This window comes from Heterocephalus glaber, unplaced genomic scaffold (assembly GCF_053883595.1).
Source record: "Heterocephalus glaber isolate CG9 unplaced genomic scaffold, H.glaber_assembly_v1.0 deba00001759, whole genome shotgun sequence".
NCBI classification, from domain to species: domain Eukaryota; kingdom Metazoa; phylum Chordata; class Mammalia; order Rodentia; family Bathyergidae; genus Heterocephalus; species Heterocephalus glaber.
In genome coordinates, this window is record NW_028258456.1 from 1 (window position 1) to 56,804 (window position 56,804).

At 42.0% G+C, this 56,804-nt stretch overlaps 4 long non-coding RNA genes across 4 annotated transcripts; all 4 read right to left on the reverse strand.

Moving 5' to 3' along the window:
* Positions 1-10,716: 10,716 nt before the first annotated feature.
* Positions 10,717-17,153, reverse strand: LOC147821216 (uncharacterized). Its single transcript, XR_015447421.1, has 3 exons — positions 16,777-17,153; positions 12,705-12,830; positions 10,717-12,296 (listed from the first exon to the last, which is right to left on the reverse strand). It is a non-coding gene; the product is annotated as an uncharacterized LOC147821216 (long non-coding RNA).
* A 96-nt stretch (positions 17,154-17,249) lies between these two features.
* LOC147821217 (uncharacterized) lies at positions 17,250-25,285 on the reverse strand. Its single transcript, XR_015447420.1, has 3 exons — positions 24,909-25,285; positions 20,843-20,968; positions 17,250-20,434 (listed from the first exon to the last, which is right to left on the reverse strand). It is a non-coding gene; the product is annotated as an uncharacterized LOC147821217 (long non-coding RNA).
* Positions 25,286-28,280: 2,995 nt separating this feature from the next.
* Positions 28,281-33,425, reverse strand: LOC147821218 (uncharacterized). Its single transcript, XR_015447423.1, has 3 exons — positions 33,039-33,425; positions 28,973-29,098; positions 28,281-28,564 (listed from the first exon to the last, which is right to left on the reverse strand). It is a non-coding gene; the product is annotated as an uncharacterized LOC147821218 (long non-coding RNA).
* Positions 33,426-44,547: 11,122 nt separating this feature from the next.
* Positions 44,548-49,690, reverse strand: LOC147821219 (uncharacterized). Its single transcript, XR_015447422.1, has 3 exons — positions 49,304-49,690; positions 45,240-45,365; positions 44,548-44,831 (listed from the first exon to the last, which is right to left on the reverse strand). It is a non-coding gene; the product is annotated as an uncharacterized LOC147821219 (long non-coding RNA).
* Between the last annotated feature and the right edge of the window lie 7,114 nt (positions 49,691-56,804).

Consider the following 56,804-nt stretch of genomic DNA (forward strand, 5'->3'; position numbering starts at 1 on the left):
CATGGTCATCATGAACCCATGGCTGTGTTACTGGTTCTAGCATGCTGGATTGTGGGTGCCCTAAAAATGGATATTCAATTATGTTGAAATGGATATTCAAAACCGTATCTGTCTCTGACAAATGAATTAATTTTGTTGTCTGTATGCTACGTTGGAAGTTGCTATGTTCCTTTATGTATGATGTTCACTGAAGTTGGGAGCCTCCCGCCTGGAGAACACACTGGTTTTGGTAGCTCCACCTGTGTTATCATCATTCTGTTGCTGTACAGCAAAGTCCCTTCTAGAAATTCTGTCTCACAGCAAATGTGGGATGGAAACTGACCCCTTGGTCCCTGTGTTCATGGAAGAAACCTTTATCCTATGACTAAAATAGGCTACTTCCTTTGACTTGTATGAATTTTTGTAGCTTTGTCATTCTGTTATTTGGTGCTAATTATATTTTAATGTCTCCTAATTAAAAATTAAAATTTGTTGCTGTCTAAATACAACATGCAAATGATGCATGCAGATCCCCTCCCATAGAAGATGTGTGTTCTGTGTTCACTAATGAATTAGAATTTCAATATTCCATCTCTATTTTTGGCTTAATAATAATTCAAACTACTTTTTTTAGAACATCTTTTTTACTCTGGGAAAGAAAGATAGAAATATTAATGTGTTCCAAATACACCAGGGAACAGGGATGACTGGAGTGAGCAATGATCTAAGTCTCCTACCAGAGCATCTTCTGCTTTTTTCTGTACAAAGCCAGAAGCTCACCTGCATGGGGCCAGTCTTCCCTGCCTCAGCCCTAAGCAGAGGTTGAGAGGGCAGTGAATGTCTCTCCCACTCAAAGGTAAATGCATTGACTTTCTGCCTTCAGTTACAGCAGGGTGCATACTTTAGTAATATTCTTCACATTCTCTTCTGAGAAAGAATGTTTCATGCTACATATTTTTCTTGCCATTTTTCTTGTTAATTTGGTTTATTATTTCAGTCTAATGAGAAAAATAAAGGTTTTGATTGCAGTATTTTATTAGGTTAGGAATGTATTTTGTTTGAAAGATTATACTCGTAAATGCATAAATTAAAAAGATAAATTTCATCTGTGAGTCTGTCTGAGCTTGAAGGATGGGATATATTAAAGCATCAGAGTTCTGATTCGATTCAGTCCAGCTGGGAGAATGCAACAGGACTTCACTCAGAGTCCAGGAAATGAGATCACTCAGCACCAAGCAGCACAGATTGGCACCCAAATCCACTGTTTCACCATGGCAGGTACAGGTGCTGGTATCAGAAGAACACTCACTAGACTCATTGTATCAGTGTTGAAAATAATGTAGACATATTTGTCACTGTGCTCCTGAGTCTAATTCACTGGCCGCTTTGAGCTAAAACATAGCATGTTAACTCAAAAAAATTAACATGGAGTATTAAATATTAGAATGGAAATGATAGCACATAAAGGAGACCATCTAGTGGTTTGCATCTAATCTTTCACTTTGGGAGGTAACTGTATGTTATGACTACGGAAATGAATAAAGTTTGAAAATAATTAATCTGGATTCTCAGCCTTATTTCCAAGCTTTTCCCACATCTTTCAGGAGACAAAATCATGAAAAGTTGAAATTGCTTACTTGAATTCAAGCCAGATCCTTTGTTCTCTCTCAAAGACATGTAGACTACTTACAAATAAAACAATGCAAATGAAATTACTTGAGGATAAAATAAGATAAAATTTCCTATGGCCAGTGTTCTTAATGTAGGTTAATAAATGAACTTGGTGGACTCTTCAAACCCAGTGAATTTACAGTCAGCCATCTGCACCCTTAAATAATAAATTCAATGTAACAATTCTTTCTGTGGTGTTTACATTGTATAGATACTATTAGAGATCTTCAGATGTTTTAATTACATAGGATAATGCTTGTGTGATATATGCAAATCCTGTACTGCTTTATATAAGAGACATGAACATCCACATATATGACCTTCCAGAAGGGCTCATCCAACCCCTCCCCCCAGGGCCTGTAATGGCTCTGGCTCTGTATTTTGCATATATATATTTGTCTTATGGGAATGGTCCTTCACATTAATTGATTCTGGAAATGGTTTACTTACCATTTGCTGACCTGGGAAAAGAATAATTAGATGGTTGTGAGGACATATGAAGACCTGATTGCTTTATGTTTGAACTGGTTTGCAATAAAATTATTGGAAGCAGGATGTCTTCAAGGAAGTACATTAGGACACACATACACAAACCCATCTGACAACAAAAACATGTATATTTAAATTCACAAAGAATATCCTTTAAATTTGATATAAACAATATAGAGTAATAGATATGGAGTGGTGTTTTGTTGAATTATTATTAAAGATACAAATTTAATTTTTTGAAGGACATGCAGCTACCATTCCAATAAGTGGTCCTGGTATTGATCCCATGTAAAAAAACCCCAAAATATTAAGTACAACATAGCACTAGTTTATATAAGAAGAGACAATTACAAAAGTAAATGTAATCTTTGTGAGATAAAACATAACTAATGATTCCAGTTCCGAACTGAGACTATGCAGTTACAAAATATGTGTACATAATTTCAAACTTTAAGCCCAAAGGATTTCATTTTTAAAACTGCTCATTGATTAGAGGAACATTCAGTGATTCAGGAAGTGTGGGCACTTTGGGTTTTGGCCAGGGCATCAATTATGCATTCCCTACATCTGCGGGGACAGGAAGTCTGAGGAAACCCACTGGCATGGAGTGTGTAACCATGTGGCCGCAGGAGGCTGCTCTGAGCAGGGGTGCTGATGTTAATCTTGAGAGATCAAAAGTCAGTCAAGAGCGGATCATACATCAGAGACTCCAGGGGCACTGTGCAGCTTGTACTAAGTCCTGAAGCCAAGTCCATATCTGCTGTTCAAGCAGCAGAGCTCGTAAGCAAGGGGACAGTGGCCAGACAGCACCCATGAGGAGGCATCAGGCCAGATGGAGCCATAGGGACCCGAAAGGGGCAGAGCCAGAGTTGGCGATGCTTCAGGTCCGCTGCCACTCTGCAGCGGGACAGGGGTCCTGGGGACCTGATCTCCAAGACCCCTCCTGCAACCACACTGCCTTCCAGATGGCGGGAAGTCTATGCCAGTACCGAGACACAGGGGCAAGGTGGACTGACTATGCTTCCTGCTAATTTACATTGTATCATTTCGAGGAGCAACAGGAGTGACAGAGGACAATCCGGACAAGTGTGACTGTGCCATGTGCCAGTTACAGTCATTACAGGTGTGACTTGAAGTAAGAGCAGTTCCTATGCATGACTTTGCTTACCACTGGTTTCAGCTACTGTGGTCAGCCATGATCCAGAGACATCCAATGTAAACCCTGCACATAAAGCAGTCCCAAGCTGTTATTGCATGTTTGTGTGTGTGTGTGTGTGTGTGTGTGTGTGTTTGTGATGGGATGGGACATTCTCTGTCCTGTTCCAGCACTGGACATGAGCCATCCCACCTGCATTCACCAACTGTGACTCAGCCAAGGAACAGCATGAGCAGAGGAACTGTCACAGTGTCATCACTCTGAGTGACAGAATCCTTATTACACTTATTAATGGTCCCAAAGCCAAGAGAGCCAGGCTAGCAGTTTGAATTTTCCAAAGAGAAGCTGTAAATGTTTCCCTCAAGTGGAAATGTAAAGTTTGTTTTTTCTACCAGTGTGTGTGGGTAAAAAAAAAGTGGTCTATGCACAGTTTGCTCCAACCCAAGGTAGGGGTGGCAAGACATCCCCCTTGAAGAGGAGGGGACAATGTGCTGTAAGTCTGAAGCACAGGGAAATCAGAGGGGAAGAGGTGCGCTCTTAGACATTGGCTGGAAAACACTGTGATTAAAAAGGTGGAGAGGAAAACTCTACAATGTGCACACACGGACATTATTTTTCAACAAATCAGAAATTACAATCAGAATTCTCCACAATACCAATCCCAGAAGTCAGTGGATTAAAGAGACAATATTTTCACGGGGAGAGATTGTGACAAAATCACTTTGTACTTAGATTATATTTTCACTGTTAAATAAATAAAATTATTTTGAACTAAACAAGATTAGAAACAAAAGAAGAAAAAAAATACTTGAAGCCATAGGCACAGCCTGTTATGGCTTGAGTCTAGATGTTCCCCCAAAGCCTCATGCAGTTGTAGGTGGAACATTTTCTCAGGTGCTGAATCTAGAGTGTGTGGTGCTGGGATTAAGGGTCTGTGATGATTGAACCACAGATGTGATTGGTTGGACACCAACCTAGTCCTGGTAGTCTAGATGAGATTAAAGGTCAGAAGGATGCTGTTAAGGCCCCTTGTTGTTTTACTACCTTCTGCCTGAGGTAAACTGTTTCTCCTCTGCCAAGCCATCCTGACTTGGACTGAAAATGTCTATGAACTGTAAGCCAAGTAAACCCTTTCTCCTTTAACTTTGGGTCTTTAGAACTTTGTCTCAGCAATAAGAGAAAAGTAACTTACACACAGACAAAGCCTTCCTGGATAGGACTCCAGAAGCAAAACAATAATATCAAGAATTGATAAATAAGCTTACATCAAATTAAAATCATCTGCATACCAAAGTCCAGAACAGAGTGAAGAGACTAGCCACTTAATGGAAGAAAAATCTCTTCTACCTATGCTTCTGATAAAGAGTCAATATCTAGAATATATAGAAAATTCAAAAATGTTAAATTTCTCACAAACAAATAGTTCAGTAAAAAGAAGAAACTTCTCAATGGAAATAGAAATGGGAAGGGATCCATCATGACTGACTAGGGTCAGAGTTGTTTGGGAGAACCTTGGCAAAGACCCACTTGAAAATACAGGCAATCAAAACAAATGATGTAAATATAGCTAGATACAGAGGATCAAACTGAAAGAGAAATCCATCAGACAAAATCCAACCTTGGGAGGATTAGAAAGGGAAGGAGGATGCCTTTAACCTGCCATACCCCTTGCACCCCAGAACCAGTGAAAGTGGGATCTTGGGAGGGGTTCTAATGTCCTGAGGGAAGGAGCAGAAGTCAGGCTCTTGGGATAGAGTCCAAACCTACCATCTCTCCCCACTGGGAGTGGGAGATCAGTGATGAGATATTTGCCAATTATGGCATCTAAGAAACTCAAAGCCAGAAAATAAATTTGAGGACAGAGATTAAACAACCACAAATAATCCCCTCATAATACCTACTTAGAAAAAACCATAGTACAGACTGGTATTCCTGAACCGACACCTGGGAGAACCATGCCTCAGGGAGGCACCAAGTATAGCCATGGACATAGAAGTAAGAAAAGGCATTCTGGCAGCACCAAAGCAGACAATCCCCACCAATCTCCTAAACAGCAGGGTGTTCTGTGCTTGCATGATATCATCCTTATTGCCTATAGTTTTGCACCAGAAGGAAACTTGCCAAATCCCAGAAAAGGCAGCACAGAGCCCCCTGGAACACAGAGCTCATGTGTGGGGAGCTGTCTTAGAATCAGTAAGACAGGGTGAGGGAGGCAGTTCCTGCGGCAACAGATCAGGTAATCTCTCATCATTCTCCCAAACACCAGGGAGTTCTGGGTTGATTTGATAGCCTGTCCACTGCCCGACATTTATTCTGGGCAAGAGAGCTTCCCCATCCCAACTCTAATGTTGCCAAGTGCTCTAGGCCCTAGACAACAAAGAGCTTGCTCATGGTGAGCGACCCACTGCATCTGGTGAGATTTGAGAAAAGAAGTTAAAGTAGTGGTCTGTCGAAGCAGGGGTGTTTTTACTGATTTCCCAAACACTGGTGTATCTTCTGCCAGCACAAATCCTGTCCATAACCCACCTTTGAAATAAGCATAGACTCTTGCAAGCCCAGCTGAAGGGTGCTGAGGGTGCTGAGACCCACACTCTGTCAAGATCACAGGTTGAAAATTGATGGCTTTGCAAAGGTTAGAGGAGGCCTGGGCAAAGAGATGGCAAGACCTGCTTTAGCTAGATGACAAGACACATGAAGAGCAGCTGGAGCCCTGTAGAAAGTGAGCACAGAGGGATGGGTGATTATTGAGAAGGGAAGGGAGCTGCAATCAAGAGAATCTGCTTGGAGGATTAAAATAGGTAAAATAGAGACCAGAAGCAAAATACCCTGTCCCTAAGACCTGGAGCTGACATATCTGGAAAACAACTTGCTGAAAAGAAAGCATTAGATCTCTGGGAAATGTGATGGACCTAATAAGACAACTAGAAATTACAGAGAAGCAATCAAAATGGAGCAAAATGTAGAGATAAAAAACCCAAAATAGTATGGAATGCTAATCATAGTTTCAGAGTAGGGGAACAAGTCTCTGATGAACCAGGGTAAGCCCATAGAGTGTCACAGACTTCGAGACAATGGCCAGCATAGCTAGCTGCAAGTAAAGGTCACAGCTAGTGTGAATTGCATATTCAATTTTTTTTATGTAAAGATACAATTCCCAATGAGAAATGTAATTGTGTTGTATACCTACAATGTACCAATAAAAGAATTTAACAAGAGCAACAAAAAGATATAGCCCGAGGAAAAGCAGCAGGAATAAGTCAAGCACTGGTCCCTGAGACAGACTTAGGACTCAGAAAGAAACAACCATATCCTGCCAGCCCAAGACTGCTCATTCTGAGGGACAGGAGCAGAGATAATACATACAGCTCCTTGGATCTTCTCATTACTGTGTTCACATGTTTCTCTTGCTACTTCAAATTCTAGGCACATCATTTCCCATGGGACATCGTTCTTCTCAAGAAGGTATCTTTTCTCCTGAAGAATTTCTGTTCCTAGGAGAAAACCTTGAAAGTGAGGGGAATCCAGTGTTTATTACTCCTGCATGAACTGTTATGCCTTCCAGCAGTCTACCCTTCTAATACCTATCTGAACCCTTGTTGAATACTCCCAGTCTGATAGCAGGGAAACCATCTTGCTTAGATCCCTTGGGTCTCCAAACCTTTGACTTGTGTTGGGAGCACTACCTATCCTGTCCCCCAGTTTATTGGTCTTCTCTTCAACAAAGAGAATGTGATTCTTTGATTATAAAATGATGGGTACCGCACTCCTTGGCTTCATGACATTTTTTGCAGTGCAGTTAGAAAAAATGATATTGATAGCACAAATTAAGACTTGTGATTCCGTTCTTCATTTATAAAATATTTAGTAACTAGAGTGATGTATTCAGATCTTTTTACACATGTGGCCTTGAGAGTAATACCTTATGAGTATAGTCTCTCTCTTTTTTAAAAAAAGTTCATTCAAGAGGAATATGCAGATGCACATCTTCAGTCCCAACTATTTAGGAGGCTGAGGCTGGAAGATAACTAACTGGATTCCAAGAGTTCAAGGGCAGTCTGGGCAATATAGGTAGATCCTGTGCGTGGAAACAAATAGCAACAGACAAAACAAAATGTAAATGTTCATTTTATGTGGGCAGTACAGTTACAATGTTATTCTATTTTTGCAGAAATTGGCCTCGGAAGACTAAAAGATCTACCCCAAATTACAAATCATATAATTAGTTTTGTTTTAATTAGAGCGATTTTAAAATGTATAGCTCTGCTGCATGAAGGTAGTTTCTTCCATGAGCAATTTAACTGTAATGGACACTTGGAAATAAACTTTGAGAATCACAACTGGGGCTGTGTTACTTCCACCTAGCAGATTGAGGACACTGAGTATACTGAGGCCTCATTGCTGGTAGCCTTAATAAATCATAACTGAACATCTCATGACAAAAAGTTCTAGGAATGTAATACCATATTCCCTATGTGCCTCAGTGGTTACTATTGAATTATTAAGCTTTGTTGATATGGTTACATTATTACCATGTATAATTTGTATCAGCTGTTTTCTGTACTTCATTAATTACTGTGAAAGATGGTTTTCCTGAAGCTTGATTTTTCCTTCTATTTTGAGTATATGTAAAAGTACATTTATTGCAGTATCTTAGTGCAAATACAAAAGTGCACAAAGTAGATAAAGTTCTTCCTCATTGTTATTTTGTATTTTAGTGATAAATTTACAGTCAAGTAAATATTTTCGCATCATCTTGTCCTCAGGGTTAAATCAGATGAAAAATTTGTTGACTCTGAAAGAATAGAATTTATTTGATATGTGCAGGATTTTATACAATATTGTCCTGGGAGGTCTTTGTATGTTACATAAAGACCAGAACTTGAAATAGAGAGTGAACATTTGGGTTTGTATAGAAAGAATTAAAAAAAACTCAACAATAAAAAACAAAGAATATCTTAAAAATATAAGAGGATAAGGGAAATAAAAAGAATCAAGATGTGTTTTATACATGTATGTGCTTCCTGAGATCAACATAAACTTCATGTATGCAAACATGCACGAATAAAATAGTTTTTAATATGAGAGAGATGATTGACTCATCTACTTTGTACTATATAAAAATGACTGGACAAGTGACTATTAAATGAATTCAGAAAGCAACATGTATTTTCAATACTTCCAGTTTTATTTTTATTTGAAACATAATAGTTGGACATATTTGTAGAGTACTGTGTAATTTTTTTCAGAATATTTTGTGCAATTATTTAATCGCTATAATTAACATACCCATTGCTTCAATCTTCCAATCATTTTTCATATTTGAAATATTTGAAATTCTTTCTCATAGCTATTTTGAAATATACTGTTAATTGTCGCTAATTATAGTCACCATACTGTGCCACAGCACACTAGAGCTTATTTCTTTCACTGTTCTGTGGTTTGGTGTCATTTTTCATTCTCTCACTAACTCCCTTCCCTCCTACCCTTGTCAGCCGGTAATGCACTTTGTATACTCTCCACTTTTATGAGCTCAGCTCTTTATTTCCAACATGTGAGTGAGGACATTGATATTTGTCCGGACCTGCATTATTTCACTTAATATAATGTCCCTCAGGCTCATTTATGTTGTTACAAATGATAAAATGTCATCCACTAAGGATGAATATTACTACATTCTGCATATGTATCCATTTTCTTTACCCATTTATCCATCATAAGAAACTTACATTGATTCCATATTTTGATTATTGTTAATAATTCTGTAATAAATGCTGAAGTGCAGATATTTCTGTAACATACTGATTTTCTTTCCTTTGAATAGAGTATATTCCAAGGACTGAGTAGTAGAGTTGGATCAAATGAGAGCTCTATTTTTCAATTTTATTGAGGAACTTCTATACCTTTTCCAATATAGCTGTATTAATGTATATTGTCATTATCATAGTATGAGATTTCCTGTTTCTCAACACCCACAATAGCATGTTTTGGATTTTTTTGCCTTTTAAGTAATAGTCATTCTACATGGGGTAAGATGCCATATCTCAGTGTGATTGAGATTGGCATTTGTCATATGATTAGTGATGTTGAACAACTGTAATGTGCTTGTTTGTCACTTGTATATCTTCTTTTGAGAAATATCTACAGAGATAATTTCTCAATTTTAAAACAGATTGCTTATTTACTGGTGATTTGTCTGACTAATCCCCTTTCAGACTAATACTGTGGAAATATTTTTCTACCACTACATCAGATATATTTTCACTCTTGATCATTTTCTTTGCTGCTCTGACCACAATTTTTTATATAATCTCATTTGTCTACTTTATTTTGTCTGTGCTTTTAAGTTCCTATCAAAACATTACTGCATTTACACATTTCCTGAATTATTTTTCCAGTGTTCTTTTCCAGTAGTTTTCGAGTTTCATGGCCACCATGTAACATTTATATACTGTTTCCATCTTTTGGCAAATATTTAATTCTAGAGATAAGGTTATAGTATACATGTATATATATATACATATATACATGTATACATATATACATATATATGTATACATACATACATATATACACACATATATATACACATATATATGTGTGTATATATATATACAGGTTTTATAAAGAATCATTCATTGAAGAAAAGATTCTCCCATATATGTTCTGGGCACCCTCGTTAAAATTCAGCTGGCTGTAAATACATTGATTCATTTCACTCTATTCTTTTTCATTGATCAGTACGTCTGTTTTTATGACAAGATATTGCTGTTTTGTTTACTATAACATTACAGTAGGCTATGAAGTCTAGTGTTGTTACTCTTCCAGCTGTTTGCTATTACTCAGAATTTATTGTTCTCATTTAGGATCTTTCATTGCTCTATATGGATTATAGGATAGTTTTGTCTAGTTCCACAAATAATACAACATTTATTCACAACCTAAAAGAAGACAGGTTTATTTGGCTTGCAGTTTTCAGTGGATTCACCCAAAGATGACTGGTAGAAAGACAGAAATGTAATGATGGCAGGTAATGGGGGCCAGGGATTCAGCTCAGTGGTTTTGCTGCCTGCTGGGCAAGTGCAAAGACCCAAGTTGGATCCCCAGTACAAAAAAAAAGAAAAAAAGAAAGGTACTGAAAGAGAATAGCTGCTTATCATATGGGATTGAGGAAGCAAAGAGAGATAGAGAATGAGGAGGCAAGGGGAAAATACAACATTTCAGAACATTCCTCGAAAACTGTCTCAAACAGGGTGCCCTCATAAGAGCAAATTCAACTACAGAACTCAGCAATAGATAGATCCACTAATGAGCATTACATCCCATCAACATTCAAACAGCAATGAGGTTTTGGAGGAATATTTTAGATCTGAAGCATATACATACATGAAACTATACTCAACATAGTTGAATTAACTGTTGGTCTTAGAGGGATAGAGGAGTGGAAAACCTGTGGGAGTAGTGCTGTGAAAGGTACCTGAGGAGTGGGTTAAACAGTGAGCAGGGTGACACTGAGGTTATGAAGGCCTGTCTGGTTCAATTAACTACTAAAGCGGGAGTCCAACTGAAAAAGAGATCAAAGATTCGAAATGTTAGCTATGAAAAGGATCACCCCTATGGTAAGGTCATCAGGAATTAAGACAAGAAGGGTCCAGTGGAAGGAAAAGACGGCGGGACAAAGGGAAAATAATAGCAGATGAAAGTTACCAGAGAAGTAATTGAATGATAAAACAAAGAAAAGTAACAGGCGAGATAATCTGATGACAGAAGATTAGGAGGAGAGTTATTGTATGAAAGCCGGGCAGGAAAATGACCCAGAAGTGGCACTGAGGGCAACACTCCAACAGCTGTCGCACTTCCAGGTCTAGGAGGAGGAGGGAATGTGGGAAGGAAAACAGCACTTGACCTAGAAGGCTCCAAAAGCAGTGTACTTGGAGACAGAGCAGGATTTTAGGTAGGGCAAGAAGCCAGGAATATTGTTCGGATGGGGGCAGAGAAAGACACAGAGGGTTTTCCTGAAGACACTGACTGTCAAAGAGTTGCCATGCAATGGTGACATCACCCTGAGGCCTTTGTGATGCAAGACAGAGGCCCTATCAAACTAGAAATGCCTGTATAAAAACGTTAGCGATTTCACAAGCTCCTTCTGGGACCTGAGTTGCCATTTATCGATAAAAGTCATTCTTGCCCTTTCAAACTACGGTATATTTCATGTGATTTTTGGAAAAGTGACGTGCCCTCAATGACAACAGCACACCAAATTCACACTAATATTTTTGAACTAACCTTTTGTAATTTGCACTGCAGAATAAAATCTTTGCTAACTTTTCACTCTCAGTTTGAGGTCATGTGCATTCGCATTGGTCTGCTAAATGAACAGTTTCTCTCATTCGGCTGTTTCCATGGACCATGAATTTTCTTTTCTTACTCCCTCCTGCCATTTTCTTTGAGGTCATAGGAACCTGAATGGGGCCGGGGTTTAGCTCAGTGGTTCTGGCGCCTGTCTCCGAAGCGCAAGGTCTCAAGGTCGATCCCTGGCCCCCAAAACCAAAAAAAAAGAAAAAGAAAAAAAGAAGAAAAGAGAAAAAGGAGAAAAGAGAAACGAAGTGGTCATTTGGGTTGCCCGCGTTTTGGGGGCTTCTCCCGGGCCGGGGCTCGAACTCGGGCCCTTGCGCTTGCGAGGCCGAGGCCAAGGCCGGTGCCGGCCCCACTGAGCTAAAGCCCCGCGCCGCCTTCGCCTTCCCCTTTGCGAGCCCAAATGTGTGGCATGCCGCCTAGCACCTGGGGATCAACGCACTGCACCGGAGTAGTAGCTGGGAGCCGGCTCCAAGTCCGTAGGCTTACATTTGGGCATGTGGTCGACGATCAGAGGGGCTCTTGCCAAGCGATACCGGTAGGGAGACCATGCCTGGCCTCCAAAACCACAGTTGTTGACAGGCTTTTCAGCATCAAGGATCCTCTACAAAAGGAATGCGTTCTGCAGTTTGGGATTCGACGAGTCTTCCTGTCAGAAGATTAGAACGGTCCAACTCCCGTGACACATGACAGTAAGTATACCAACATTTTTATAGGCTACCACAAACGGACTCCATTGTATTCTGCCTCACATTTCAAAGTAGCTTTATATACAGTACTTGCTTTCCTAATTTTTAAAAGAAGATATCGTTATAAAACTACGGAGATTCAAAAAGAGAGTAGTCAAGGCCGTATGGCACTGTATGGTAAAAGAACACAAACTGTCGGACATTCGCAGAGAAACACCTAATATATGACGGACATATTAGACGTTTACAATACAATCTGGATCTGAATGATCTCTAAAGTTATCATGCACCCGCATTCTGTCTATTAAAATATATAAACATACAACTAAATAGAGCCGGTGGTCGTTAGAAACACGAAAAGCTCTTACCCAGAAGACTTTACGGCCATGGAAGAGACATTTCCTCTTCGGACATGCGGCCAGAACTTCAGCGTTAGATGTCCACCCCGGTGAGGCGGAGGGATGACGTCATAAAGAGATTGTGAAGTACCAAAACTGAAAGGGCAGCACAGAGCAGTTCCATTTTAGTGTGGATGTGTTTACATATGGTTCGAAATCTTGTTCTGAGAGATTCTGTCAATTCATTATGGAAGTGAACACCCTTATGGCAGATAGACAGCAATTTTTCTTTGGGTGTACACCAGGCCACCTCTCACAGTGCAACTTTCGGGCCCCAGAAGAAGTAATGCGTCAGCACTCATTCGCTAACGTCATTAAGATTTTAGCACATTTTAAATTTAAAAGCACGACACTCTCTTCAACTCAAATCTCATTGAATAATTTTTCTAGTGTATGTTTTCTTTTACGGTATTTATATATAACATATATACATATATATATATATATGTGTCCACATACACGACATGATACTTTATAAGTTTAGTAAAGAAATACTCACACGTTTCTAAGCCCAGTTCTTGGCCATCAAAATTTTATCATTTCCTTATTTCTTGACTCCCAAAATATCCGACTCAGCAAAATCCTGACCGAGTTCTATGGATTTCTTACCAGTAGCGGTGTGAGAAAAAAATCCGGTTTCCTTTGCTTCGCTTTTTAAAACATGATGTGATTTCAAGTATGTCAACTAATCCAGATGGAACTATCCCAGAGTCACCTTATTGCCCGTGTACATACCTACTCCAATTTCTCCTCACCCACTTGCTTCTGAAACAAATCTTTGAAAGCGTTTAGTATGTATTTCGGAAAGACAACGGTCTTTCTTTGATCTTGCATATCACTCCATATTGGAAAGAAAATGTTCGTGGACACCAAATATTTGGATATATTTGTAGAATACAAGCCACGAATGTGCTGTATGCATACAATATAGAACAAGAAATCAGAGTAATTAGCATTTCCACTCTTCATGTATTTCCCATTTCTATGTGCTATGACACTTCAGCTTCTTATCTTTTCATTGCTTTTTTAACAGGTACTAAACTATTTCGTCTAGAGTTCTAGCCACAACGCAAGTAACGTGACCATTCCTCGCAGTGTCAATGGATTGTATACCCATTCTCCAACCACTCTTGATTTTTCTGACTTCCGATTTTATATGGAACTTGATGCTCCTCTTTACCTCTACGGGGTCAAACTTTAATTTTTGCTCCCACCAAGGAGTAAGAACATGTAGTATTTTCACTTTTCGGACATCATTGAACGGGGCCTTGTTTGGAAATAGTGGCTTCAAATCTTGAAAGATGTAATCACCTGAAAATGAGGTCGTGGGCCGGGGATTCAGCTCAGTGGTTCGGCCGCCTGCCTTGCAAGCGGCAAGGCCCGAGTTCGATGTGCGGTACCAAAAACTATAAATAAATAAGTAAATCAAGGAATCAATACTAAAATTAAATGAGGTCATAGCGGAATTATGTTGTCTCTTAATCCAATTAGCGGTGCTTTCTTCGGAAAGGGAAATTTGAATACAGACACAGACTAAGAGAGAATGAGGCCGAGGTTGGAAGGATGAATCCTTAAGCCAAATGATAAGAACTGCAAGAAGCCGCCAGAAGATGAGATTGAGAGGCATATAGCATATACTCCTCTGAGACTCCAGAGGAAAGCAATCCTGTTGACAACTGGATTTCGGAGTTCTAGTCTCTGTAACGCTTTAATCCTAAACCTACAGGTTTTCAAGCCTCCCAGTTTGTCATGGTAGTTGATGGAACTAATGTGCCCAACTACAAGAATTGAGCTACGATACCCAAAAGAAGAGGACACGTGTTCCAAAGGGACAAAGGGAGGCGTGCCATAGGGGTAAATACACACCTAGCCTAGTGTATTCACTTGTGAGAATACTCATTTGTTCATATCTGTTCTTCTGGGGTGACAACGGGAGAAAGTAGAAAATAGTTTGGATTTGAGGACAGGGGAAAAAGCATGAATCCTCGTGTTTGATGATCCAAGAATATTCACCAGACTAAGAAAAGGTGGTTGAATTAACTGTTGGTCTTAGAGGGATAGAGGAGTGGAAAACCTGTGGGAGTAGTGCTGTGAAAGGTACCTGAGGAGTGGGTTAAACAGTGAGCAGGGTGACACTGAGGTTATGAAGGCCTGTCTGGTTCAATTAACTACTAAAGCGGGAGTCCAACTGAAAAAGAGATCAAAGATTCGAAATGTTAGCTATGAAAAGGATCACCCCTATGGTAAGGTCATCAGGAATTAAGACAAGAAGGGTCCAGTGGAAGGAAAAGACGGCGGGACAAAGGGAAAATAATAGCAGATGAAAGTTACCAGAGAAGTAATTGAATGATAAAACAAAGAAAAGTAACAGGCGAGATAATCTGATGACAGAAGATTAGGAGGAGAGTTATTGTATGAAAGCCGGGCAGGAAAATGACCCAGAAGTGGCACTGAGGGCAACACTCCAACAGCTGTCGCACTTCCAGGTCTAGGAGGAGGAGGGAATGTGGGAAGGAAAACAGCACTTGACCTAGAAGGCTCCAAAAGCAGTGTACTTGGAGACAGAGCAGGATTTTAGGTAGGGCAAGAAGCCAGGAATATTGTTCGGATGGGGGCAGAGAAAGACACAGAGGGTTTTCCTGAAGACACTGACTGTCAAAGAGTTGCCATGCAATGGTGACATCACCCTGAGGCCTTTGTGATGCAAGACAGAGGCCCTATCAAACTAGAAATGCCTGTATAAAAACGTTAGCGATTTCACAAGCTCCTTCTGGGACCTGAGTTGCCATTTATCGATAAAAGTCATTCTTGCCCTTTCAAACTACGGTATATTTCATGTGATTTTTGGAAAAGTGACGTGCCCTCAATGACAACAGCACACCAAATTCACACTAATATTTTTGAACTAACCTTTTGTAATTTGCACTGCAGAATAAAATCTTTGCTAACTTTTCACTCTCAGTTTGAGGTCATGTGCATTCGCATTGGTCTGCTAAATGAACAGTTTCTCTCATTCGGCTGTTTCCATGGACCATGAATTTTCTTTTCTTACTCCCTCCTGCCATTTTCTTTGAGGTCATAGGAACCTGAATGGGGCCGGGGTTTAGCTCAGTGGTTCTGGCGCCTGTCTCCGAAGCGCAAGGTCTCAAGGTCGATCCCTGGCCCCCAAAACCAAAAAAAAAGAAAAAGAAAAAAAGAAGAAAAGAGAAAAAGGAGAAAAGAGAAACGAAGTGGTCATTTGGGTTGCCCGCGTTTTGGGGGCTTCTCCCGGGCCGGGGCTCGAACTCGGGCCCTTGCGCTTGCGAGGCCGAGGCCAAGGCCGGTGCCGGTGCCGGCCCCACTGAGCTAAAGCCCCGCGCCGCCTTCGCCTTCCCCTTTGCGAGCCCAAATGTGTGGCATGCCGCCTAGCACCTGGGGATCAACGCACTGCACCGGAGTAGTAGCTGGGAGCCGGCTCCAAGTCCGTAGGCTTACATTTGGGCATGTGGTCGACGATCAGAGGGGCTCTTGCCAAGCGATACCGGTAGGGAGACCATGCCTGGCCTCCAAAACCACAGTTGTTGACAGGCTTTTCAGCATCAAGGATCCTCTACAAAAGGAATGCGTTCTGCAGTTTGGGATTCGACGAGTCTTCCTGTCAGAAGATTAGAACGGTCCAACTCCCGTGACACATGACAGTAAGTATACCAACATTTTTATAGGCTACCACAAACGGACTCCATTGTATTCTGCCTCACATTTCAAAGTAGCTTTATATACAGTACTTGCTTTCCTAATTTTTAAAAGAAGATATCGTTATAAAACTACGGAGATTCAAAAAGAGAGTAGTCAAGGCCGTATGGCACTGTATGGTAAAAGAACACAAACTGTCGGACATTCGCAGAGAAACACCTAATATATGACGGACATATTAGACGTTTACAATACAATCTGGATCTGAATGATCTCTAAAGTTATCATGCACCCGCATTCTGTCTATTAAAATATATAAACATACAACTAAATAGAGCCGGTGGTCGTTAGAAACACGAAAAGCTCTTACCCAGAAGACTTTACGGCCATGGAAGAGACATTTCCTCTTCGGACATGCGGCCAGAACTTCAGCGTTAGATGTCCACCCCGGTGAGGCGGAGGGATGACGTCATAAAGAGATTGTGAAGTACCAAAACTGAAAGGGCAGCACAGAGCAGTTCCATTTTAGTGTGGATGTGTTTACATATGGTTCGAAATCTTGTTCTGAGAGATTCTGTCAATTCATTATGGAAGTGAACACCCTTATGGCAGATAGACAGCAATTTTTCTTTGGGTGTACACCAGGCCACCTCTCACAGTGCAACTTTCGGGCCCCAGAAGAAGTAATGCGTCAGCACTCATTCGCTAACGTCATTAAGATTTTAGCACATTTTAAATTTAAAAGCACGACACTCTCTTCAACTCAAATCTCATTGAATAATTTTTCTAGTGTATGTTTTCTTTTACGGTATTTATATATAACATATATACATATATATATATATATGTGTCCACATACACGACATGATACTTTATAAGTTTAGTAAAGAAATACTCACACGTTTCTAAGCCCAGTTCTTGGCCATCAAAATTTTATCATTTCCTTATTTCTTGACTCCCAAAATATCCGACTCAGCAAAATCCTGACCGAGTTCTATGGATTTCTTACCAGTAGCGGTGTGAGAAAAAAATCCGGTTTCCTTTGCTTCGCTTTTTAAAACATGATGTGATTTCAAGTATGTCAACTAATCCAGATGGAACTATCCCAGAGTCACCTTATTGCCCGTGTACATACCTACTCCAATTTCTCCTCACCCACTTGCTTCTGAAACAAATCTTTGAAAGCGTTTAGTATGTATTTCGGAAAGACAACGGTCTTTCTTTGATCTTGCATATCACTCCATATTGGAAAGAAAATGTTCGTGGACACCAAATATTTGGATATATTTGTAGAATACAAGCCACGAATGTGCTGTATGCATACAATATAGAACAAGAAATCAGAGTAATTAGCATTTCCACTCTTCATGTATTTCCCATTTCTATGTGCTATGACACTTCAGCTTCTTATCTTTTCATTGCTTTTTTAACAGGTACTAAACTATTTCGTCTAGAGTTCTAGCCACAACGCAAGTAACGTGACCATTCCTCGCAGTGTCAATGGATTGTATACCCATTCTCCAACCACTCTTGATTTTTCTGACTTCCGATTTTATATGGAACTTGATGCTCCTCTTTACCTCTACGGGGTCAAACTTTAATTTTTGCTCCCACCAAGGAGTAAGAACATGTAGTATTTTCACTTTTCGGACATCATTGAACGGGGCCTTGTTTGGAAATAGTGGCTTCAAATCTTGAAAGATGTAATCACCTGAAAATGAGGTCGTGGGCCGGGGATTCAGCTCAGTGGTTCGGCCGCCTGCCTTGCAAGCGGCAAGGCCCGAGTTCGATGTGCGGTACCAAAAACTATAAATAAATAAGTAAATCAAGGAATCAATACTAAAATTAAATGAGGTCATAGCGGAATTATGTTGTCTCTTAATCCAATTAGCGGTGCTTTCTTCGGAAAGGGAAATTTGAATACAGACACAGACTAAGAGAGAATGAGGCCGAGGTTGGAAGGATGAATCCTTAAGCCAAATGATAAGAACTGCAAGAAGCCGCCAGAAGATGAGATTGAGAGGCATATAGCATATACTCCTCTGAGACTCCAGAGGAAAGCAATCCTGTTGACAACTGGATTTCGGAGTTCTAGTCTCTGTAACGCTTTAATCCTAAACCTACAGGTTTTCAAGCCTCCCAGTTTGTCATGGTAGTTGATGGAACTAATGTGCCCAACTACAAGAATTGAGCTACGATACCCAAAAGAAGAGGACACGTGTTCCAAAGGGACAAAGGGAGGCGTGCCATAGGGGTAAATACACACCTAGCCTAGTGTATTCACTTGTGAGAATACTCATTTGTTCATATCTGTTCTTCTGGGGTGACAACGGGAGAAAGTAGAAAATAGTTTGGATTTGAGGACAGGGGAAAAAGCATGAATCCTCGTGTTTGATGATCCAAGAATATTCACCAGACTAAGAAAAGGTGGTTGAATTAACTGTTGGTCTTAGAGGGATAGAGGAGTGGAAAACCTGTGGGAGTAGTGCTGTGAAAGGTACCTGAGGAGTGGGTTAAACAGTGAGCAGGGTGACACTGAGGTTATGAAGGCCTGTCTGGTTCAATTAACTACTAAAGCGGGAGTCCAACTGAAAAAGAGATCAAAGATTCGAAATGTTAGCTATGAAAAGGATCACCCCTATGGTAAGGTCATCAGGAATTAAGACAAGAAGGGTCCAGTGGAAGGAAAAGACGGCGGGACAAAGGGAAAATAATAGCAGATGAAAGTTACCAGAGAAGTAATTGAATGATAAAACAAAGAAAAGTAACAGGCGAGATAATCTGATGACAGAAGATTAGGAGGAGAGTTATTGTATGAAAGCCGGGCAGGAAAATGACCCAGAAGTGGCACTGAGGGCAACACTCCAACAGCTGTCGCACTTCCAGGTCTAGGAGGAGGAGGGAATGTGGGAAGGAAAACAGCACTTGACCTAGAAGGCTCCAAAAGCAGTGTACTTGGAGACAGAGCAGGATTTTAGGTAGGGCAAGAAGCCAGGAATATTGTTCGGATGGGGGCAGAGAAAGACACAGAGGGTTTTCCTGAAGACACTGACTGTCAAAGAGTTGCCATGCAATGGTGACATCACCCTGAGGCCTTTGTGATGCAAGACAGAGGCCCTATCAAACTAGAAATGCCTGTATAAAAACGTTAGCGATTTCACAAGCTCCTTCTGGGACCTGAGTTGCCATTTATCGATAAAAGTCATTCTTGCCCTTTCAAACTACGGTATATTTCATGTGATTTTTGGAAAAGTGACGTGCCCTCAATGACAACAGCACACCAAATTCACACTAATATTTTTGAACTAACCTTTTGTAATTTGCACTGCAGAATAAAATCTTTGCTAACTTTTCACTCTCAGTTTGAGGTCATGTGCATTCGCATTGGTCTGCTAAATGAACAGTTTCTCTCATTCGGCTGTTTCCATGGACCATGAATTTTCTTTTCTTACTCCCTCCTGCCATTTTCTTTGAGGTCATAGGAACCTGAATGGGGCCGGGGTTTAGCTCAGTGGTTCTGGCGCCTGTCTCCGAAGCGCAAGGTCTCAAGGTCGATCCCTGGCCCCCAAAACCAAAAAAAAAGAAAAAGAAAAAAAGAAGAAAAGAGAAAAAGGAGAAAAGAGAAACGAAGTGGTCATTTGGGTTGCCCGCGTTTTGGGGGCTTCTCCCGGGCCGGGGCTCGAACTCGGGCCCTTGCGCTTGCGAGGCCGAGGCCAAGGCCGGTGCCGGCCCCACTGAGCTAAAGCCCCGCGCCGCCTTCGCCTTCCCCTTTGCGAGCCCAAATGTGTGGCATGCCGCCTAGCACCTGGGGATCAACGCACTGCACCGGAGTAGTAGCTGGGAGCCGGCTCCAAGTCCGTAGGCTTACATTTGGGCATGTGGTCGACGATCAGAGGGGCTCTTGCCAAGCGATACCGGTAGGGAGACCATGCCTGGCCTCCAAAACCACAGTTGTTGACAGGCTTTTCAGCATCAAGGATCCTCTACAAAAGGAATGCGTTCTGCAGTTTGGGATTCGACGAGTCTTCCTGTCAGAAGATTAGAACGGTCCAACTCCCGTGACACATGACAGTAAGTATACCAACATTTTTATAGGCTACCACAAACGGACTCCATTGTATTCTGCCTCACATTTCAAAGTAGCTTTATATACAGTACTTGCTTTCCTAATTTTTAAAAGAAGATATCGTTATAAAACTACGGAGATTCAAAAAGAGAGTAGTCAAGGCCGTATGGCACTGTATGGTAAAAGAACACAAACTGTCGGACATTCGCAGAGAAACACCTAATATATGACGGACATATTAGACGTTTACAATACAATCTGGATCTGAATGATCTCTAAAGTTATCATGCACCCGCATTCTGTCTATTAAAATATATAAACATACAACTAAATAGAGCCGGTGGTCGTTAGAAACACGAAAAGCTCTTACCCAGAAGACTTTACGGCCATGGAAGAGACATTTCCTCTTCGGACATGCGGCCAGAACTTCAGCGTTAGATGTCCACCCCGGTGAGGCGGAGGGATGACGTCATAAAGAGATTGTGAAGTACCAAAACTGAAAGGGCAGCACAGAGCAGTTCCATTTTAGTGTGGATGTGTTTACATATGGTTCGAAATCTTGTTCTGAGAGATTCTGTCAATTCATTATGGAAGTGAACACCCTTATGGCAGATAGACAGCAATTTTTCTTTGGGTGTACACCAGGCCACCTCTCACAGTGCAACTTTCGGGCCCCAGAAGAAGTAATGCGTCAGCACTCATTCGCTAACGTCATTAAGATTTTAGCACATTTTAAATTTAAAAGCACGACACTCTCTTCAACTCAAATCTCATTGAATAATTTTTCTAGTGTATGTTTTCTTTTACGGTATTTATATATAACATATATACATATATATATATATATGTGTCCACATACACGACATGATACTTTATAAGTTTAGTAAAGAAATACTCACACGTTTCTAAGCCCAGTTCTTGGCCATCAAAATTTTATCATTTCCTTATTTCTTGACTCCCAAAATATCCGACTCAGCAAAATCCTGACCGAGTTCTATGGATTTCTTACCAGTAGCGGTGTGAGAAAAAAATCCGGTTTCCTTTGCTTCGCTTTTTAAAACATGATGTGATTTCAAGTATGTCAACTAATCCAGATGGAACTATCCCAGAGTCACCTTATTGCCCGTGTACATACCTACTCCAATTTCTCCTCACCCACTTGCTTCTGAAACAAATCTTTGAAAGCGTTTAGTATGTATTTCGGAAAGACAACGGTCTTTCTTTGATCTTGCATATCACTCCATATTGGAAAGAAAATGTTCGTGGACACCAAATATTTGGATATATTTGTAGAATACAAGCCACGAATGTGCTGTATGCATACAATATAGAACAAGAAATCAGAGTAATTAGCATTTCCACTCTTCATGTATTTCCCATTTCTATGTGCTATGACACTTCAGCTTCTTATCTTTTCATTGCTTTTTTAACAGGTACTAAACTATTTCGTCTAGAGTTCTAGCCACAACGCAAGTAACGTGACCATTCCTCGCAGTGTCAATGGATTGTATACCCATTCTCCAACCACTCTTGATTTTTCTGACTTCCGATTTTATATGGAACTTGATGCTCCTCTTTACCTCTACGGGGTCAAACTTTAATTTTTGCTCCCACCAAGGAGTAAGAACATGTAGTATTTTCACTTTTCGGACATCATTGAACGGGGCCTTGTTTGGAAATAGTGGCTTCAAATCTTGAAAGATGTAATCACCTGAAAATGAGGTCGTGGGCCGGGGATTCAGCTCAGTGGTTCGGCCGCCTGCCTTGCAAGCGGCAAGGCCCGAGTTCGATGTGCGGTACCAAAAACTATAAATAAATAAGTAAATCAAGGAATCAATACTAAAATTAAATGAGGTCATAGCGGAATTATGTTGTCTCTTAATCCAATTAGCGGTGCTTTCTTCGGAAAGGGAAATTTGAATACAGACACAGACTAAGAGAGAATGAGGCCGAGGTTGGAAGGATGAATCCTTAAGCCAAATGATAAGAACTGCAAGAAGCCGCCAGAAGATGAGATTGAGAGGCATATAGCATATACTCCTCTGAGACTCCAGAGGAAAGCAATCCTGTTGACAACTGGATTTCGGAGTTCTAGTCTCTGTAACGCTTTAATCCTAAACCTACAGGTTTTCAAGCCTCCCAGTTTGTCATGGTAGTTGATGGAACTAATGTGCCCAACTACAAGAATTGAGCTACGATACCCAAAAGAAGAGGACACGTGTTCCAAAGGGACAAAGGGAGGCGTGCCATAGGGGTAAATACACACCTAGCCTAGTGTATTCACTTGTGAGAATACTCATTTGTTCATATCTGTTCTTCTGGGGTGACAACGGGAGAAAGTAGAAAATAGTTTGGATTTGAGGACAGGGGAAAAAGCATGAATCCTCGTGTTTGATGATCCAAGAATATTCACCAGACTAAGAAAAGGTGGTTGAATTAACTGTTGGTCTTAGAGGGATAGAGGAGTGGAAAACCTGTGGGAGTAGTGCTGTGAAAGGTACCTGAGGAGTGGGTTAAACAGTGAGCAGGGTGACACTGAGGTTATGAAGGCCTGTCTGGTTCAATTAACTACTAAAGCGGGAGTCCAACTGAAAAAGAGATCAAAGATTCGAAATGTTAGCTATGAAAAGGATCACCCCTATGGTAAGGTCATCAGGAATTAAGACAAGAAGGGTCCAGTGGAAGGAAAAGACGGCGGGACAAAGGGAAAATAATAGCAGATGAAAGTTACCAGAGAAGTAATTGAATGATAAAACAAAGAAAAGTAACAGGCGAGATAATCTGATGACAGAAGATTAGGAGGAGAGTTATTGTATGAAAGCCGGGCAGGAAAATGACCCAGAAGTGGCACTGAGGGCAACACTCCAACAGCTGTCGCACTTCCAGGTCTAGGAGGAGGAGGGAATGTGGGAAGGAAAACAGCACTTGACCTAGAAGGCTCCAAAAGCAGTGTACTTGGAGACAGAGCAGGATTTTAGGTAGGGCAAGAAGCCAGGAATATTGTTCGGATGGGGGCAGAGAAAGACACAGAGGGTTTTCCTGAAGACACTGACTGTCAAAGAGTTGCCATGCAATGGTGACATCACCCTGAGGCCTTTGTGATGCAAGACAGAGGCCCTATCAAACTAGAAATGCCTGTATAAAAACGTTAGCGATTTCACAAGCTCCTTCTGGGACCTGAGTTGCCATTTATCGATAAAAGTCATTCTTGCCCTTTCAAACTACGGTATATTTCATGTGATTTTTGGAAAAGTGACGTGCCCTCAATGACAACAGCACACCAAATTCACACTAATATTTTTGAACTAACCTTTTGTAATTTGCACTGCAGAATAAAATCTTTGCTAACTTTTCACTCTCAGTTTGAGGTCATGTGCATTCGCATTGGTCTGCTAAATGAACAGTTTCTCTCATTCGGCTGTTTCCATGGACCATGAATTTTCTTTTCTTACTCCCTCCTGCCATTTTCTTTGAGGTCATAGGAACCTGAATGGGGCCGGGGTTTAGCTCAGTGGTTCTGGCGCCTGTCTCCGAAGCGCAAGGTCTCAAGGTCGATCCCTGGCCCCCAAAACCAAAAAAAAAGAAAAAGAAAAAAAGAAGAAAAGAGAAAAAGGAGAAAAGAGAAACGAAGTGGTCATTTGGGTTGCCCGCGTTTTGGGGGCTTCTCCCGGGCCGGGGCTCGAACTCGGGCCCTTGCGCTTGCGAGGCCGAGGCCAAGGCCGGTGCCGGCCCCACTGAGCTAAAGCCCCGCGCCGCCTTCGCCTTCCCCTTTGCGAGCCCAAATGTGTGGCATGCCGCCTAGCACCTGGGGATCAACGCACTGCACCGGAGTAGTAGCTGGGAGCCGGCTCCAAGTCCGTAGGCTTACATTTGGGCATGTGGTCGACGATCAGAGGGGCTCTTGCCAAGCGATACCGGTAGGGAGACCATGCCTGGCCTCCAAAACCACAGTTGTTGACAGGCTTTTCAGCATCAAGGATCCTCTACAAAAGGAATGCGTTCTGCAGTTTGGGATTCGACGAGTCTTCCTGTCAGAAGATTAGAACGGTCCAACTCCCGTGACACATGACAGTAAGTATACCAACATTTTTATAGGCTACCACAAACGGACTCCATTGTATTCTGCCTCACATTTCAAAGTAGCTTTATATACAGTACTTGCTTTCCTAATTTTTAAAAGAAGATATCGTTATAAAACTACGGAGATTCAAAAAGAGAGTAGTCAAGGCCGTATGGCACTGTATGGTAAAAGAACACAAACTGTCGGACATTCGCAGAGAAACACCTAATATATGACGGACATATTAGACGTTTACAATACAATCTGGATCTGAATGATCTCTAAAGTTATCATGCACCCGCATTCTGTCTATTAAAATATATAAACATACAACTAAATAGAGCCGGTGGTCGTTAGAAACACGAAAAGCTCTTACCCAGAAGACTTTACGGCCATGGAAGAGACATTTCCTCTTCGGACATGCGGCCAGAACTTCAGCGTTAGATGTCCACCCCGGTGAGGCGGAGGGATGACGTCATAAAGAGATTGTGAAGTACCAAAACTGAAAGGGCAGCACAGAGCAGTTCCATTTTAGTGTGGATGTGTTTACATATGGTTCGAAATCTTGTTCTGAGAGATTCTGTCAATTCATTATGGAAGTGAACACCCTTATGGCAGATAGACAGCAATTTTTCTTTGGGTGTACACCAGGCCACCTCTCACAGTGCAACTTTCGGGCCCCAGAAGAAGTAATGCGTCAGCACTCATTCGCTAACGTCATTAAGATTTTAGCACATTTTAAATTTAAAAGCACGACACTCTCTTCAACTCAAATCTCATTGAATAATTTTTCTAGTGTATGTTTTCTTTTACGGTATTTATATATAACATATATACATATATATATATATATGTGTCCACATACACGACATGATACTTTATAAGTTTAGTAAAGAAATACTCACACGTTTCTAAGCCCAGTTCTTGGCCATCAAAATTTTATCATTTCCTTATTTCTTGACTCCCAAAATATCCGACTCAGCAAAATCCTGACCGAGTTCTATGGATTTCTTACCAGTAGCGGTGTGAGAAAAAAATCCGGTTTCCTTTGCTTCGCTTTTTAAAACATGATGTGATTTCAAGTATGTCAACTAATCCAGATGGAACTATCCCAGAGTCACCTTATTGCCCGTGTACATACCTACTCCAATTTCTCCTCACCCACTTGCTTCTGAAACAAATCTTTGAAAGCGTTTAGTATGTATTTCGGAAAGACAACGGTCTTTCTTTGATCTTGCATATCACTCCATATTGGAAAGAAAATGTTCGTGGACACCAAATATTTGGATATATTTGTAGAATACAAGCCACGAATGTGCTGTATGCATACAATATAGAACAAGAAATCAGAGTAATTAGCATTTCCACTCTTCATGTATTTCCCATTTCTATGTGCTATGACACTTCAGCTTCTTATCTTTTCATTGCTTTTTTAACAGGTACTAAACTATTTCGTCTAGAGTTCTAGCCACAACGCAAGTAACGTGACCATTCCTCGCAGTGTCAATGGATTGTATACCCATTCTCCAACCACTCTTGATTTTTCTGACTTCCGATTTTATATGGAACTTGATGCTCCTCTTTACCTCTACGGGGTCAAACTTTAATTTTTGCTCCCACCAAGGAGTAAGAACATGTAGTATTTTCACTTTTCGGACATCATTGAACGGGGCCTTGTTTGGAAATAGTGGCTTCAAATCTTGAAAGATGTAATCACCTGAAAATGAGGTCGTGGGCCGGGGATTCAGCTCAGTGGTTCGGCCGCCTGCCTTGCAAGCGGCAAGGCCCGAGTTCGATGTGCGGTACCAAAAACTATAAATAAATAAGTAAATCAAGGAATCAATACTAAAATTAAATGAGGTCATAGCGGAATTATGTTGTCTCTTAATCCAATTAGCGGTGCTTTCTTCGGAAAGGGAAATTTGAATACAGACACAGACTAAGAGAGAATGAGGCCGAGGTTGGAAGGATGAATCCTTAAGCCAAATGATAAGAACTGCAAGAAGCCGCCAGAAGATGAGATTGAGAGGCATATAGCATATACTCCTCTGAGACTCCAGAGGAAAGCAATCCTGTTGACAACTGGATTTCGGAGTTCTAGTCTCTGTAACGCTTTAATCCTAAACCTACAGGTTTTCAAGCCTCCCAGTTTGTCATGGTAGTTGATGGAACTAATGTGCCCAACTACAAGAATTGAGCTACGATACCCAAAAGAAGAGGACACGTGTTCCAAAGGGACAAAGGGAGGCGTGCCATAGGGGTAAATACACACCTAGCCTAGTGTATTCACTTGTGAGAATACTCATTTGTTCATATCTGTTCTTCTGGGGTGACAACGGGAGAAAGTAGAAAATAGTTTGGATTTGAGGACAGGGGAAAAAGCATGAATCCTCGTGTTTGATGATCCAAGAATATTCACCAGACTAAGAAAAGGTGGTTGAATTAACTGTTGGTCTTAGAGGGATAGAGGAGTGGAAAACCTGTGGGAGTAGTGCTGTGAAAGGTACCTGAGGAGTGGGTTAAACAGTGAGCAGGGTGACACTGAGGTTATGAAGGCCTGTCTGGTTCAATTAACTACTAAAGCGGGAGTCCAACTGAAAAAGAGATCAAAGATTCGAAATGTTAGCTATGAAAAGGATCACCCCTATGGTAAGGTCATCAGGAATTAAGACAAGAAGGGTCCAGTGGAAGGAAAAGACGGCGGGACAAAGGGAAAATAATAGCAGATGAAAGTTACCAGAGAAGTAATTGAATGATAAAACAAAGAAAAGTAACAGGCGAGATAATCTGATGACAGAAGATTAGGAGGAGAGTTATTGTATGAAAGCCGGGCAGGAAAATGACCCAGAAGTGGCACTGAGGGCAACACTCCAACAGCTGTCGCACTTCCAGGTCTAGGAGGAGGAGGGAATGTGGGAAGGAAAACAGCACTTGACCTAGAAGGCTCCAAAAGCAGTGTACTTGGAGACAGAGCAGGATTTTAGGTAGGGCAAGAAGCCAGGAATATTGTTCGGATGGGGGCAGAGAAAGACACAGAGGGTTTTCCTGAAGACACTGACTGTCAAAGAGTTGCCATGCAATGGTGACATCACCCTGAGGCCTTTGTGATGCAAGACAGAGGCCCTATCAAACTAGAAATGCCTGTATAAAAACGTTAGCGATTTCACAAGCTCCTTCTGGGACCTGAGTTGCCATTTATCGATAAAAGTCATTCTTGCCCTTTCAAACTACGGTATATTTCATGTGATTTTTGGAAAAGTGACGTGCCCTCAATGACAACAGCACACCAAATTCACACTAATATTTTTGAACTAACCTTTTGTAATTTGCACTGCAGAATAAAATCTTTGCTAACTTTTCACTCTCAGTTTGAGGTCATGTGCATTCGCATTGGTCTGCTAAATGAACAGTTTCTCTCATTCGGCTGTTTCCATGGACCATGAATTTTCTTTTCTTACTCCCTCCTGCCATTTTCTTTGAGGTCATAGGAACCTGAATGGGGCCGGGGTTTAGCTCAGTGGTTCTGGCGCCTGTCTCCGAAGCGCAAGGTCTCAAGGTCGATCCCTGGCCCCCAAAACCAAAAAAAAAAAAAGAAAAAAAGAAGAAAAGAGAAAAAGGAGAAAAGAGAAACGAAGTGGTCATTTGGGTTGCCCGCGTTTTGGGGGCTTCTCCCGGGCCGGGGCTCGAACTCGGGCCCTTGCGCTTGCGAGGCCGAGGCCAAGGCCGGTGCCGGCCCCACTGAGCTAAAGCCCCGCGCCGCCTTCGCCTTCCCCTTTGCGAGCCCAAATGTGTGGCATGCCGCCTAGCACCTGGGGATCAACGCACTGCACCGGAGTAGTAGCTGGGAGCCGGCTCCAAGTCCGTAGGCTTACATTTGGGCATGTGGTCGACGATCAGAGGGGCTCTTGCCAAGCGATACCGGTAGGGAGACCATGCCTGGCCTCCAAAACCACAGTTGTTGACAGGCTTTTCAGCATCAAGGATCCTCTACAAAAGGAATGCGTTCTGCAGTTTGGGATTCGACGAGTCTTCCTGTCAGAAGATTAGAACGGTCCAACTCCCGTGACACATGACAGTAAGTATACCAACATTTTTATAGGCTACCACAAACGGACTCCATTGTATTCTGCCTCACATTTCAAAGTAGCTTTATATACAGTACTTGCTTTCCTAATTTTTAAAAGAAGATATCGTTATAAAACTACGGAGATTCAAAAAGAGAGTAGTCAAGGCCGTATGGCACTGTATGGTAAAAGAACACAAACTGTCGGACATTCGCAGAGAAACACCTAATATATGACGGACATATTAGACGTTTACAATACAATCTGGATCTGAATGATCTCTAAAGTTATCATGCACCCGCATTCTGTCTATTAAAATATATAAACATACAACTAAATAGAGCCGGTGGTCGTTAGAAACACGAAAAGCTCTTACCCAGAAGACTTTACGGCCATGGAAGAGACATTTCCTCTTCGGACATGCGGCCAGAACTTCAGCGTTAGATGTCCACCCCGGTGAGGCGGAGGGATGACGTCATAAAGAGATTGTGAAGTACCAAAACTGAAAGGGCAGCACAGAGCAGTTCCATTTTAGTGTGGATGTGTTTACATATGGTTCGAAATCTTGTTCTGAGAGATTCTGTCAATTCATTATGGAAGTGAACACCCTTATGGCAGATAGACAGCAATTTTTCTTTGGGTGTACACCAGGCCACCTCTCACAGTGCAACTTTCGGGCCCCAGAAGAAGTAATGCGTCAGCACTCATTCGCTAACGTCATTAAGATTTTAGCACATTTTAAATTTAAAAGCACGACACTCTCTTCAACTCAAATCTCATTGAATAATTTTTCTAGTGTATGTTTTCTTTTACGGTATTTATATATAACATATATACATATATATATATATATGTGTCCACATACACGACATGATACTTTATAAGTTTAGTAAAGAAATACTCACACGTTTCTAAGCCCAGTTCTTGGCCATCAAAATTTTATCATTTCCTTATTTCTTGACTCCCAAAATATCCGACTCAGCAAAATCCTGACCGAGTTCTATGGATTTCTTACCAGTAGCGGTGTGAGAAAAAAATCCGGTTTCCTTTGCTTCGCTTTTTAAAACATGATGTGATTTCAAGTATGTCAACTAATCCAGATGGAACTATCCCAGAGTCACCTTATTGCCCGTGTACATACCTACTCCAATTTCTCCTCACCCACTTGCTTCTGAAACAAATCTTTGAAAGCGTTTAGTATGTATTTCGGAAAGACAACGGTCTTTCTTTGATCTTGCATATCACTCCATATTGGAAAGAAAATGTTCGTGGACACCAAATATTTGGATATATTTGTAGAATACAAGCCACGAATGTGCTGTATGCATACAATATAGAACAAGAAATCAGAGTAATTAGCATTTCCACTCTTCATGTATTTCCCATTTCTATGTGCTATGACACTTCAGCTTCTTATCTTTTCATTGCTTTTTTAACAGGTACTAAACTATTTCGTCTAGAGTTCTAGCCACAACGCAAGTAACGTGACCATTCCTCGCAGTGTCAATGGATTGTATACCCATTCTCCAACCACTCTTGATTTTTCTGACTTCCGATTTTATATGGAACTTGATGCTCCTCTTTACCTCTACGGGGTCAAACTTTAATTTTTGCTCCCACCAAGGAGTAAGAACATGTAGTATTTTCACTTTTCGGACATCATTGAACGGGGCCTTGTTTGGAAATAGTGGCTTCAAATCTTGAAAGATGTAATCACCTGAAAATGAGGTCGTGGGCCGGGGATTCAGCTCAGTGGTTCGGCCGCCTGCCTTGCAAGCGGCAAGGCCCGAGTTCGATGTGCGGTACCAAAAACTATAAATAAATAAGTAAATCAAGGAATCAATACTAAAATTAAATGAGGTCATAGCGGAATTATGTTGTCTCTTAATCCAATTAGCGGTGCTTTCTTCGGAAAGGGAAATTTGAATACAGACACAGACTAAGAGAGAATGAGGCCGAGGTTGGAAGGATGAATCCTTAAGCCAAATGATAAGAACTGCAAGAAGCCGCCAGAAGATGAGATTGAGAGGCATATAGCATATACTCCTCTGAGACTCCAGAGGAAAGCAATCCTGTTGACAACTGGATTTCGGAGTTCTAGTCTCTGTAACGCTTTAATCCTAAACCTACAGGTTTTCAAGCCTCCCAGTTTGTCATGGTAGTTGATGGAACTAATGTGCCCAACTACAAGAATTGAGCTACGATACCCAAAAGAAGAGGACACGTGTTCCAAAGGGACAAAGGGAGGCGTGCCATAGGGGTAAATACACACCTAGCCTAGTGTATTCACTTGTGAGAATACTCATTTGTTCATATCTGTTCTTCTGGGGTGACAACGGGAGAAAGTAGAAAATAGTTTGGATTTGAGGACAGGGGAAAAAGCATGAATCCTCGTGTTTGATGATCCAAGAATATTCACCAGACTAAGAAAAGGTGGTTGAATTAACTGTTGGTCTTAGAGGGATAGAGGAGTGGAAAACCTGTGGGAGTAGTGCTGTGAAAGGTACCTGAGGAGTGGGTTAAACAGTGAGCAGGGTGACACTGAGGTTATGAAGGCCTGTCTGGTTCAATTAACTACTAAAGCGGGAGTCCAACTGAAAAAGAGATCAAAGATTCGAAATGTTAGCTATGAAAAGGATCACCCCTATGGTAAGGTCATCAGGAATTAAGACAAGAAGGGTCCAGTGGAAGGAAAAGACGGCGGGACAAAGGGAAAATAATAGCAGATGAAAGTTACCAGAGAAGTAATTGAATGATAAAACAAAGAAAAGTAACAGGCGAGATAATCTGATGACAGAAGATTAGGAGGAGAGTTATTGTATGAAAGCCGGGCAGGAAAATGACCCAGAAGTGGCACTGAGGGCAACACTCCAACAGCTGTCGCACTTCCAGGTCTAGGAGGAGGAGGGAATGTGGGAAGGAAAACAGCACTTGACCTAGAAGGCTCCAAAAGCAGTGTACTTGGAGACAGAGCAGGATTTTAGGTAGGGCAAGAAGCCAGGAATATTGTTCGGATGGGGGCAGAGAAAGACACAGAGGGTTTTCCTGAAGACACTGACTGTCAAAGAGTTGCCATGCAATGGTGACATCACCCTGAGGCCTTTGTGATGCAAGACAGAGGCCCTATCAAACTAGAAATGCCTGTATAAAAACGTTAGCGATTTCACAAGCTCCTTCTGGGACCTGAGTTGCCATTTATCGATAAAAGTCATTCTTGCCCTTTCAAACTACGGTATATTTCATGTGATTTTTGGAAAAGTGACGTGCCCTCAATGACAACAGCACACCAAATTCACACTAATATTTTTGAACTAACCTTTTGTAATTTGCACTGCAGAATAAAATCTTTGCTAACTTTTCACTCTCAGTTTGAGGTCATGTGCATTCGCATTGGTCTGCTAAATGAACAGTTTCTCTCATTCGGCTGTTTCCATGGACCATGAATTTTCTTTTCTTACTCCCTCCTGCCATTTTCTTTGAGGTCATAGGAACCTGAATGGGGCCGGGGTTTAGCTCAGTGGTTCTGGCGCCTGTCTCCGAAGCGCAAGGTCTCAAGGTCGATCCCTGGCCCCCAAAACCAAAAAAAAAGAAAAAGAAAAAAAGAAGAAAAGAGAAAAAGGAGAAAAGAGAAACGAAGTGGTCATTTGGGTTGCCCGCGTTTTGGGGGCTTCTCCCGGGCCGGGGCTCGAACTCGGGCCCTTGCGCTTGCGAGGCCGAGGCCAAGGCCGGTGCCGGCCCCACTGAGCTAAAGCCCCGCGCCGCCTTCGCCTTCCCCTTTGCGAGCCCAAATGTGTGGCATGCCGCCTAGCACCTGGGGATCAACGCACTGCACCGGAGTAGTAGCTGGGAGCCGGCTCCAAGTCCGTAGGCTTACATTTGGGCATGTGGTCGACGATCAGAGGGGCTCTTGCCAAGCGATACCGGTAGGGAGACCATGCCTGGCCTCCAAAACCACAGTTGTTGACAGGCTTTTCAGCATCAAGGATCCTCTACAAAAGGAATGCGTTCTGCAGTTTGGGATTCGACGAGTCTTCCTGTCAGAAGATTAGAACGGTCCAACTCCCGTGACACATGACAGTAAGCATACCAACATTTTTATAGGCTACCACAAACGGACTCCATTGTATTCTGCCTCACATTTCAAAGTAGCTTTATATACAGTACTTGCTTTCCTAATTTTTAAAAGAAGATATCGTTATAAAACTACGGAGATTCAAAAAGAGAGTAGTCAAGGCCGTATGGCACTGTATGGTAAAAGAACACAAACTGTCGGACATTCGCAGAGAAACACCTAATATATGACGGACATATTAGACGTTTACAATACAATCTGGATCTGAATGATCTCTAAAGTTATCATGCACCCGCATTCTGTCTATTAAAATATATAAACATACAACTAAATAGAGCCGGTGGTCGTTAGAAACACGAAAAGCTCTTACCCAGAAGACTTTACGGCCATGGAAGAGACATTTCCTCTTCGGACATGCGGCCAGAACTTCAGCGTTAGATGTCCACCCCGGTGAGGCGGAGGGATGACGTCATAAAGAGATTGTGAAGTACCAAAACTGAAAGGGCAGCACAGAGCAGTTCCATTTTAGTGTGGATGTGTTTACATATGGTTCGAAATCTTGTTCTGAGAGATTCTGTCAATTCATTATGGAAGTGAACACCCTTATGGCAGATAGACAGCAATTTTTCTTTGGGTGTACACCAGGCCACCTCTCACAGTGCAACTTTCGGGCCCCAGAAGAAGTAATGCGTCAGCACTCATTCGCTAACGTCATTAAGATTTTAGCACATTTTAAATTTAAAAGCACGACACTCTCTTCAACTCAAATCTCATTGAATAATTTTTCTAGTATATGTTTTCTTTTACGGTATTTATATATAACATATATACATATATATATATATATATATGTGTCCACATACACGACATGATACTTTATAAGTTTAGTAAAGAAATACTCACACGTTTCTAAGCCCAGTTCTTGGCCATCAAAATTTTATCATTTCCTTATTTCTTGACTCCCAAAATATCCGACTCAGCAAAATCCTGACCGAGTTCTATGGATTTCTTACCAGTAGCGGTGTGAGAAAAAAATCCGGTTTCCTTTGCTTCGCTTTTTAAAACATGATGTGATTTCAAGTATGTCAACTAATCCAGATGGAACTATCCCAGAGTCACCTTATTGCCCGTGTACATACCTACTCCAATTTCTCCTCACCCACTTGCTTCTGAAACAAATCTTTGAAAGCGTTTAGTATGTATTTCGGAAAGACAACGGTCTTTCTTTGATCTTGCATATCACTCCATATTGGAAAGAAAATGTTCGTGGACACCAAATATTTGGATATATTTGTAGAATACAAGCCACGAATGTGCTGTATGCATACAATATAGAACAAGAAATCAGAGTAATTAGCATTTCCACTCTTCATGTATTTCCCATTTCTATGTGCTATGACACTTCAGCTTCTTATCTTTTCATTGCTTTTTTAACAGGTACTAAACTATTTCGTCTAGAGTTCTAGCCACAACGCAAGTAACGTGACCATTCCTCGCAGTGTCAATGGATTGTATACCCATTCTCCAACCACTCTTGATTTTTCTGACTTCCGATTTTATATGGAACTTGATGCTCCTCTTTACCTCTACGGGGTCAAACTTTAATTTTTGCTCCCACCAAGGAGTAAGAACATGTAGTATTTTCACTTTTCGGACATCATTGAACGGGGCCTTGTTTGGAAATAGTGGCTTCAAATCTTGAAAGATGTAATCACCTGAAAATGAGGTCGTGGGCCGGGGATTCAGCTCAGTGGTTCGGCCGCCTGCCTTGCAAGCGGCAAGGCCCGAGTTCGATGTGCGGTACCAAAAACTATAAATAAATAAGTAAATCAAGGAATCAATACTAAAATTAAATGAGGTCATAGCGGAATTATGTTGTCTCTTAATCCAATTAGCGGTGCTTTCTTCGGAAAGGGAAATTTGAATACAGACACAGACTAAGAGAGAATGAGGCCGAGGTTGGAAGGATGAATCCTTAAGCCAAATGATAAGAACTGCAAGAAGCCGCCAGAAGATGAGATTGAGAGGCATATAGCATATACTCCTCTGAGACTCCAGAGGAAAGCAATCCTGTTGACAACTGGATTTCGGAGTTCTAGTCTCTGTAACGCTTTAATCCTAAACCTACAGGTTTTCAAGCCTCCCAGTTTGTCATGGTAGTTGATGGAACTAATGTGCCCAACTACAAGAATTGAGCTACGATACCCAAAAGAAGAGGACACGTGTTCCAAAGGGACAAAGGGAGGCGTGCCATAGGGGTAAATACACACCTAGCCTAGTGTATTCACTTGTGAGAATACTCATTTGTTCATATCTGTTCTTCTGGGGTGACAACGGGAGAAAGTAGAAAATAGTTTGGATTTGAGGACAGGGGAAAAAGCATGAATCCTCGTGTTTGATGATCCAAGAATATTCACCAGACTAAGAAAAGGTGGTTGAATTAACTGTTGGTCTTAGAGGGATAGAGGAGTGGAAAACCTGTGGGAGTAGTGCTGTGAAAGGTACCTGAGGAGTGGGTTAAACAGTGAGCAGGGTGACACTGAGGTTATGAAGGCCTGTCTGGTTCAATTAACTACTAAAGCGGGAGTCCAACTGAAAAAGAGATCAAAGATTCGAAATGTTAGCTATGAAAAGGATCACCCCTATGGTAAGGTCATCAGGAATTAAGACAAGAAGGGTCCAGTGGAAGGAAAAGACGGCGGGACAAAGGGAAAATAATAGCAGATGAAAGTTACCAGAGAAGTAATTGAATGATAAAACAAAGAAAAGTAACAGGCGAGATAATCTGATGACAGAAGATTAGGAGGAGAGTTATTGTATGAAAGCCGGGCAGGAAAATGACCCAGAAGTGGCACTGAGGGCAACACTCCAACAGCTGTCGCACTTCCAGGTCTAGGAGGAGGAGGGAATGTGGGAAGGAAAACAGCACTTGACCTAGAAGGCTCCAAAAGCAGTGTACTTGGAGACAGAGCAGGATTTTAGGTAGGGCAAGAAGCCAGGAATATTGTTCGGATGGGGGCAGAGAAAGACACAGAGGGTTTTCCTGAAGACACTGACTGTCAAAGAGTTGCCATGCAATGGTGACATCACCCTGAGGCCTTTGTGATGCAAGACAGAGGCCCTATCAAACTAGAAATGCCTGTATAAAAACGTTAGCGATTTCACAAGCTCCTTCTGGGACCTGAGTTGCCATTTATCGATAAAAGTCATTCTTGCCCTTTCAAACTACGGTATATTTCATGTGATTTTTGGAAAAGTGACGTGCCCTCAATGACAACAGCACACCAAATTCACACTAATATTTTTGAACTAACCTTTTGTAATTTGCACTGCAGAATAAAATCTTTGCTAACTTTTCACTCTCAGTTTGAGGTCATGTGCATTCGCATTGGTCTGCTAAATGAACAGTTTCTCTCATTCGGCTGTTTCCATGGACCATGAATTTTCTTTTCTTACTCCCTCCTGCCATTTTCTTTGAGGTCCTAGGAACCTGAATGGGGCCGGGGTTTAGCTCAGTGGTTCTGGCGCCTGTCTCCGAAGCGCAAGGTCTCAAGGTCGATCCCTGGCCCCCCAAAACCAAAAAAAAGAAAAAGAAAAAAGAAGAAAAGAGAAAAAGGAGAAAAGAGAAACGAAGTGGTCATTTGGGTTGCCCGCGTTTTGGGGGCTTCTCCCGGGCCGGGGCTCGAACTCGGGCCCTTGCGCTTGCGAGGCCGAGGCCAAGGCCGGTGCCGGCCCCACTGAGCTAAAGCCCCGCGCCGCCTTCACCTTCCCCTTTGAGAGCCCAAATGTGTGGCATGCCGCCTAGCACCTGGGGATCAACGCACTGCACCGGAGTAGTAGCTGGGAGCCGGCTCCAAGTCCGTAGGCTTACATTTGGGCATGTGGTCGACGATCAGAGGGGCTCTTGCCAAGCGATACCGGTAGGGAGACCATGCCTGGCCTCCAAAACCACAGTTGTTGACAGGCTTTGCAGCATCAAGGATCCTCTACAAAAGGAATGCGTTCTGCAGTTTGGGATTCGACGAGTCTTCCTGTCAGAAGATTAGAAAGGTCCAACTCCCGTGACACATGACAGTAAGCATACCAACATTTTTATAGGCTCCCACAAACGGACTCCATTGTATTCTGCCTCACATTTCAAAGTAGCTTTATATACAGTACTTGCTTTCCTAATTTTTAAAAGAAGATATCGTTATAAAACTACGGAGATTCAAAAAGAGAGTAGTCAAGGCCGTATGGCACTGTATGGTAAAAGAACACAAACTGTCGGACATTCGCAGAGAAACACCTAATATATGACGGACATATTAGACGTTTACAATACAATCTGGATCTGAATGATCTCTAAAGTTATCATGCACCCGCATTCTGTCTATTAAAATATATAAACATACAACTAAATAGAGCCGGTGGTCGTTAGAAACACGAAAAGCTCTTACCCAGAAGACTTTACGGCCATGGAAGAGACATTTCCTCTTCGGACATGCGGCCAGAACTTCAGCGTTAGATGTCCACCCCGGTGAGGCGGAGGGATGACGTCATAAAGAGATTGTGAAGTACCAAAACTGAAAGGGCAGCACAGAGCAGTTCCATTTTAGTGTGGATGTGTTTACATATGGTTCGAAATCTTGTTCTGAGAGATTCTGTCAATTCATTATGGAAGTGAACACCCTTATGGCAGATAGACAGCAATTTTTCTTTGGGTGTACACCAGGCCACCTCTCACAGTGCAACTTTCGGGCCCCAGAAGAAGTAATGCGTCAGCACTCATTCGCTAACGTCATTAAGATTTTAGCACATTTTAAATTTAAAAGCACGACACTCTCTTCAACTCAAATCTCATTGAATAATTTTTCTAGTGTATGTTTTCTTTTACGGTATTTATATATAACATATATATATATATATATGTGTGTGTCCACATACACGACATGATACTTTATAAGTTTAGTAAAGAAATACTGACACGTTTCTAAGCCCAGTTCTTGGCCATCAAAATTTTATCATTTCCTTATTTCTTGACTCCCAAAATATCCGACTCAGCAAAATCCTGACCGAGTTCTATGGATTTCTTACCAGTAGCGGTGTGAGAAAAAAATCCGGTTTCCTTTGCTTCGCTTTTTAAAACATGATGTGATTTCAAGTATGTCAACTAATCCAGATGGAACTATCCCAGAGTCACCTTATTGCCCGTGTACATACCTACTCCAATTTCTCCTCACCCACTTGCTTCTGAAACAAATCTTTGAAAGCGTTTAGTATGTATTTCGGAAAGACAACGGTCTTTCTTTGATCTTGCATATCACTCCATATTGGAAAGAAAATGTTCGTGGACACCAAATATTTGGATATATTTGTAGAATACAAGCCACGAATGTGCTGTATGCATACAATATAGAACAAGAAATCAGAGTAATTAGCATTTCCACTCTTCATGTATTTCCCATTTCTATGTGCTATGACACTTCAGCTTCTTATCTTTTCATTGCTTTTTTAACAGGTACTAAACTATTTCGTCTAGAGTTCTAGCCACAACGCAAGTAACGTGACCATTCCTCGCAGTGTCAATGGATTGTATACCCATTCTCCAACCACTCTTGATTTTTCTGACTTCCGATTTTATATGGAACTTGATGCTCCTCTTTACCTCTACGGGGTCAAACTTTAATTTTTGCTCCCACCAAGGAGTAAGAACATGTAGTATTTTCACTTTTCGGACATCATTGAACGGGGCCTTGTTTGGAAATAGTGGCTTCAAATCTTGAAAGATGTAATCACCTGAAAATGAGGTCGTGGGCCGGGGATTCAGCTCAGTGGTTCGGCCGCCTGCCTTGCAAGCGGCAAGGCCCGAGTTCGATGTGCGGTACCAAAAACTATAAATAAATAAGTAAATCAAGGAATCAATACTAAAATTAAATGAGGTCATAGCGGAATTATGTTGTCTCTTAATCCAATTAGCGGTGCTTTCTTCGGAAAGGGAAATTTGAATACAGACACAGACTAAGAGAGAATGAGGCCGAGGTTGGAAGGATGAATCCTTAAGCCAAATGATAAGAACTGCAAGAAGCCGCCAGAAGATGAGATTGAGAGGCATATAGCATATACTCCTCTGAGACTCCAGAGGAAAGCAATCCTGTTGACAACTGGATTTCGGAGTTCTAGTCTCTGTAACGCTTTAATCCTAAACCTACAGGTTTTCAAGCCTCCCAGTTTGTCATGGTAGTTGATGGAACTAATGTGCCCAACTACAAGAATTGAGCTACGATACCCAAAAGAAGAGGACACGTGTTCCAAAGGGACAAAGGGAGGCGTGCCATAGGGGTAAATACACACCTAGCCTAGTGTATTCACTTGTGAGAATACTCATTTGTTCATATCTGTTCTTCTGGGGTGACAACGGGAGAAAGTAGAAAATAGTTTGGATTTGAGGACAGGGGAAAAAGCATGAATCCTCGTGTTTGATGATCCAAGAATATTCACCAGACTAAGAAAAGGTGGTTGAATTAACTGTTGGTCTTAGAGGGATAGAGGAGTGGAAAACCTGTGGGAGTAGTGCTGTGAAAGGTACCTGAGGAGTGGGTTAAACAGTGAGCAGGGTGACACTGAGGTTATGAAGGCCTGTCTGGTTCAATTAACTACTAAAGCGGGAGTCCAACTGAAAAAGAGATCAAAGATTCGAAATGTTAGCTATGAAAAGGATCACCCCTATGGTAAGGTCATCAGGAATTAAGACAAGAAGGGTCCAGTGGAAGGAAAAGACGGCGGGACAAAGGGAAAATAATAGCAGATGAAAGTTACCAGAGAAGTAATTGAATGATAAAACAAAGAAAAGTAACAGGCGAGATAATCTGATGACAGAAGATTAGGAGGAGAGTTATTGTATGAAAGCCGGGCAGGAAAATGACCCAGAAGTGGCACTGAGGGCAACACTCCAACAGCTGTCGCACTTCCAGGTCTAGGAGGAGGAGGGAATGTGGGAAGGAAAACAGCACTTGACCTAGAAGGCTCCAAAAGCAGTGTACTTGGAGACAGAGCAGGATTTTAGGTAGGGCAAGAAGCCAGGAATATTGTTCGGATGGGGGCAGAGAAAGACACAGAGGGTTTTCCTGAAGACACTGACTGTCAAAGAGTTGCCATGCAATGGTGACATCACCCTGAGGCCTTTGTGATGCAAGACAGAGGCCCTATCAAACTAGAAATGCCTGTATAAAAACGTTAGCGATTTCACAAGCTCCTTCTGGGACCTGAGTTGCCATTTATCGATAAAAGTCATTCTTGCCCTTTCAAACTACGGTATATTTCATGTGATTTTTGGAAAAGTGACGTGCCCTCAATGACAACAGCACACCAAATTCACACTAATATTTTTGAACTAACCTTTTGTAATTTGCACTGCAGAATAAAATCTTTGCTAACTTTTCACTCTCAGTTTGAGGTCATGTGCATTCGCATTGGTCTGCTAAATGAACAGTTTCTCTCATTCGGCTGTTTCCATGGACCATGAATTTTCTTTTCTTACTCCCTTGTGCCATTTTCTTTGAGGTCATAGGAACCTGAATGGGGCCGGGGTTTAGCTCAGTGGTTCTGGCGCCTGTCTCCGAAGCGCAAGGTCTCAAGGTCGATCCCTGGCCCCCCAAAACCAAAAAAAAGAAAAAGAAAAAAAGAAGAAAAGAGAAAAAGGAGAAAAGAGAAACGAAGTGGTCATTTGGGTTGCCCGCGTTTTGGGGGCTTCTCCCGGGCCGGGGCTCGAACTCGGGCCCTTGCGCTTGCGAGGCCGAGGCCAAGGCCGGTGCCGGCCCCACTGAGCTAAAGCCCCGCGCCGCCTTCGCCTTCCCCTTTGCGAGCCCAAATGTGTGGCATGCCGCCTAGCACCTGGGGATCAACGCACTGCACCGGAGTAGTAGCTGGGAGCCGGCTCCAAGTCCGTAGGCTTACATTTGGGCATGTGGTCGACGATCAGAGGGGCTCTTGCCAAGCGATACCGGTAGGGAGACCATGCCTGGCCTCCAAAACCACAGTTGTTGACAGGCTTTTCAGCATCAAGGATCCTCTACAAAAGGAATGCGTTCTGCAGTTTGGGATTCGACGAGTCTTCCTGTCAGAAGATTAGAACGGTCCAACTCCCGTGACACATGACAGTAAGTATACCAACATTTTTATAGGCTACCACAAACGGACTCCATTGTATTCTGCCTCACATTTCAAAGTAGCTTTATATACAGTACTTGCTTTCCTAATTTTTAAAAGAAGATATCGTTATAAAACTACGGAGATTCAAAAAGAGAGTAGTCAAGGCCGTATGGCACTGTATGGTAAAAGAACACAAACTGTCGGACATTCGCAGAGAAACACCTAATATATGACGGACATATTAGACGTTTACAATACAATCTGGATCTGAATGATCTCTAAAGTTATCATGCACCCGCATTCTGTCTATTAAAATATATAAACATACAACTAAATAGAGCCGGTGGTCGTTAGAAACACGAAAAGCTCTTACCCAGAAGACTTTACGGCCATGGAAGAGACATTTCCTCTTCGGACATGCGGCCAGAACTTCAGCGTTAGATGTCCACCCCGGTGAGGCGGAGGGATGACGTCATAAAGAGATTGTGAAGTACCAAAACTGAAAGGGCAGCACAGAGCAGTTCCATTTTAGTGTGGATGTGTTTACATATGGTTCGAAATCTTGTTCTGAGAGATTCTGTCAATTCATTATGGAAGTGAACACCCTTATGGCAGATAGACAGCAATTTTTCTTTGGGTGTACACCAGGCCACCTCTCACAGTGCAACTTTCGGGCCCCAGAAGAAGTAATGCGTCAGCACTCATTCGCTAACGTCATTAAGATTTTAGCACATTTTAAATTTAAAAGCACGACACTCTCTTCAACTCAAATCTCATTGAATAATTTTTCTAGTGTATGTTTTCTTTTACGGTATTTATATATAACATATATACATATATATATATATATATGTGTCCACATACACGACATGATACTTTATAAGTTTAGTAAAGAAATACTCACACGTTTCTAAGCCCAGTTCTTGGCCATCAAAATTTTATCATTTCCTTATTTCTTGACTCCCAAAATATCCGACTCAGCAAAATCCTGACCGAGTTCTATGGATTTCTTACCAGTAGCGGTGTGAGAAAAAAATCCGGTTTCCTTTGCTTCGCTTTTTAAAACATGATGTGATTTCAAGTATGTCAACTAATCCAGATGGAACTATCCCAGAGTCACCTTATTGCCCGTGTACATACCTACTCCAATTTCTCCTCACCCACTTGCTTCTGAAACAAATCTTTGAAAGCGTTTAGTATGTATTTCGGAAAGACAACGGTCTTTCTTTGATCTTGCATATCACTCCATATTGGAAAGAAAATGTTCGTGGACACCAAATATTTGGATATATTTGTAGAATACAAGCCACGAATGTGCTGTATGCATACAATATAGAACAAGAAATCAGAGTAATTAGCATTTCCACTCTTCATGTATTTCCCATTTCTATGTGCTATGACACTTCAGCTTCTTATCTTTTCATTGCTTTTTTAACAGGTACTAAACTATTTCGTCTAGAGTTCTAGCCACAACGCAAGTAACGTGACCATTCCTCGCAGTGTCAATGGATTGTATACCCATTCTCCAACCACTCTTGATTTTTCTGACTTCCGATTTTATATGGAACTTGATGCTCCTCTTTACCTCTACGGGGTCAAACTTTAATTTTTGCTCCCACCAAGGAGTAAGAACATGTAGTATTTTCACTTTTCGGACATCATTGAACGGGGCCTTGTTTGGAAATAGTGGCTTCAAATCTTGAAAGATGTAATCACCTGAAAATGAGGTCGTGGGCCGGGGATTCAGCTCAGTGGTTCGGCCGCCTGCCTTGCAAGCGGCAAGGCCCGAGTTCGATGTGCGGTACCAAAAACTATAAATAAATAAGTAAATCAAGGAATCAATACTAAAATTAAATGAGGTCATAGCGGAATTATGTTGTCTCTTAATCCAATTAGCGGTGCTTTCTTCGGAAAGGGAAATTTGAATACAGACACAGACTAAGAGAGAATGAGGCCGAGGTTGGAAGGATGAATCCTTAAGCCAAATGATAAGAACTGCAAGAAGCCGCCAGAAGATGAGATTGAGAGGCATATAGCATATACTCCTCTGAGACTCCAGAGGAAAGCAATCCTGTTGACAACTGGATTTCGGAGTTCTAGTCTCTGTAACGCTTTAATCCTAAACCTACAGGTTTTCAAGCCTCCCAGTTTGTCATGGTAGTTGATGGAACTAATGTGCCCAACTACAAGAATTGAGCTACGATACCCAAAAGAAGAGGACACGTGTTCCAAAGGGACAAAGGGAGGCGTGCCATAGGGGTAAATACACACCTAGCCTAGTGTATTCACTTGTGAGAATACTCATTTGTTCATATCTGTTCTTCTGGGGTGACAACGGGAGAAAGTAGAAAATAGTTTGGATTTGAGGACAGGGGAAAAAGCATGAATCCTCGTGTTTGATGATCCAAGAATATTCACCAGACTAAGAAAAGGTGGTTGAATTAACTGTTGGTCTTAGAGGGATAGAGGAGTGGAAAACCTGTGGGAGTAGTGCTGTGAAAGGTACCTGAGGAGTGGGTTAAACAGTGAGCAGGGTGACACTGAGGTTATGAAGGCCTGTCTGGTTCAATTAACTACTAAAGCGGGAGTCCAACTGAAAAAGAGATCAAAGATTCGAAATGTTAGCTATGAAAAGGATCACCCCTATGGTAAGGTCATCAGGAATTAAGACAAGAAGGGTCCAGTGGAAGGAAAAGACGGCGGGACAAAGGGAAAATAATAGCAGATGAAAGTTACCAGAGAAGTAATTGAATGATAAAACAAAGAAAAGTAACAGGCGAGATAATCTGATGACAGAAGATTAGGAGGAGAGTTATTGTATGAAAGCCGGGCAGGAAAATGACCCAGAAGTGGCACTGAGGGCAACACTCCAACAGCTGTCGCACTTCCAGGTCTAGGAGGAGGAGGGAATGTGGGAAGGAAAACAGCACTTGACCTAGAAGGCTCCAAAAGCAGTGTACTTGGAGACAGAGCAGGATTTTAGGTAGGGCAAGAAGCCAGGAATATTGTTCGGATGGGGGCAGAGAAAGACACAGAGGGTTTTCCTGAAGACACTGACTGTCAAAGAGTTGCCATGCAATGGTGACATCACCCTGAGGCCTTTGTGATGCAAGACAGAGGCCCTATCAAACTAGAAATGCCTGTATAAAAACGTTAGCGATTTCACAAGCTCCTTCTGGGACCTGAGTTGCCATTTATCGATAAAAGTCATTCTTGCCCTTTCAAACTACGGTATATTTCATGTGATTTTTGGAAAAGTGACGTGCCCTCAATGACAACAGCACACCAAATTCACACTAATATTTTTGAACTAACCTTTTGTAATTTGCACTGCAGAATAAAATCTTTGCTAACTTTTCACTCTCAGTTTGAGGTCATGTGCATTCGCATTGGTCTGCTAAATGAACAGTTTCTCTCATTCGGCTGTTTCCATGGACCATGAATTTTCTTTTCTTACTCCCTTGTGCCATTTTCTTTGAGGTCATAGGAACCTGAATGGGGCCGGGGTTTAGCTCAGTGGTTCTGGCGCCTGTCTCCGAAGCGCAAGGTCTCAAGGTCGATCCCTGGCCCCCCAAAACCAAAAAAAAGAAAAAGAAAAAAAGAAGAAAAGAGAAAAAGGAGAAAAGAGAAACGAAGTGGTCATTTGGGTTGCCCGCGTTTTGGGGGCTTCTCCCGGGCCGGGGCTCGAACTCGGGCCCTTGCGCTTGCGAGGCCGAGGCCAAGGCCGGTGCCGGCCCCACTGAGCTAAAGCCCCGCGCCGCCTTCGCCTTCCCCTTTGCGAGCCCAAATGTGTGGCATGCCGCCTAGCACCTGGGGATCAACGCACTGCACCGGAGTAGTAGCTGGGAGCCGGCTCCAAGTCCGTAGGCTTACATTTGGGCATGTGGTCGACGATCAGAGGGGCTCTTGCCAAGCGATACCGGTAGGGAGACCATGCCTGGCCTCCAAAACCACAGTTGTTGACAGGCTTTTCAGCATCAAGGATCCTCTACAAAAGGAATGCGTTCTGCAGTTTGGGATTCGACGAGTCTTCCTGTCAGAAGATTAGAACGGTCCAACTCCCGTGACACATGACAGTAAGCATACCAACATTTTTATAGGCTACCACAAACGGACTCCATTGTATTCTGCCTCACATTTCAAAGTAGCTTTATATACAGTACTTGCTTTCCTAATTTTTAAAAGAAGATATCGTTATAAAACTACGGAGATTCAAAAAGAGAGTAGTCAAGGCCGTATGGCACTGTATGGTAAAAGAACACAAACTGTCGGACATTCGCAGAGAAACACCTAATATATGACGGACATATTAGACGTTTACAATACAATCTGGATCTGAATGATCTCTAAAGTTATCATGCACCCGCATTCTGTCTATTAAAATATATAAACATACAACTAAATAGAGCCGGTGGTCGTTAGAAACACGAAAAGCTCTTACCCAGAAGACTTTACGGCCATGGAAGAGACATTTCCTCTTCGGACATGCGGCCAGAACTTCAGCGTTAGATGTCCACCCCGGTGAGGCGGAGGGATGACGTCATAAAGAGATTGTGAAGTACCAAAACTGAAAGGGCAGCACAGAGCAGTTCCATTTTAGTGTGGATGTGTTTACATATGGTTCGAAATCTTGTTCTGAGAGATTCTGTCAATTCATTATGGAAGTGAACACCCTTATGGCAGATAGACAGCAATTTTTCTTTGGGTGTACACCAGGCCACCTCTCACAGTGCAACTTTCGGGCCCCAGAAGAAGTAATGCGTCAGCACTCATTCGCTAACGTCATTAAGATTTTAGCACATTTTAAATTTAAAAGCACGACACTCTCTTCAACTCAAATCTCATTGAATAATTTTTCTAGTATATGTTTTCTTTTACGGTATTTATATATAATATATATACATATATATATATGTGTGTCCACATACACGACATGATACTTTATAAGTTTAGTAAAGAAATACTCACACGTTTCTAAGCCCAGTTCTTGGCCATCAAAATTTTATCATTTCCTTATTTCTTGACTCCCAAAATATCCGACTCAGCAAAATCCTGACCGAGTTCTATGGATTTCTTACCAGTAGCGGTGTGAGAAAAAAATCCGGTTTCCTTTGCTTCGCTTTTTAAAACATGATGTGATTTCAAATATGTCAACTAATCCAGATGGAACTATCCCAGAGTCACCTTATTGCCCGTGTACATACCTACTCCAATTTCTCCTCACCCACTTGCTTCTGAAACAAATCTTTGAAAGCGTTTAGTATGTATTTCGGAAAGACAACGGTCTTTCTTTGATCTTGCATATCACTCCATATTGGAAAGAAAATGTTCGTGGACACCAAATATTTGGATATATTTGTAGAATACAAGCCACGAATGTGCTGTATGCATACAATATAGAACAAGAAATCAGAGTAATTAGCATTTCCACTCTTCATGTATTTCCCATTTCTATGTGCTATGACACTTCAGCTTCTTATCTTTTCATTGCTTTTTTAACAGGTACTAAACTATTTCGTCTAGAGTTCTAGCCACAACGCAAGTAACGTGACCATTCCTCGCAGTGTCAATGGATTGTATACCCATTCTCCAACCACTCTTGATTTTTCTGACTTCCGATTTTATATGGAACTTGATGCTCCTCTTTACCTCTACGGGGTCAAACTTTAATTTTTGCTCCCACCAAGGAGTAAGAACATGTAGTATTTTCACTTTTCGGACATCATTGAACGGGGCCTTGTTTGGAAATAGTGGCTTCAAATCTTGAAAGATGTAATCACCTGAAAATGAGGTCGTGGGCCGGGGATTCAGCTCAGTGGTTCGGCCGCCTGCCTTGCAAGCGGCAAGGCCCGAGTTCGATGTGCGGTACCAAAAACTATAAATAAATAAGTAAATCAAGGAATCAATACTAAAATTAAATGAGGTCATAGCGGAATTATGTTGTCTCTTAATCCAATTAGCGGTGCTTTCTTCGGAAAGGGAAATTTGAATACAGACACAGACTAAGAGAGAATGAGGCCGAGGTTGGAAGGATGAATCCTTAAGCCAAATGATAAGAACTGCAAGAAGCCGCCAGAAGATGAGATTGAGAGGCATATAGCATATACTCCTCTGAGACTCCAGAGGAAAGCAATCCTGTTGACAACTGGATTTCGGAGTTCTAGTCTCTGTAACGCTTTAATCCTAAACCTACAGGTTTTCAAGCCTCCCAGTTTGTCATGGTAGTTGATGGAACTAATGTGCCCAACTACAAGAATTGAGCTACGATACCCAAAAGAAGAGGACACGTGTTCCAAAGGGACAAAGGGAGGCGTGCCATAGGGGTAAATACACACCTAGCCTAGTGTATTCACTTGTGAGAATACTCATTTGTTCATATCTGTTCTTCTGGGGTGACAACGGGAGAAAGTAGAAAATAGTTTGGATTTGAGGACAGGGGAAAAAGCATGAATCCTCGTGTTTGATGATCCAAGAATATTCACCAGACTAAGAAAAGGTGGTTGAATTAACTGTTGGTCTTAGAGGGATAGAGGAGTGGAAAACCTGTGGGAGTAGTGCTGTGAAAGGTACCTGAGGAGTGGGTTAAACAGTGAGCAGGGTGACACTGAGGTTATGAAGGCCTGTCTGGTTCAATTAACTACTAAAGCGGGAGTCCAACTGAAAAAGAGATCAAAGATTCGAAATGTTAGCTATGAAAAGGATCACCCCTATGGTAAGGTCATCAGGAATTAAGACAAGAAGGGTCCAGTGGAAGGAAAAGACGGCGGGACAAAGGGAAAATAATAGCAGATGAAAGTTACCAGAGAAGTAATTGAATGATAAAACAAAGAAAAGTAACAGGCGAGATAATCTGATGACAGAAGATTAGGAGGAGAGTTATTGTATGAAAGCCGGGCAGGAAAATGACCCAGAAGTGGCACTGAGGGCAACACTCCAACAGCTGTCGCACTTCCAGGTCTAGGAGGAGGAGGGAATGTGGGAAGGAAAACAGCACTTGACCTAGAAGGCTCCAAAAGCAGTGTACTTGGAGACAGAGCAGGATTTTAGGTAGGGCAAGAAGCCAGGAATATTGTTCGGATGGGGGCAGAGAAAGACACAGAGGGTTTTCCTGAAGACACTGAATGTCAAAGAGTTGCCATGCAATGGTGACATCACCCTGAGGCCTTTGTGATGCAAGACAGAGGCCCTATCAAACTAGAAATGCCTGTATAAAAACGTTAGCGATTTCACAAGCTCCTTCTGGGACCTGAGTTGTCATTTATCGATAAAAGTCATTCTTGCCCTTTCAAACTACGGTATATTTCATGTGATTTTTGGAAAAGTGACGTGCCCTCAATGACAACAGCACACCAAATTCACACTAATATTTTTGAACTAACCTTTTGTAATTTGCACTGCAGAATAAAATCTTTGCTAACTTTTCACTCTCAGTTTGAGGTCATGTGCATTCGCATTGGTCTGCTAAATGAACAGTTTCTTATCATTCGGCTGTTTCCATGGACCATGAATTTTCTTTTCTTACTCCCTTGTGCCATTTTCTTTGAGGTCATAGGAACCTGAATGGGGCCGGGGTTTAGCTCAGTGGTTCTGGCGCCTGTCTCCGAAGCGCAAGGTCTCAAGGTCGATCCCTGGCCCCCAAAACCAAAAAAAAGAAAAAGAAAAAAAGAAGAAAAGAGAAAAAGGAGAAAAGAGAAACGAAGTGGTCATTTGGGTTGCCCGCGTTTTGGGGGCTTCTCCCGGGCCGGGGCTCGAACTCGGGCCCTTGCGCTTGCGAGGCCGAGGCCAAGGCCGGTGCCGGCCCCACTGAGCTAAAGCCCCGCGCCGCCTTCGCCTTCCCTTTTGCGAGCCCAAATGTGTGGCATGCCGCCTAGCACCTGGGGATCAACGCACTGCACCGGAGTAGTAGCTGGGAGCCGGCTCCAAGTCCGTAGGCTTACATTTGGGCATGTGGTCGACGATCAGAGGGGCTCTTGCCAAGCGATACCGGTAGGGAGACCATGCCTGGCCTCCAAAACCACAGTTGTTGACAGGCTTTTCAGCATCAAGGATCCTCTACAAAAGGAATGCGTTCTGCAGTTTGGGATTCGACGAGTCTTCCTGTCAGAAGATTAGAACGGTCCAACTCCCGTGACACATGACAGTAAGCATACCAACATTTTTATAGGCTCCCACAAACGGACTCCATTGTATTCTGCCTCACATTTCAAAGTAGCTTTATATACAGTACTTGCTTTCCTAATTTTTAAAAGAAGATATCGTTATAAAACTACGGAGATTCAAAAAGAGAGTAGTCAAGGCCGTATGGCACTGTATGGTAAAAGAACACAAACTGTCGGACATTCGCAGAGAAACACCTAATATATGACGGACATATTAGACGTTTACAATACAATCTGGATCTGAATGATCTCTAAAGTTATCATGCACCCGCATTCTGTCTATTAAAATATATAAACATACAACTAAATAGAGCCGGTGGTCGTTAGAAACACGAAAAGCTCTTACCCAGAAGACTTTACGGCCATGGAAGAGACATTTCCTCTTCGGACATGCGGCCAGAACTTCAGCGTTAGATGTCCACCCCGGTGAGGCGGAGGGATGACGTCATAAAGAGATTGTGAAGTACCAAAACTGAAAGGGCAGCACAGAGCAGTTCCATTTTAGTGTGGATGTGTTTACATATGGTTCGAAATCTTGTTCTGAGAGATTCTGTCAATTCATTATGGAAGTGAACACCCTTATGGCAGATAGACAGCAATTTTTCTTTGGGTGTACACCAGGCCACCTCTCACAGTGCAACTTTCGGGCCCCAGAAGAAGTAATGCGTCAGCACTCATTCGCTAACGTCATTAAGATTTTAGCACATTTTAAATTTAAAAGCACGACACTCTCTTCAACTCAAATCTCATTGAATAATTTTTCTAGTATATGTTTTCTTTTACGGTATTTATATATAATATATATACATATATATATATATATATGTGTGTCCACATACACGACATGATACTTTATAAGTTTAGTAAAGAAATACTCACACGTTTCTAAGCCCAGTTCTTGGCCATCAAAATTTTATCATTTCCTTATTTCTTGACTCCCAAAATATCCGACTCAGCAAAATCCTGACCGAGTTCTATGGATTTCTTACCAGTAGCGGTGTGAGAAAAAAATCCGGTTTCCTTTGCTTCGCTTTTTAAAACATGATGTGATTTCAAGTATGTCAACTAATCCAGATGGAACTATCCCAGAGTCACCTTATTGCCCGTGTACATACCTACTCCAATTTCTCCTCACCCACTTGCTTCTGAAACAAATCTTTGAAAGCGTTTAGTATGTATTTCGGAAAGACAACGGTCTTTCTTTGATCTTGCATATCACTCCATATTGGAAAGAAAATGTTCGTGGACACCAAATATTTGGATATATTTGTAGAATACAAGCCACGAATGTGCTGTATGCATACAATATAGAACAAGAAATCAGAGTAATTAGCATTTCCACTCTTCATGTATTTCCCATTTCTATGTGCTATGACACTTCAGCTTCTTATCTTTTCATTGCTTTTTTAACAGGTACTAAACTATTTCGTCTAGAGTTCTAGCCACAACGCAAGTAACGTGACCATTCCTCGCAGTGTCAATGGATTGTATACCCATTCTCCAACCACTCTTGATTTTTCTGACTTCCGATTTTATATGGAACTTGATGCTCCTCTTTACCTCTACGGGGTCAAACTTTAATTTTTGCTCCCACCAAGGAGTAAGAACATGTAGTATTTTCACTTTTCGGACATCATTGAACGGGGCCTTGTTTGGAAATAGTGGCTTCAAATCTTGAAAGATGTAATCACCTGAAAATGAGGTCGTGGGCCGGGGATTCAGCTCAGTGGTTCGGCCGCCTGCCTTGCAAGCGGCAAGGCCCGAGTTCGATGTGCGGTACCAAAAACTATAAATAAATAAGTAAATCAAGGAATCAATACTAAAATTAAATGAGGTCATAGCGGAATTATGTTGTCTCTTAATCCAATTAGCGGTGCTTTCTTCGGAAAGGGAAATTTGAATACAGACACAGACTAAGAGAGAATGAGGCCGAGGTTGGAAGGATGAATCCTTAAGCCAAATGATAAGAACTGCAAGAAGCCGCCAGAAGATGAGATTGAGAGGCATATAGCATATACTCCTCTGAGACTCCAGAGGAAAGCAATCCTGTTGACAACTGGATTTCGGAGTTCTAGTCTCTGTAACGCTTTAATCCTAAACCTACAGGTTTTCAAGCCTCCCAGTTTGTCATGGTAGTTGATGGAACTAATGTGCCCAACTACAAGAATTGAGCTACGATACCCAAAAGAAGAGGACACGTGTTCCAAAGGGACAAAGGGAGGCGTGCCATAGGGGTAAATACACACCTAGCCTAGTGTATTCACTTGTGAGAATACTCATTTGTTCATATCTGTTCTTCTGGGGTGACAACGGGAGAAAGTAGAAAATAGTTTGGATTTGAGGACAGGGGAAAAAGCATGAATCCTCGTGTTTGATGATCCAAGAATATTCACCAGACTAAGAAAAGGTGGTTGAATTAACTGTTGGTCTTAGAGGGATAGAGGAGTGGAAAACCTGTGGGAGTAGTGCTGTGAAAGGTACCTGAGGAGTGGGTTAAACAGTGAGCAGGGTGACACTGAGGTTATGAAGGCCTGTCTGGTTCAATTAACTACTAAAGCGGGAGTCCAACTGAAAAAGAGATCAAAGATTCGAAATGTTAGCTATGAAAAGGATCACCCCTATGGTAAGGTCATCAGGAATTAAGACAAGAAGGGTCCAGTGGAAGGAAAAGACGGCGGGACAAAGGGAAAATAATAGCAGATGAAAGTTACCAGAGAAGTAATTGAATGATAAAACAAAGAAAAGTAACAGGCGAGATAATCTGATGACAGAAGATTAGGAGGAGAGTTATTGTATGAAAGCCGGGCAGGAAAATGACCCAGAAGTGGCACTGAGGGCAACACTCCAACAGCTGTCGCACTTCCAGGTCTAGGAGGAGGAGGGAATGTGGGAAGGAAAACAGCACTTGACCTAGAAGGCTCCAAAAGCAGTGTACTTGGAGACAGAGCAGGATTTTAGGTAGGGCAAGAAGCCAGGAATATTGTTCGGATGGGGGCAGAGAAAGACACAGAGGGTTTTCCTGAAGACACTGACTGTCAAAGAGTTGCCATGCAATGGTGACATCACCCTGAGGCCTTTGTGATGCAAGACAGAGGCCCTATCAAACTAGAAATGCCTGTATAAAAACGTTAGCGATTTCACAAGCTCCTTCTGGGACCTGAGTTGCCATTTATCGATAAAAGTCATTCTTGCCCTTTCAAACTACGGTATATTTCATGTGATTTTTGGAAAAGTGACGTGCCCTCAATGACAACAGCACACCAAATTCACACTAATATTTTTGAACTAACCTTTTGTAATTTGCACTGCAGAATAAAATCTTTGCTAACTTTTCACTCTCAGTTTGAGGTCATGTGCATTCGCATTGGTCTGCTAAATGAACAGTTTCTCTCATTCGGCTGTTTCCATGGACCATGAATTTTCTTTTCTTACTCCCTTGTGCCATTTTCTTTGAGGTCATAGGAACCTGAATGGGGCCGGGGTTTAGCTCAGTGGTTCTGGCGCCTGTCTCCGAAGCGCAAGGTCTCAAGGTCGATCCCTGGCCCCCCAAAACCAAAAAAAAGAAAAAGAAAAAAAGAAGAAAAGAGAAAAAGGAGAAAAGAGAAACGAAGTGGTCATTTGGGTTGCCCGCGTTTTGGGGGCTTCTCCCGGGCCGGGGCTCGAACTCGGGCCCTTGCGCTTGCGAGGCCGAGGCCAAGGCCGGTGCCGGCCCCACTGAGCTAAAGCCCCGCGCCGCCTTCGCCTTCCCCTTTGCGAGCCCAAATGTGTGGCATGCCGCCTAGCACCTGGGGATCAACGCACTGCACCGGAGTAGTAGCTGGGAGCCGGCTCCAAGTCCGTAGGCTTACATTTGGGCATGTGGTCGACGATCAGAGGGGCTCTTGCCAAGCGATACCGGTAGGGAGACCATGCCTGGCCTCCAAAACCACAGTTGTTGACAGGCTTTTCAGCATCAAGGATCCTCTACAAAAGGAATGCGTTCTGCAGTTTGGGATTCGACGAGTCTTCCTGTCAGAAGATTAGAACGGTCCAACTCCCGTGACACATGACAGTAAGTATACCAACATTTTTATAGGCTACCACAAACGGACTCCATTGTATTCTGCCTCACATTTCAAAGTAGCTTTATATACAGTACTTGCTTTCCTAATTTTTAAAAGAAGATATCGTTATAAAACTACGGAGATTCAAAAAGAGAGTAGTCAAGGCCGTATGGCACTGTATGGTAAAAGAACACAAACTGTCGGACATTCGCAGAGAAACACCTAATATATGACGGACATATTAGACGTTTACAATACAATCTGGATCTGAATGATCTCTAAAGTTATCATGCACCCGCATTCTGTCTATTAAAATATATAAACATACAACTAAATAGAGCCGGTGGTCGTTAGAAACACGAAAAGCTCTTACCCAGAAGACTTTACGGCCATGGAAGAGACATTTCCTCTTCGGACATGCGGCCAGAACTTCAGCGTTAGATGTCCACCCCGGTGAGGCGGAGGGATGACGTCATAAAGAGATTGTGAAGTACCAAAACTGAAAGGGCAGCACAGAGCAGTTCCATTTTAGTGTGGATGTGTTTACATATGGTTCGAAATCTTGTTCTGAGAGATTCTGTCAATTCATTATGGAAGTGAACACCCTTATGGCAGATAGACAGCAATTTTTCTTTGGGTGTACACCAGGCCACCTCTCACAGTGCAACTTTCGGGCCCCAGAAGAAGTAATGCGTCAGCACTCATTCGCTAACGTCATTAAGATTTTAGCACATTTTAAATTTAAAAGCACGACACTCTCTTCAACTCAAATCTCATTGAATAATTTTTCTAGTATATGTTTTCTTTTACGGTATTTATATATAATATATATATATATATATATATATATGTGTGTCCACATACACGACATGATACTTTATAAGTTTAGTAAAGAAATACTCACACGTTTCTAAGCCCAGTTCTTGGCCATCAAAATTTTATCATTTCCTTATTTCTTGACTCCCAAAATATCCGACTCAGCAAAATCCTGACCGAGTTCTATGGATTTCTTACCAGTAGCGGTGTGAGAAAAAAATCCGGTTTCCTTTGCTTCGCTTTTTAAAACATGATGTGATTTCAAGTATGTCAACTAATCCAGATGGAACTATCCCAGAGTCACCTTATTGCCCGTGTACATACCTACTCCAATTTCTCCTCACCCACTTGCTTCTGAAACAAATCTTTGAAAGCGTTTAGTATGTATTTCGGAAAGACAACGGTCTTTCTTTGATCTTGCATATCACTCCATATTGGAAAGAAAATGTTCGTGGACACCAAATATTTGGATATATTTGTAGAATACAAGCCACGAATGTGCTGTATGCATACAATATAGAACAAGAAATCAGAGTAATTAGCATTTCCACTCTTCATGTATTTCCCATTTCTATGTGCTATGACACTTCAGCTTCTTATCTTTTCATTGCTTTTTTAACAGGTACTAAACTATTTCGTCTAGAGTTCTAGCCACAACGCAAGTAACGTGACCATTCCTCGCAGTGTCAATGGATTGTATACCCATTCTCCAACCACTCTTGATTTTTCTGACTTCCGATTTTATATGGAACTTGATGCTCCTCTTTACCTCTACGGGGTCAAACTTTAATTTTTGCTCCCACCAAGGAGTAAGAACATGTAGTATTTTCACTTTTCGGACATCATTGAACGGGGCCTTGTTTGGAAATAGTGGCTTCAAATCTTGAAAGATGTAATCACCTGAAAATGAGGTCGTGGGCCGGGGATTCAGCTCAGTGGTTCGGCCGCCTGCCTTGCAAGCGGCAAGGCCCGAGTTCGATGTGCGGTACCAAAAACTATAAATAAATAAGTAAATCAAGGAATCAATACTAAAATTAAATGAGGTCATAGCGGAATTATGTTGTCTCTTAATCCAATTAGCGGTGCTTTCTTCGGAAAGGGAAATTTGAATACAGACACAGACTAAGAGAGAATGAGGCCGAGGTTGGAAGGATGAATCCTTAAGCCAAATGATAAGAACTGCAAGAAGCCGCCAGAAGATGAGATTGAGAGGCATATAGCATATACTCCTCTGAGACTCCAGAGGAAAGCAATCCTGTTGACAACTGGATTTCGGAGTTCTAGTCTCTGTAACGCTTTAATCCTAAACCTACAGGTTTTCAAGCCTCCCAGTTTGTCATGGTAGTTGATGGAACTAATGTGCCCAACTACAAGAATTGAGCTACGATACCCAAAAGAAGAGGACACGTCTTCCAAAGGGACAAAGGGAGGCGTGCCATAGGGGTAAATACACACCTAGCCTAGTGTATTCACTTGTGAGAATACTCATTTGTTCATATCTGTTCTTCTGGGGTGACAACGGGAGAAAGTAGAAAATAGTTTGGATTTGAGGACAGGGGAAAAAGCATGAATCCTCGTGTTTGATGATCCAAGAATATTCACCAGACTAAGAAAAGGTGGTTGAATTAACTGTTGGTCTTAGAGGGATAGAGGAGTGGAAAACCCGTGGGAGTAGTGCTGTGAAAGGTACCTGAGGAGTGGGTTAAACAGTGAGCAGGGTGACACTGAGGTTATGAAGGCCTGTCTGGTTCAATTAACTACTAAAGCGGGAGTCCAACTGAAAAAGAGATCAAAGATTCGAAATGTTAGCTATGAAAAGGATCACCCCTATGGTAAGGTCATCAGGAATTAAGACAAGAAGGGTCCAGTGGAAGGAAAAGACGGCGGGACAAAGGGAAAATAATAGCAGATGAAAGTTACCAGAGAAGTAATTGAATGATAAAACAAAGAAAAGTAACAGGCGAGATAATCTGATGACAGAAGATTAGGAGGAGAGTTATTGTATGAAAGCCGGGCAGGAAAATGACCCAGAAGTGGCACTGAGGGCAACACTCCAACAGCTGTCGCACTTCTAGGTCTAGGAGGAGGAGGGAATGTGGGAAGGAAAACAGCACTTGACCTAGAAGGCTCCAAAAGCAGTGTACTTGGAGACAGAGCAGGATTTTAGGTAGGGCAAGGAGCCAGGAATATTGTTCGGATGGGGGCAGAGAAAGACACAGAGGGTTTTCCTGAAGACACTGAATGTCAAAGAGTTGCCATGCAATGGTGACATCACCCTGAGGCCTTTGTGATGCAAGATAGAGGCCCTATCAAACTAGAAATGCCTGTATAAAAACGTTAGCGATTTCACAAGCTCCTTCTGGGACCTGAGTTGTCATTTATCGATAAAAGTCATTCTTGCCCTTTCAAACTACGGTATATTTCATGTGATTTTTGGAAAAGTGACGTGCCCTCAATGACAACAGCACACCAAATTCACACTAATATTTTTGAACTAACCTTTTGTAATTTGCACTGCAGAATAAAATCTTTGCTAACTTTTCACTCTCAGTTTGAGGTCATGTGCATTCGCATTGGTCTGCTAAATGAACAGTTTCTCTCATTCGGCTGTTTCCATGGACCATGAATTTTCTTTTCTTACTCCCTTGTGCCATTTTCTTTGAGGTCATAGGAACCTGAATGGGGCCGGGGTTTAGCTCAGTGGTTCTGGCGCCTGTCCCCCAAGGACAAGTTGTCAAGGTCAATCACTCGCACACACACACAGAAAAAAGAACTGATATATAACCTTCACTTTTTGCAGGTAGAATGTGTTCGATTCTGTCTATCACCTATGGATCAAATCAATAAAAATAAGCATTAGCTGGTAGGTAGGTCAAAGTCCGTATGGTTTTATTTTGATCTTTTTTAATACTTTGAATGTGTAGAGTGGCTCTTAAAAAGTAATAATGAAAGGTATAAGTACTATTCACTTCAAAAAAACAATTTTTG